General features: G+C 38.5%; 5 protein-coding genes and 1 long non-coding RNA gene across 6 annotated transcripts; all 6 read left to right on the top strand.

The window, feature by feature from the left end:
* Positions 1-11,710: 11,710 nt before the first annotated feature.
* On the top strand, positions 11,711-17,022 carry LOC120358988. The gene is made up of 4 exons (XM_039455067.1): positions 11,711-12,074; positions 15,524-15,961; positions 16,206-16,304; positions 16,651-17,022. Exons 1-4 carry the CDS (start codon positions 12,011-12,013, stop codon positions 16,956-16,958), a joined length of 909 nt encoding a protein of 302 aa, XP_039311001.1. The 5' UTR covers positions 11,711-12,010; the 3' UTR covers positions 16,959-17,022.
* Positions 17,023-19,845: 2,823 nt separating this feature from the next.
* Positions 19,846-21,162, top strand: LOC120358928. The gene has a single exon (XM_039454812.1). The coding sequence runs from the start codon at positions 19,846-19,848 to the stop codon at positions 21,160-21,162; it is 1,317 nt and encodes a 438-aa protein (XP_039310746.1).
* Positions 21,163-21,267: 105 nt separating this feature from the next.
* On the top strand, positions 21,268-23,426 carry LOC120358929. The gene is made up of 3 exons (XM_039454813.1): positions 21,268-21,381; positions 21,653-23,080; positions 23,175-23,426. The coding sequence occupies exons 1-3, from the start codon at positions 21,268-21,270 to the stop codon at positions 23,424-23,426; spliced, it is 1,794 nt and encodes a 597-aa protein (XP_039310747.1).
* Positions 23,427-23,877: 451 nt separating this feature from the next.
* LOC120358930 lies at positions 23,878-25,061 on the top strand. Its single transcript, XM_039454814.1, has 3 exons — positions 23,878-23,990; positions 24,071-24,749; positions 24,864-25,061. Exons 1-3 carry the CDS (start codon positions 23,878-23,880, stop codon positions 25,059-25,061), a joined length of 990 nt encoding a protein of 329 aa, XP_039310748.1.
* Positions 25,062-31,311: 6,250 nt separating this feature from the next.
* On the top strand, positions 31,312-36,273 carry LOC120359018. The gene is made up of 3 exons (XR_005575916.1): positions 31,312-35,217; positions 35,406-35,574; positions 35,848-36,273. It is a non-coding gene; the product is annotated as an uncharacterized LOC120359018 (long non-coding RNA).
* Positions 36,274-66,741: 30,468 nt separating this feature from the next.
* On the top strand, positions 66,742-69,537 carry LOC120358985. The gene is made up of 2 exons (XM_039455053.1): positions 66,742-68,910; positions 69,283-69,537. The coding sequence occupies exon 1, from the start codon at positions 67,163-67,165 to the stop codon at positions 68,906-68,908; it is 1,746 nt and encodes a 581-aa protein (XP_039310987.1). The 5' UTR covers positions 66,742-67,162; the 3' UTR covers positions 68,909-68,910; positions 69,283-69,537.
* The last annotated feature ends 2,552 nt before the right edge of the window (positions 69,538-72,089 follow it).

Genomic DNA, 72,089 nt, shown 5'->3' on the forward strand with positions numbered 1-72,089 from the left:
GGAAATATAACTTCTGTAGCAGAATTAGAAAATCTTTTGATGACAATCTGCTTGTCAGACGTTGGTATGAAAGAATGATTTTTCTGTATATTCGGAATCGATTTAGCTATGCTGAATCTTTTCTCAAGAGACTGCTTTACTTGTTCATATTCATCTTTCGTATAGAAATATACTTTTATATTTGTCAAATTTTTCTTGGACCATGTGAAGAGAGCTTTTGGGGTTAGTATAGCATGTGTGGCAGAAGCTTGAAGACTTGCTCGTGTTGCTCCTCTTTTCAGGGCAGCACCCACGCCATCGCATGCTCCTTTTCCGTGTGCTGTAGCATGGAAATGCCATTCCGCCCTCACACCGAAGTCATCTTCATGATGTATTAAATTCGCCATATTAAAACGATTCTTATAATGCTGTGTCGCTCCATCTGTGAAATATATTAATTTTTGTACATTACAATCTTTTCTTATTTGCTGCATTATAATCTTCTGGCTAACGTAAACAGCTGCCGTGTCGTGGGAAAGACAGTCTGATAAGATGAGAATGCTGCGATGTTTGACTTCACTTTCCTTCCGGTAATAATAAACAATTGGATGCACAGTGCACTGGTCGTTATTGTAGTGCAATGCCTGCGCTGCATTTTGCACGATAAATGCATAATTTTCGGAAAAGTCGCACTGAACGAGTACTTCCCCATTTTTTAGATTAGTCCTTAGGTTTTCCAAATAAGATGACTGTTCTTTTGCGATAAAGTGATGAGTCTTTAAGTTGATCAGTTTTTCACACAATTCTTGCATGAAATCTTCCACAGGAAAATTATCAGTCCGTAGAGTGGCTCTATCTGTTGACTCCCAAACGCTAAAAAGAACTTCAGTAACCTCAGCTTCATCGAGAAGGCGAGTAAAGAGGTTATAAAGTTTATCTGTTCCAGGACAGGATACACAATTATTCAAATGGCATTCCGGTTTCGGTTTCTGGCACATAATAGCCTTGAGACAGTCTTTGTAATCTTTAATTGGTTCTTCCAAGTTCTTCGTTAAATAAGCTACATTGATCGCATCAAGCATCAGCTTACAGTTCTGATGCGTAACACAAACGCACACGGAATGAGTACCGCATGCACCAGCAAGAACACAATATTTTGGACGCAATTGGCAAAATTTGGAAAAACCAACAGGATGATCAATATTTTCTTCCTTGTACTTAGCATGAAGCTCTTTCAGATTATAAAGTACAAGACGTTTTTGTTCTATAGTTTTTTTCCCATCACTTTTTAAAGAAACTACTTCTTTTTTTACGGACATGATTCTACTATTTGAGTCATTGACGTAAAATTGTTTCACTTTCTCAACTGTCTCGTCGGGTAAACTCTGACCAACTTTAGATGTTATTTTTGGTAGAATCCCTTTTGAAGATCTGAGATCTTTCGCTTTTTTAGCCATGTGTATTGTGGTACCGAACTTTGACGCAATCTTTCGAATGGACCAACTTAGAGGAGCGATAGTTAATATGCGCATTCGATCAGGGTCATTGTATGGTAAGCTGGAGAACTTATCTTTCAAAACATTCAATATCTCTCCCAACTCTTCTTCTCTTGAAATCGTTTTTTGATAACGTTTCCCTTCTGATTGTTCAGTACTAAGATTAGTAGTGTTGAGGTTTTCGTCACTGACATCAAGATCGGATGTATTCAATGCATATGCTCTCTTTCTACATGAATGGCAAATTTTTGATTTCGGATCTAATGAAGGGAATTTTTTGAGCAATGACGAAGTAATGGAACGTAAGTTTTTTCCGATATGATTATCAGCGTCGTTGGTCATAAAAGGATTAACACACCTATCACCATGCCTCAATTTTTGAGAAATAGTGCTCATCGTTACAGATAGTCCTTAAAAGGACTAATTCAAAGAGTAATCTTGAAAAAACTGTTCTGAAGGGTAGTCACAAGAAAGAACTGATTTAAAAAGTATTTCTCAAAAAAAGTGATTGAAAAAGTAGTCCTAAGAAGAACTGTTTGCAAATGTAGAAAGTACTGACATGGAAAATTTGTCAAATATATCCGTAGCTGCGAGATCCACAGCCAGTCATACTTAAGAACGCAGGGTCGCAATTTCTCTTGCGAGTGCGCCGCTACCTATGCTCGCCTCCTAGCGGACGCGAACGTAACTACACAACACAATGTGTGAGAGCATGATTATATTATTACAATAAGAATTAATTAATTATGATAAAACTTATATAATTAAAATAATAATACGACAATGATTAATATTATTAGAACAATGCTTATTTAAACAAATTAATAAAAATTAGTAAGGTCTCAAAAATAGATTTTCTATCCTTTTGAGTAACGAACTTTTATATAAAACTAATTTTGATGTACCTTTGACTTTTTCTGACCGCCATGTTGGATCCGTCATCTTGATTTTTATAATTATTTAAGGCATGTAATATCCCTATCGTGCCCGTAAGAAGCTGTGGGAATATGTCAAGCATTTTTCAAATCTACTACGCCAAGTTGGTCGTTGCATTTTCGCAATTTCACTGCTTCTGTCCGCCATATTGCATCCGCCATCTTGTTTTTTGAATATCAAGGCATATCATATCTCTATCGTGCCAAAAAAGCCCCTAGAGACATGAACAACATTTTCACAAAGGTTTAACAATCAATTATTTACATTTTTTCGCAATTTTACTGCTTTCAGCCGCCATATTGGATCAACCATTTTGAATCCGGGAACGGGCCACACGACATTTAAAAGTCTATATCAATACCTATTTTTTGCGCCCAGATAGAAGTTGTTAGGTGAAGAATTGTTCTGGACCTGCGGTGTTCGATTTCACATGGAATGACCCATATATATATATATATATATATATATATATATATATATATCATTAATAATAGTAGTATACTATATCATTATTAATAAAAGTTCAAGAAAAGGTAAAAAAAGCGCCAAGTGTGTGAGTGTACCCCTTTCCAGGGAGAAATGATAAATTGCATCGACGTCAATCAGACACCAACATTTACAATCTTTGATAGATTTAGTTAAATAATACCGACAAAAAATTTTAAGTTTAATAAAATTTAAAAATTGAATAAAAAATAAATAAATTAAAAATTGCATTAAAAGGGGTTAAATTAAGTTAAATTAAAAGTTAATTTTTAAAACTATTATTTGTATTATTTTTAATAAGAATGTAATTTTTCAAAATTAGATTTTTAAAATTATTCTAAATTACAAAACATATTTTAAATAAGAAAACGTATATGAACATATTTTACATATAATTATACACTACTCAAAAAAAAATAGGGAACACTTTCCAGACACCAAAAATTAGGCTATTTTCAAATGACTGTAACTCGGTGAAAAATCATCATAGATAAAAAATAAAAAAACCATTTTGAAGCTTGAAGATCGAGCTTTAACGCTCTACCAGCAGATTTTCAAAATTCTTTTAACTTCCTTGTCTTATGCAGTAAAAAAGCACACCTTGTTTTGTTCGTTACAATTTCGTATTTTTGACACTTTGCAGATTGATCAACAAATTTTTTTCGAATAATTCAAGTAAAACTTCATAAACTACAACATTTTACCTACAAAATGCTTTTTTTAAAATTTCTCTACAATTTTTTTTGACTGAGTTACGCAACTTTGAAGCTAAACCTGCATTTTTTACAAATGATATCCGTACTCCGTGAAAAATCATTGTAGACAAAAAATCAAAAAACCATTTTAAAGCTCGAAGGTTCAGCTTTAACATACTATTAATGGTTTTCAAAAATTTTCTTAATTTCTTAGTACTATGCCCCAAAAAAGATACACTGTTTTTTCCTTAAAATTACGTATATTTAACAGCTTGTAGCTCAATAAAAAATTTTTTTTCGACAAATCCAATGCAAGTGCCATAAAGTATGACATTTTCTCTACAAAATGCTTTTTTATAAATTTTTTCTATGATTTTTTTTGACCAAGTTACAAGACTTCAAAGACATACATTTTTTACAGTACATTTTTCCGAAAAATGACGTTTACCGTCAACATTAGCATTACCCAATGTGCACCACGTGGAGGTTGCCGGTCGGATTTTTGCACATCGTATGTGTGTGTGTGTGTGTGTGTGTGTGTGTGTGTGTGTGTGTGTGTGTGTGTGTGTGCGCGTGCGTGTGTGCGTGCGTGCGCGCGTGTGTGTGTGTGTGTGTGTGTGTGTCACAGCAGAGATAAGGAGCCCACAGTTCGTCACTTCTGAAGTATTTAACGACTCCAAACCCTCTTTACTGTGTGTGTGTGTGTGTGTGTGTGTGTATGTGTGTGTCACAGCAGAGATAAGGACCCCACAGTTTGTCACTTCTGCAGTATTTAATGACTCCAAACCCTCTCTACTGTGTATGTGTGTGCGTGTGCGTGTGCGTGTGTGTGTGTGTGTGTGTGTGTGTGTGTGTGTGTGTGTGTGTGTGTGTGTGTGTGTGTGTGTGTGTGTGTGTGTGTGTGTGTGTGTGTGTGTGTGTGGGTATTACAGCAGAGATAAGAACCCCGCAGTTTATCACTTCTGCAGTATTTAATGACTCAAAACCCTCTCTGCTGTGTGTGTATGCGCTCGCGCGCAGGAGTGTTCAATAGTGTGTATTTCCTCCTCTCTGATCAATTACTGCTTGCAAGCGTTCTCGCATATTTATACATCTTGCAATACAATCTTGCGGAATGTTGTGCCAAATTTCCGTTAAAATTTCTCCCAATTCTTCTAAATTTCGCGGCTGTTCCTCGCGACGCCTTAATCGTCGTTCCATTTCATCCCAAATGTGTTCGATTGGATTTAAGTCCGGGGTATTAGTGGGATGATTTAACAGTCTAATTGCGTGTCGTTGAAAAAATCGTCGCGTTATATTCGATTATGAGATCGAGCGTTGTCTTGCATAAAAATAAAGTTCCGATAGGTTTGATTTAATAGCAAAATGTGTGGTCGTAGAATATCGTTGATATAACGAACACACACAAAATACACACCATTGAACACTCATGCACGCGCGCGCATACACACACAGCAGAGAGGGTTTGGAGTCATTAAATACTGCAAAAGTGATGAACTGCGGAGTCCTTATCTCTGCTGTGACACACACACACACACACGCACGCATGCAGGCACATACACAGTAAAGAGGGTTTGAAGTCGTTAAATAGTGCAGAAGTGACGAACTGTGGGCTCCTTATCTCTGCTGTGACACACACACACACACACACACACACACACACACACACTCACTCACTCACTCACTCACTCACTACTCACACACACACACACACACACACACACACACACACACACACACACATACACACACACACACACACACGATGTGCAAAAAGCCGACCGGCAACCTCCACGTGGTGCACATTGGGTAATGCTAATGTCGGCGGTAGACGTCATTTTTCGGAAAAATGTACTGTAAAAAATGTATTTCTTCGAAGTCTTGTAACTCGGTCAAAAAAAATCGTTGAAAAAATTTTAAAAAAAGCATTTTGTAGAGAAAATGTCATACTTTATGGCACTTGCATTGAATTTGTCGAGAAAAAATTTTTTATTGAGCTACAGGCTGTTAAAAATACGTAATTTTAAGGAAAAAACAGTGTATCTTTTTTGAGGCACAGTACTAACAAATTAAAAAAATTTTTCAAAAAAATCGTAGAGAAATTTAAAAAAAAGCATTTTGTAGGTAAAATGTTGTAGTTTGTGAAGTTTTACTTGAATTATTTGAAAAAAATTTTTTGGTCAATCTGCAAAGTGTCAAAAATACAAAATTTTAACTAACAAAACAAGGTGTGCTTTTTTACTGCATAAGATAAGGAAGTTAAAAAAATTTTGAAAATCTGCTGGTAGAGCATTAAAGCTCGATCTTCAAGCTTCAAAATGCTTTTTTATTTCTTATCTACGATGATTTTTCACCGAGTTACAGTCATTTGAAAATAGCCTAATTTTTGGTGTCTGGAAAGTGTTCCCTATTTTTTTTTGAGTAGTGTATATATTTTTTACATAAAAATTTTTTACCGGTTGTTACGTCCGGCAGTTTATGAACTGGCGGTGTAATTGGTTTATTTATATTTTTCGGCCGCTATCACCAGTTGTCACTTAAATAGAGGATCTCCCTTATTTAATTAACAACAAATTTCAAGAGAAGTGTGCACTGGAATTACTTTTAAGTATTTCGACTGAAGTTTGAGTGTGAGGACCTTTTTCCCTTGTCTTTTATTTATATGTGTGTGGAAAGATGCGTGGATAAGAGCGTTGCGTGGAGTATGTGTGTGTATAATGAAATGACTGAGAAATTTTGAGTTTAACTATACATATTTATTAGTGCAATGAGGAGATACAAACGATGGTGGAATTTTTATGAAATTACAAAGTTTTCCTCAGGGGTTCTTGTTATTAAGAACTCAATTGCATATTGTGTTTTATAACTAGTTTTATGGGTGAAGATGATGGTGGCCTCCTGGTGTACACATGGAGAGGTGTTGGCTTGGTTGCCACGCGAGAGGGGACAAAGGTGTCCTTAGGTTGTTCTTCGTCTTAAATAAAGGCAAAGGAGCTCGCCTTAGTGGTCTAGCCTGATTTACTTGGGCCGGCGCTAGGCTAGATAAAGGGGTTTTGTGTGGAAATAAAGGGGGGAACACGAATCAAAGTTGGTTGCTGTGCGCGAGTGGAATTGTAGGGAGAGCGAGTGGCGGTAATAAGAAGGAGCGGCGGAAGGAGACAAATTCAAAGGTCCGAAATAAAGCGTCGGATTACTGACGAACAAAGTTATTTTATTTTTACACACTCCCTAGTAGTGTAACAGTACGAATATAACAAGTCAGGAACGTTAACCGAAATCTTTGTCCGAAAGACGAATGCCGATTTGAATATAAACATGTGTACGCGTCGATTAGAAGTCAGCTCTAAGTTACCTCGGAATGCGACTGCGGAGCGCGCGCGATAGTTGTGTCTTATATAAGCAGGGGCAAGATCCCCCTCAAAAGATTCCGGCAGGAATTCGGTAAATATGCGACGGTTACCGATTTCCGTAGATCTCTTGAAAAGGCTCGCTGTTATTATTTGCCGAAAAAGGAATTTGGCTACTTGGCAACAGCATAGATTTCCCGCTCGCGAGCAACGTTTCGCCGCGCGAGCGGGAAGAACGCGTTATAAGCGTGATGAGCTGGAATTCTGGAGATCTCGAACAGTTGCAGCATACAGCTGTTTTTTTAACCCCTTGACAAAGCTCTACGTCCACCGCATTTGCCCCTCTTTCGTTTGTCTTTGTTCATGTCCTAATTGCGTCATTTTTTGAGAGAGATGTGATTAGGGGCCGTCCATATAGTACGTCCGAGGATTTGGAGGGGGGGAGGGGAAAGAAGGTCCACATAATGTGACAATATGTGACCAGGGAGGATGGGGAAGTTTCAAAAATTGTGACTTCATTAAATGATTTTTTCTATTCTACAGAAACATTTTATGCATTTAAATAAATAAAATAAAAATAACGCAAAATAAGTATAAATATTAATATATAAATATTAATATATTCTTTTCAAAATTGAATATTTTTTAAATATTTTTTCTAATACATGAATATAAATTTAAATTGAAGTTTTAATTTTAACCACATTAAATGCTTTTTTGAAAGCTTCCTAAAAATTATTATATAGCACACCTCGTTGAATCATAATTATTTTAAACAAATTCACGATAAATCGTTACGATTATCGTTACGATGAAGAAAAATGTGAGTCAGCCTATTCTGTAACTCCTTCACCGTTGACATCGCTTCTGAAGCGTGCGCTTCTAGCATTTGTTTAAAAAAACAATCTTTATTTGTACGCTCTTTTTACACTCACATTTTTCTTTATCGTTGAGCCTCAGTCAGTTCTACTAATTGTAAGAAATACGCAGAGTGAATGCTGCTCCCGCTTATTTTTATAGTAAATTTATTTAAAATATGATTTAACAAGATGTGCTATACAATCATTTTTGGGAAGTTTTCAAAAAAGCATATCTTACGCGGCCAAAGTTCAAGCTTCAATTAGATCTGAACGCAGAATGGGAGCAAATGAAGAAAGATGCCACAGATGAAAATGCTCTTACCTCTGCGGTAAAAAAGGATCCAATTTTTGTAGCACAAAGCAACAAATGATAAATCCAGTAATATCTTGAACTTTTTTCAAAAATTAATAATAACTCCACCAGTTTATCGTTTCCGGTTGCTACTTAATGCATTGATAATGTAAACGATGTAAATAAAAATAATGAAAAAGTTTTCGAAGCAGACACTTTGTCTCGGCCAACTCCATCTCAAGACCAATCAAGAAAACGAATCATGGAGTTGACGACCAAAATTTCAAATCTTGTAGGAGTCCGAAATATATGATTTTCCAATAATGATACTAAACAACAAATTAAAAAAATGAAGAAGGAACTTTCAGCAGAACAGATTGCATTGAAAAAAAAATAAGTGATGCAGAACGGAAGAAGAAAAGCCGGAAGAATTTTAAATTAAAAATGAAAAACTTGTGCGACAAATATCCTGATATGAAAAAGGACTTGAAGTTTAGAGACGGTGTAACTGGTAGACCAAGGCTCGAAATAGATCAACCGGATTTACAAGCAATAATCGACATTGCCACGTTTGGAGAAGCAGCTGATAATCGGCGCCGAACTGAATGTAAGTCAATAAAAAAATTAATAATCCAAGTTCACCGTTGGTTCATAGCAAATTTTAATGGTGCAATGGTGCTTTTATTTACGAAAATTTGAATACTAATGTTTGTACATATATTTTAATTATACATTTAATACTTTTCGAGAAGATATTACGCAATTGTAAATGTGACATAATTTTAAACGTGACGATTATAGTACAATTGTTATAAAATACATTTTTAAAATGCATGTACATTAAGGTAGTTCTTATTTAAACAATTTTGGAATATTATTGGGCCCTGAAATTTTGCCTCATTATATAAAATGCCAAACCTTTTTCAGAAATTTTTTGAACAATATTTACGCTACCCTGTAGGGCCTTGTTATTTTCCAACAATTTACAGCGTAAAATACTTTTTCGCGTATACACCGTTATCTAGGCTCTTTGTATTTTTTTTTCGGCATATAACAAGCCTAGTGAAATTAAAAAATGAAATTTCTGTTTATAGCTTACACAAAATTAATTACACTCTTTTTTAAATGCATGCAAATAAATGTCAAAAAAATTGTTAACGATTATAGATTTAACAAAAATGCAATTTAAGTTTTCCTTTATTGTAGCTATTACATCTATCTGTATAACTTTTACAAGATGTAACGACCACACTTCGCGCACGGACGGTGATCGGCACGGGAACGAGGGCGCGAAGGGTCGCCGAAGGAATTAGACTCGGTTTTGATGTTCACGCAAATAAAAGCGTTTATTCAATGCAGAATAAATCGTGCTGAATAGCAATATATGTGACAGTGCAAAATAAATCTTGATAAATGATAACGATACAAAAAATAAATCCGGCGTTCGGTAGTTAGAGCGGACCTTTACAGTAATTTATTCGAACGAGCGGACGGACGTGACAATATGTTCGCGGACGAAATACGGATAACTATTTACAAGACTATTTACACGTGCATCTGTGTCGCAAGACGCGTTTCGTGGAACGGCGTTGAGTTCTTTTCCTGGAACTCGGGCGGCCTTGTTATTGTGGCCGTGAAAATGCGTTGCGTGGTGCGGTACGGCGGGGCGCGACGCGTACACGGATTCGTGTATTTTATATTCGATTTCGCCCGTCGCGAGGCGGTTAATATCGCGTAATGCAATCGCCGGATGGCACTACCCTACGCCAAGTGCGCTTGGTGGAGGTACAGAGCACCGTACCCCCTTACGCGTGGTAGCGTCGGACTCGGGATGCTGTAAAGATCGCCCTGTGTTAAGTGGCTTGACTGGGACCAAGTTTGCTTGAGCCCGTTGCGGCAAGTAAGGATGCGGGTTCGGAACGGTGTCAGAAGAGGCCAAGAGTCAAGTGGCTTGACGGAGACCGAGGCGCTCAATCTCTTTCTCGACCTGGGTGTTTTCTGTACGACGGACCGGCCAGAAGCAGACAAGATCCTTTTGGCCGGCGACTGCCGCCTTATATACCCGAAGATTGTGGTAAGGGGATGTGCGGCGTGTTACGGTGGAACGGTCCGGAGGCAGGGTCCCCACCACTCGATCCCGAGTATTTCGGTTTGGGCCAGGCGCGCGTAGCGTGGCTGTGGACGGCGATGGAACGAGAGCGCGTGCGCGCGGTTACGCTCGCTCGCTTGTTCGATTTTGGTGATTTTACTAGGCGCTATGCGCCGATATTTGCCGTCCAGCTGGTGTTCGGTCGGACGCACAGTGTAACAATCCTTATCAAAAAAAAAAATCTGTCTGACTAATCTTCCAGATTCCTTATTTGATTTTAATAGTATAACACTTTGACATTACAAAACTGGTAAGGTATAGTTAGTAGACGCACAACATAACCTCAAAGAAGTTCTTTCAGTTTGGAAAATTATTGGTTAGGTGCATAAAGTCGAATTTATTTTCAATGTTTGCTTTGCAAAAGAAAGATATTTATTTAGAATAATTAGTTACATTACAGTAGTATATGGTCAAAAATATTTTAAATTATTTTTTCCATGTATTAAAAATAATATTTTTAATAATATAACAAGTTTGTTTTATTTTAAAGACTTATTTCTTTTTTTGAGAACTTTGAGCAAAAGTTAAAAAAAATCGATCAATATCGATTTTTTCTTAAAAAAAAAACACATATTTGTATTTTTTTTTATTTAACACATAGTTATGTTGCTTCTAACTGCTTTTTCAGAAGATATTAACCTTTTTCCCGATCCACGACCTCTCGATCCCGACCAGAAAAATGTTAAATTATGACATTCTTGAAGTTTGGAGAAATGCACTTAAAGAACAGAAGTTGACAGCTGTATATAAACATATTCTGGATGTCCTTAATTAACGTGACTCTTCAAAAAATATTAAAAGAAGCATTTGGAAATTTACAAGATTGCTTTGCCTTGAAATTCAAAGAAAATGGGAAAAATGCAGTAGATCCTATAACAAAGTTTTAGAAAAGCACAAAGCTTGGCTTAATAAAGATATCAAATTAAATACAACCTGTTTTAAAGATCTTCAAAATAATCAAGCGAAGTCTAGCAAAAAGCAACGTGGAAGATCGCAGAAATCTTTTGAGGAAGCAATTGTAATAACAAAAAAGCGGAAGGTAGCAGATTTAATTACAATAAGAATTTGTGATGAATTAGCATTTGCTGCTAAATTGTCTCTTAAACAAAGTAAAAGAGATTCATGCGAAGATAAAAAATCTTTCCCTCGCAATGATTCCAATTTTGTGACTCTGAAGAAACCATTTGATGGTTATAATTTACCGCTTGAAGGTCAACAGTATGCTACTGTTATCACTAAAGATTTCACATTGAGTACAAATCAAGCAAATCGATACTTCAAAACTATCGATGATGAAATCGTACGTTTATACTGTGTAAGTGACTCCCCTAGAGGTATTATTGTTGTGAGAAAAAGATTCAAACGTTATGAAAACTATTATACACTTCCTATAGAATCTTCAAAGTTGGGTATTTTTAAAATATCGGAATTCCAAAATACATTTTATTATTGCAAGATTAAAGATGTTAAAGAAAAATGTATTATTATGCCTAATAGCAATGATACTTTCCTTTGCATTCCACTCATCCCGTTTTTTCATTAGAGTAAGCTCATCTTTCTATAATCTCTACAATTGACTCTACTGCTTGTGTTAATATGTAACATTGATGATTTGTATTGCAGTATGTTGTTGTGAAGTTTCCTGTTTCGGATAACGCACAAGAAAAAACGGTGGCTGTTGTTCCATCATCATGGATAAACTACTCTCTCAATACATGCAAATGGCCACCAAAAAAAAAGTATCCCTCTGACAAAGTCAGCAGATGGGTTATGAGTTTAACGATACCAAAAAATGATTTTGAAGATTTACCAATAGAAATTATACATGAATATGGTATGTAAATCTTGCTTTATGCAATAATGTAATAACAAAATAGTAAAGCATTTATAGTATTTGATAAGATAGCATAACTTTTAAAGATTAATGTAAATTGCATGTGCTATTCACATTGCTGTCTTTATTTTTGTACTTTATGAAAATAAGAAAAATATACCTAATCTTTTTCATATCTATTCATATCTATATATATATTTTTACTTTTCTATCAATATCTATGTGTATACAGGGTGTCCGTCCATAAATGTCCGAGCAAATATCTCGTAACTGGTTGAAGTTAGAAGAAAGTTTAATAAGGAAAATTTACATGGTTTTTAGTCGGCTACAAAATGCACGTAAAGAAATTTTTTTTACTCGTCACCTTTTTGAGTTATGAAGGTCAATGTAGGTTTTTTAAATGGGTACCTATAATTTTTTTTGCATATTTACATAGTAGAGGTAATTTTCAATCAAAATTATATTAGGAAAAAAATTGCTACGACGCATCGTTTACGAGATAATCGGCATGCAAAGTATTAAAGTAATAATTTGGATCGAGTATTGTTGAACAAATTTGGAATATCAAATAGGTTGAGAAAGTAAACATTGTTTTTTCATGAAATATTTATTAACAAATTAATTAAGAAATGGTTCGAAATTGTTACCATCATGATCAATACAGCATTCAACGCGTTTTATAATGTTTCTTATTGTTAACTGCAGCATTTCTGTTGTAATACTTTCAACAGCTCTAGTGATTTTATGTCGTAAATCTTCTTCATTTTCAGGAATAGTTGCATAAACAATATCCTTAATATACCCCCAACTTCTGTTGTAATACCACATCTCGAGCATATCACACTTTTCCGTAATTGTAAACATTGTTCTCACGCGCTCGTATGAAGTCTGTTATCTCGAACAGGATCGCTGACCTTCAACTTTTCAAAATACACGACTGTTTGATTTGTAAATAAAGTATTTGTATAGCACGTAATATGAATTACAGGGTAGTATGAGTCTGTTAGTCAATCGTCTACATACGAGCGCGTGAGAACAATGTTTACAATTACAGAAAAGTGTGATATGCTCGAGATCTGGTATTTAAGTATGCGTAATGAAAATGAAGCACGATTACTTTATCAAAAATATCCAGAACGAAGAATACCAAATAATCGTACATTTCGACGAATTGAAGATCAATTGCGTCAAACAGGATCGCTAACAAGACAACGACGTACAATCCAAACAGATGGAGAAAAAGAGACAAGTGTGCTATTAAGTTTTATTGAAAACAGACGTACATCCATAAGAACAGTAGCACGTAATTTAGAATTATCGAAAAGTTACGTACACGCTGTACTAAAAAAATTCAAATTCAAACCGTTTCGTGATAATTTAGTACAAGCTTTACATGAAGGAGATGCAGATCGCCGATTAATGTTCTGCCACTGGCTTCGAGTTAATTATCGCACTGACTTTGGTTTTCTTAATAAAATATTATGGTCTGATGAATCTTGTTTTTCCAATTGTGGTATGGAAAATCGACATAATGTGCATACTTGGTCCGATGTGAATCCACATGCGAAAAGAGATAAAGGTTTCCAACGCAGATTTTCGGTGAACGGTATGGTGCGGAATCATCGGAACAAAAATTATTGGACCTTTCTTTTTCCATGGTCATCTTAATGGTGACAAATACTTGGAATTCTTGCAAACAACTTTCTCAGATTATTTACGCGATCTTCCATTATCAGTTTTTCGAAATATTATTTTTCAACAAGATGGTGCTCCAGCACACAATACACGTGCTGTAATTAACTTTTTAAATAATAGATTTCCTAATTGTTGGATGGGTACTAATGGTCCTGTACGATGGCCACCGAGATCTCCGGACTTGACACCTTGCGATTTTTTCCTTTGGGAGTATATTAAGGATATTGTTTATGCAACTATTCCTGAAAATGAAGAAGATTTACGACATAAAATCACTAGAGCTGTTGAAAGTATTACAACAGAAATGCTGCAGTTAACAATAAGAAACATTATAAAACGCGTTGAATGCTGTATCGATCATGATGGTAACAATTTCGAACCATTTCTTAATTAATTTGTTAATAAATATTTCATGAAAAAACAATGTTTACTTTCTCAACCTATTTGATATTCCAAATTTGTTCAACAATACTCGATCCAAATTATTACTTTAATACTTTGCATGCCGATTATCTCGTAAACGATGCGTCGTAGCAAGTTTTTTCCTAATATAATTTTGATTGAAAATTACCTCTACTATGTAAATATGCAAAAAAAATTATAGGTACCCATTTAAAAAACCTACATTGACCTTCATAACTCAAAAAGGTGACGAGTAAAAAAAATTTCTTTACGTGCATTTTGTAGCCGACTAAAAACCATGTAAATTTTCCTTATTAAATTTTCTTCTAACTTCAACCAGTTACGAGATATTTGCTTGGACATTTATGGACGGACACCCTGTATATATATATGTGTATATATATATATATATACAGGGTGTCAGAAAAAAAGAGTCACATTTTGATAGCAAGTAGTATTGATCAAAATAAAAAGAAAAGGTCTAATTAACGTGGGTCCTAAAACTAATATCTTCAAAGATACAAGCTATTTTGTTATTCGAGCTCTTTGTCATTTTCTTATTAGTCGTGTCATCTTTAGAATGTCTCCTGATATTTACATTTGCAATAGATACTACAAGTCAAACGACATTGCGTAGGCCTTGACGAATGTGAGCAGCCCTAATAAACAAAAGAGTGTTTACTACTGTTGCTATACGAGAGTTTGTCAGTACGAGATTAATCGTCTCAGTCAGCATTAAAAGTTTTTGTTTTTTATAAAAAAAGGAGTTTTTACTTTGTTATCATATGTACATACATTTAGTTTCTTTATTTCTGTTTTTTTTATAGAAGATTAATGATTACATTTTATATTAAAATAAAAATTATTTTTTATCTCTTTTTGTTTATTTTTTATTTTTTAAGGCACCTAGAAAAAAGATATCCCCATTGTACCCCACTCTTCCCTACTCCTTTGTTCATTACATTCTAAAGATGACCCGACTAATAAGAAAATAACAAAGAGCTCAAATAATAAAATAGCTTGAATCTTTGAAGATATTAGTTTCATGTTAATTAGACCTTTTCTTTTTGTTTTGATCAATACTACTTGCTATCAAAATATGTGACCTTTTTTTCTGACACTCTGTATATATATATATATATATATATATATATATATACTAATTCAAAGTACATCAACGTTTTCAATTAAAGCATTGGATGCATCAAAAATATTATTTTTCCAAATATGTTCATGAACAATTAATTTCAAGCCTACAGAGTTTAAATGTGATTACTTGATGTTATTCCGTTAAAATAAACTTGGTTGTTAATTAGCATGTTTTCATCATAGTAAATTGCCTTTTATTTTAGATACTTATGCAAAAGCACGTAAAGCCTGTATTAAAGCTGAAGAAGACAATGCAATTGATATAGCTGCTGGAGAAACTGATATAGAGAAGGGTAAAAAAAAACGTAAGCCTGTAAGATATGCAGAGTATGATAGCTCTGAGCAGGTTGATGACCCTGCTCCAAAAAAATCAAAGAAAATTAAATATCTCTCTAATAGCAGTTATGAAGAAATTTCAACAGCAGATAATATCAAGGCAAAAGTAAAGACATTTTTGAAAAATAAAAATCAATTTTCTTCCCTTTGTCGATTAAACAAGCCCATAACAGTAAAACGTACAGTTCTTCTTCCGCCCTCGTATACTGAATCATGCAATGCATCATCACAGTCTTCAGCTTTTGTATCGCAAGATACTTGCGTTGAGGATGATGAAAATTCAGTGAAATCTCTCTTCAATGATAGTAAGTTAAATTTTACACAAGTTGTGTATCTTACAATCTCATATCTTATAAAATGGCAATGTTTTACTTCTTAATCTATATTTTTATGATGGAGAAAATAAGTCAACACATAATGTTCAAAGTAAAGCTTCAAATTTTTCTTGAAAAAGCAAATTTTATGTTTTTTTCTTTATTTTAAAAAGCTATTTCAGTTTCACATATTTTATTGTATACATTACAATTTTCATTTTACTTTCTTTTCCAGCCGATATGGAAATGCATATTTCTAACACTCCAAAGACTACGCCAATAGGCAATTATAATCGCAATGAATCCTCTGAAATTACTTCATCTGTCAAGAAAGGTAAGAATGGAAATATTAACTTATATGATTATTTATTAGCACCATTTTATAAAGAATTAAATTTTTTTTTTTTGAAATTCAATGTTAAAGTTCTTTATCTGAATTTGTGGGTAAGGTTTCTTCTGTAGTTAAAACTTTATTCATAAAAGTTGCAACATCCCAATTCTGCTCAAATTGTATGTATCTATGTTGTATTGTTTAGTTAGTTTTTCAGCTTACATGCATGATATAATCAATGCTTAAATAGCGCAGTCATGTATTTATTACTCATCTTACAGTTTCTCATGTAGTTTCGTATGAGTTTCATACTTTCATAAGATATTAGCTCCTATTTGATTTGTTGCAGTATATAACAATCCATCGTGTTTCAATGCTGTACCTGTAGGAAATAAATTACCGATACATGAAACGATCTTCTCATCTTTGGAAAGAACAATCTCTGTTAAAGAACCCTCTACAAAAAAAGATACTTCCACATCTTGTCAATCTGTGACATCTCCTCAGCCAAGTTGTATTAAGTTTATTTCTACAATTAACTGTACTGATATTTTATTATATTTAACTGATATTTCAACTATATGTTTCAGCTTCTTTGCCATCATTAATGAAAAATGTGCATATGCAATTAGGTATAAGTTATTGGTTGCTTCTTGATTAAATTCTATTTTCTATTTGTTAACATTATATACGAGTATATATATATATATATATATATATATATATATATATATATATATACATATATGTATGTATGTATGTATACATATGTTTTGTGTGTGTAATTTTTTATAAAAATATTATTGAATCTCTCCAACTTCCTCCTTTTTTTACTGATTTTGATTTGACTTTGACATCATTATATTATTACTTTATTTTAGATCCTCATGTTGCTGCTGTCCTTCAAATTTTAGTGGATAGACAAGAGGAATTAAATGGAAAAGTAGAATATGAAAATCTGATGCTTCATAGGATTTATCGCAAGTTAGCTCCAAAAGAAGAAAAAGTAATGAAACCGAAAGGACTTCCTGCACTCCCCTTAAATGATGAAAATGCCTTTGAAGAATTTCAGAAGTTTCTTATATCTGATGATAACTTTTACCCTGTAGTAAGTATAGTTTCATTTGTATTGTAGTAGTGTCATAGTTGGTTTGCAAGTTAAATTTAATAAGTACATCTTATTTCATTTTCATAGATCATTTTTATTATAATGTAACAACCTGTGTTTTGTCCGAGCGCGGACGAGCTCAGGGAAGCCAGGGCTCGAAGGAAGGTTGCCGGGTTAATCAATTCCGAGATCGGACGTGCGTTTAATGAGAAATGACTTTATTTACGATCTAATACTGACAATATGTGCCCGTAGTTCGCGGATACACGCGGTGCATCCGCGACGGTACGGTGACGCGGTTTTACAATAAGAAGACGCGGTATTACAATAAGAAGACGCGGTATTTACAGTAAGAAGACGCGGTATTTACAGACCGGGGAGCTATTTACATGCGTTCGGTCGCTCGCACTCGGCTCGCGGTCGGTGCGAGAGAGCGCACGATAGCGCGGTCTCGCTCACGCTTGGTTCGGTATCGTCGCGAGGATTCCACGATGTTTATGTCGTCGCCGGCCTTGTCGGTCCGCGGCGCGCGCGGGCCGGGACGCCCTACGCTAGAAGCCGCGTCGGTGTTCCGCGAATTCGCGACAGGTGCGCGGCGGGATTCCCTTAGTAGGGAATCCCCGACGTGAGTCGGTGTCGGCTGCCTCGAGAGCTCTCGATGGAGGCAGAGATATCTCTACCCCCTTGGTGGCAGTCGTTACCGTGGACGCTTGGACGGAGATGGGTTGAGGGAATCGTTGAGATCTCTCAACGGTGGCAGAGCTCGCTCTACTACTCGGATTCCCTAGGTGCCGGGAAAGCGGGATCGGAAATCGCCGAGATCTCTCGGCGGTGACAGAGCTCGCTCTACCACGCGGATTTCCTGGGTCTGGCTCGGAGGCTGGACCGGAGAGGAGTCGATCTCTTCGCGGGATCGTCCGCCTTTTATACCCCGATCTCGGAGAGTCGGGGATGTTCGAGTGGAGTTCGGTTCTTCTCGGAATACAGCATCCCCGCTGCTCCGAGATCGGTCCGGTATCGCGCTCTCGCTTGAGCGTACGCCTCTCTGTCGCTCCAACGCTAGGAGCATGCGAATCCGTGCGCGTGCGCGCGGACTTCGGGCGTTTAACGGCGCGCTTGTCGGACCGTTCGTGCGCGCGTGTGAGGCGATTATCGGCGCGTAGCGCCTGTTCGTCTGTCCGGCGGGTGTTCGGCCGGACAGGGGAGCGGTTCGTGGCCCCAGGGGGAACGATGCGGAGGTGCATCGTTACAATAATATAAACTATATTTTATATTTCAGTTTAGTTATTACCATTATTTATTGCATCTTATATGTTTACAAATAAGTTATATGTAAAAAATTTTCTATATTTTAATGAAGAAATTTTTGGCTTTTGGATATTTGTTCACCTACAGGAACGACATTGAATGCATATGATAATAGTTTATAATACAATTGTGACAGTATTCAGTTTTTTTATATTTTTTTTTAATTATAATGAAGAAAAGTTCGATCTAACAATAATCAATTATTCAATAATCGAATATGTATACAGTTTGTATTGTCTACAGTTAAAATTTTTTTCTTTTTCAGATATATTATTTTGGTAAATTAATGAATGTTCACGCTACGCGTGTCTCTTCAGTTTTCCTTCGCGCCGTTTTTGCGTTCTCAAATCTTTCTGGCTTGAATGGTCTAGAGTCCCTAAAAGTAGAGAGTCTCGGGATTCCACGTGATTGGATACACGTGATTGTGCACCTAAAATGGCAGCACCAATACGGATCCCTATTTAATCCTCTTTAGCCAATGCGATAACAGCATACAACACGTTCGAGTGCACACAACGATAAATATACACACACATAAAACTCACGGAAATACACTGACATAATCATCACCGACATTTTAGGAACAGATGTCCAGACTCTCTACTTCTAGGGACTCTAGAATGGTCCTGCGCACTGCGCCCCCTCACTCTCGCTTGCTAACATTAGGATACTTCTTCGCCTAGTAACGTAACTCTCTTGTCTCATCCGTCTTGTCGATGCGTGCGTGCATTCTAACAGTTATTTTTCTGTCCGTTTTTCTTTGTATGTCGTTATTCGACATTGTAAAGGTGATTAAAACTCAGCTATAACAACCATCAAGGTCTCAATCATTTTCGCTTCCCGTCACAGCACGGGTCACAATCAGCAAATTAATACGCATACACATATGCGACGGCACAAGCCGTTACAAAATCTCATGGTCCTTCGAAGCCGGATACAGAGTCCGAAAATCACCCAAGTTAAGAAAATCTATAAGCTCACAGTAAGCTTTATCATTCACAAGTCCTCTCAACAAGCATTCTCATACTGACGTTCAGAGGTTATCCATTTTTGGTAAGATCGTTTCATTATTACAACGCAAGGTAAGAGTCACTTACATCTTCCTTTTTTTTACGCATCCAATAAATAATGGATTCAATGTCATTATCGCAAGCCAAGACTAGGCGTAATACAATCAAAGCATCTTTAACGCGCCACAAGAACACGTTAGAAAATTTTAATGTTACACAAGGTTCGCGACACGACATCGAAGAACGTAAGAGACGATTAACCGAATTATGGGATCAGTTCGAGATCGTGCAATCGCGAATAGAAATACTAGAAAATGAAGATCCATTAAATACAGACAAAAATTTACTACTCTCCCAACAAGGGCAACAAAGAGCGAATTTTGAGGTTACATATTTCGCGTCAATTTCGCGATGTCAATCTTTTCTTGAACATTTCGAGCAACATTATCCTCGAGCCTCATCATCACATGAAAGTGACACACGTGCTCCTGCACCTAGGGAATCGCGCGTTAAATTACCAAAAATTGAACTTCCTTCATTTTCAGGCGCTTATGATGATTGGTACTCTTATCATGATACGTTCGAGAAATTGATACATGCCAACGAAAATTTAACCGAGATTGAAAAATTCCACTACTTGCGTTCTTTGCTCAAGGACAAAGCAGCCGAAGTTATAAAATCTATTGAGACTACCACCGACAATTACAACGATGCATGGGCTGCGGTAAAGGAACGATTCGACAACAAGCGCTGGATAATACAAAAACACATTAGAGCTATTTTCGACGCTCCTGCGCTATCGAAAGAAAATCATATTCAGTTACGTGAGTTATTAGATACAATCTTAAAACATTTACGTGCTCTTAAAGCTATCAAAAGACCCACCGATGCGTGGGACGACCTAATCATCCATGTCATAACCTCAAAACTTGATCCTGTCACAACCAAGTCTTGGGAAACTAGCATTCCTGACAAAGAGATACCAAGTTTAAAAACCTTCATTGATTTTCTTTCTAAGCGCTGCCAAGCACTTGAAACAATCTTCAGCAAGCTATCAATCCATCAATCTGTTAACTCAAAGCCCACTAACAAGTCAAAGGGCTCTTCTGTTACTAATTTAGCCACGTCTAACTTGTCATGTCCACAATGCAAGGAAACTCATCCTTTATATTATTGTGAAGCCTTTCTTAAATTACCAGTAGAGAAAAGATTGTCTATCGTAAAAAAGGCTCATTTATGCGTCAATTGCTTAAGACCTAATTCGCATCAAGCTAAAAATTGCACTTCAAGTTCTTGTCGCAAATGCAGCAAAAAACACAATACTTTGCTGCACTTGTCGAGTTCAACCAGCGATAATAAAGCGCCCGTTACAAATGAATCCACTCCTGCCGAAAAGGAAAAACCTATGCAACCAGTTGTTACACAATATTTATGAGCTCATTATTCGTTAGGCATTATATTGTCAACAGCTATTGTACACGCATTCGATCACAAAAACGAGATTATTCCCTGCCGCGTGTTATTAGATAGCGGGTCTCAAATGAATTTTGTAACCAAAGAATTTGCTGATAAATTGCATCTCAAAGAACAAGCGATAGATGCTTCCGTTTCCAGTATAGCTCAAGGAACTATTCAAGCCAAAAGGATGATCAATGTACATATCAAATCGCGCTTTAATCAATTTAATCATAACCTAGAATGTATAATCTTGCCAAAAATTATACAATCATTACCTCAAAGATTTTTTTCCAAACGAGAATTAACAATACCGAATCATATTAAATTAGCTGACCCCAATTTTAACGTTCCGGATATCGACATGTTGATAGGTTCAGAACTATTTTGGCGGCTAATGTGTCCAGGTCAAATTACAACTTCTAGAGAGCAACCCACGCTACAAAAAACCCTTTTGGGATGGGTCGTAGCTGGACCGTCACCAGACAACTGCAAATTCTACATCTTCAATTATTAGCTGCCTTGCTGTCACGGAGGATTTAAATCGCACACTCAGCCGATTTTGGGAAATTGATCACACGATATCTTCTCCTGAATGTTCCCCAGAACAACGAATTTGCGAACAGCTTTTTTTGCATACTGTGAAACGTAATAACGATGGGCGTTTCATAGTCCAATTACCGGTAAAGGAGGACAAATTAATGAATCTTGGAGATTCTGAAGAAATTGCCACACGTCGCTTTAAACATTTAGAGAAACGCCTTATAAAATCGCCCAAAATGTATGAGGAATACAAGCGATTCATGGATGAATACATACAACTTGGCCACATGCGTGAGGTCACTCAATGTTCACGATCAATCGACAAGATCTATTATCTACCGCATCATGCAGTGTACAAGGAAACAAGCACTACAACCAAGCTGCGAGTAGTTTTCGATGGTTCCGCCAAAACATTGACCGGGATTTCATTGAACGACGCACTTATGGTCGGCCCTACAATTCAGGATGATCTGTTCTCGATATTAACTAGATTCCGCTCCTTCAAGTACGCCTTGACTGCTGATGTGATAAAAATGTACAGACAGGTACTGATAGATCCTGCACAAACTCCTCTCCAACGCATTTTCTGGCGTGATTCTCAAGACAAATCAATTCGAACTTACGAACTTCTTACCGTTACGTATGGTACTGCATCTGCTGCCTTTTTGGCTATTCGATCTCTAAGAAAGCTAGCTGAAGACAATTCCGTTAAATATCCAATCGGCTCCAGGACAGTGCTAAACGACTTCTACGTCGACGACTTGGTTTCTGGAGCAGAAACTTTGCAAGAAGCGCTTGCGATTAAAACAGAAACGTCTCAATTACTGTTAGAAAGTCTATTTGAGTTGCACAAATGGTTTTCCAACGATTCGGCTCTACTAGATAACCAAACCCTGTCACATCAAAAGGAATTTGTCTTGTCTACTGATAAGGAATCTGAGACACGAGCACTGGGCCTTATTTGGAATTGCAGCTCTGATAATTTTAAATTCTCCAACTCCACATCTTTACCCCTGTTACAAACGCCAACTAAAAGAAGCATACTCTCAAGAATCGCTTTAATATTTGATCCTCTTGGATTGCTTGGGCCTTCTACAGTCATCGCTAAACTTATCATTCAAGAACTTTGGCGTTTAAGACTGGATTGGGACGAATCACTACCTCTCGATATTGACACGAAATGGAAGCGCTACGAATTTGAGCTATCAACAGTAACAGACATATCAATACCACGTCGAGTCATCTCATTAGATCAGTACATCAATTTAGAGCTTCATGGTTTTTCTGATGCCAGCGAGCTTGCCTATGGAGCGTGCATCTATTTGCGTGCTACTGGCATTGATGGTCAACACTCGGTTAATCTTCTTTGCTCAAAAAAATAGAGTCGCTCCCTTGAAAGGATTATCTATTCCTCGACTCAAATTATGTGCAGCTCTTTTGCTGGCACAGCTCACTAATAAGGTTTTAAAAAGCCTAACATGCAAAATTGAATCTGTTTACCTGTGGACTGATTCCACCATTGTACTAGCTTGGCTACAGTCTTTTAGTCGCACTTGGACTCCATTTGTTGCCAACCGCGTTGGTGAAATCCAACAATTAACTACTATTCAAGACTGGCACCACGTCAGTAGTAAAGACAACCCAGCTGATCTATTGTCCAGAGGCATTTCTCCTGCATCATTACCTCAGTCACAACTCTGATGGTCAGGACCCTCCTGGTTAAATCTCAACAAAGAAGATTGGCCTCAATTTCCATATTCAACAAACCACCAGGACATACCTGAAGCCAAATCCATTACCATCGCCACAGCCACCACCGAAAAGGTTTTCAACATTTTTTAACAATTTTCAAGTCTTATGAAGCTTCTTCGTGTTGTATCATACATTTTTCGATTTTACAACAAGTTGAAACAAAGGATCAAACATACTGAAGCTTCTCATGTCTACAGCATCTCACCTAATGAAATAGCCCATTCTATTCAAGTTTTGACAAGGCTTATTCAACAAGATTATTTCTCTAAAGAACTTAAAGAATTACTTGCAAAACAGCAAAATCTTAATAAGAATAGTTCTATTTTACGACTAAATCCATTCATCGACGAAATAGGGATTTTAAGAGTTGGTGGTTGACTCAAATTTTCTCATCTTCCTTATGACGCTAAGCATCCCATACTGCTTCCTGGTCGCCATCCCTTTTCGCGTCTCATTGTTATTCACGAACATCAGAGACACTTCCACGCAGGCCCTCAAGCAACATTGTCTGCTGTACGTCAAAATTATTGGATCGTTTCTGCTAGAGATGTTACCCGACAAATCATACGCAATTGCATTGTCTGCATTCGCAGATCTCCAAAAATGGCTTCTACATTAATGGGAAACCTTCCTAAACATAGAATTACAGTGCCTAAACGGCCTTTTTTCATATGTGGCATTGACTATGCTGGTCCTTTTTACATTAAGGAAGGAACTCGAAAAAACGCAAAATTAGTCAAGTGCTACATGGCAATTTTTGTATGCTTCGCCACTACTGCTGTTCACATTGAGCTAGCAACAGATCTATCTACCGCAGCTTTCTTAAACGTTTTAAAGCGCTTTATTTCCCGGAGAGGACATCCATCAGATATTTATTCTGACAATGGCCTAAACTTCAAAGGTGCTTGCCGTGAACTAACTGAGCTAGCAACAGTGTTCAACGATCAACAAAACCAACAGCAGATTATCGGCTATGTATCTGCTAAAGGAATCAACTGGCACTTTACACCCCCTAGAGCGCCTCACCAAGGTGGACTATGGGAAGCTGCAGTTAAGTCTGCCAAGCGTCATCTACTTTGTATAACCAAGGAGACCAACTTAAAATACGAAGAGTTAGAAACATTGCTTGTTCAAGTTGAAGCCATTTTAAATTCTCGTCCGCTGACTCCACTATCATCAGATTCTCATGATCTCACACCGCTAACTCCAGGACATTTTTTGATAGGAAGCCCACTGACTTCTTACCCGGAACCATCCTTAGAAAGGCTACCTGTAAATCGCCTTTCTCGCTGGCAACATGTCAAGCAGTTAAAATAACATTTTTGGAAAAGATGGTTACGAGAATATCTACATCATTGCCAACAACGAACTAAATGGATGATCAAGGAAAATCCAGTACACGTGGGACAAATAGTCCTTCTTCAAGAAGACTCTACTTTGCCCTTAACATGGCCCCTCGCTAGAATACAAGCTGTACATCCCGGTGATGACGGTATTATTCGTACTGTAACTCTACGTACCGCTAAAGGAACTTACAAACGTTCCATAACGCGTCTGTGTTTACTTCCCTCCGAAGATCACTAGAAATAAGTTATGTTATACCTTTGTCTTATCCTTTATTTCATTTGAACTTGTAGTTCTCATACACTTTATCACGTTGAAAGTTGATACTTTCAAGGGCGGCGGTTTGTTCACGCTACGCGTGTCTTTTCAGTTTTCCTTCGCGCCGTTTTTGCGTTCTCAAATCTTTCTGGCTTGAATGGTCCTGCGCACTGCGCCCCCCCCACTCTCGCTTGCTAACATTAGGATCCTTCTTCGCCTAATAACGTAACTCTCTTGTCTCGTCCGTCTTGTCGATGCGTGCGTGCATTCTAACAGTTATTTTTCTGTCCGTTTTTCTTTGTATGTACGTTATTCGACATTGTAAAGGTGATTAAAACTCAGCTATAACAACCATCAAGGTCTCAATCATTTTCGCTTCCCGTCACAGCACGGGTCACAATCAGCAAATTAATACGCATACACATATGCGACGGCACAAGCCGTTACAATGAAAGTTGATGAACCGACGAATATACAGCTGTCGGCCGTATTCTGCCAAAAGTTATTACAAATTCTTTGGCTCGCATGATAAATTATGCAGGGTCAGGTTCAGTGAAGCTCAAGTTCCAAAATACGAAGCTTCATGAAGCAATCATTTGTATGTTTTAATGTAGCACTTTACAAATAATATTTCTTATTTTTAAGTAAACACACTGATCTTGTAACGCTGGTGGTTTTCGTGCGGTGCAGTGGGAGTCAGGATACGGTTGCGGATAAGCTCGCCGGATTGGTCGGGTTTGGTAAAATAATCGCACTCGGTATTTTAGTTGACAAAAATACTAAATCTTTATTTAGATGGGATATTTACATGTAGTCTCATAGCTTATTGAGTCTAAACGCCTCGTGACAAGTGGACCCAGCCTAAACGGGGACGCGATTGGCTTGCGGTGGTCGCGACGACCAATCGCCGCTGAGCGGTCTGAATTGCGAGCGTTGGTAACGGTAAGCGCACGGTGACGCGTGGAATAACGAGAACGCTAGGCGAGAGCCGAGATTGAATTACAAGACAAGAATTATAATAACCGCGAGAACACGGATGAAACGGTAAAGTGACAAAGAAAATAATTCTAACTTACAAAAGAAACATAATAAGAACTGGATTACTAGAACCGTGATAAAACTGACGGAATCGTAAAACTACAGTGATCTTACTTACTAATCGCGTGGGTTTAAACGGACACGGTGTCCGGGGTGATCGGGGAGCCGCGGAACGCGGGATCGGAGCGACGGCGGCGATTCCGCGCCTCGCCCGAGCCGCCTCGTGCAAAATGAGGCGAAGGTCTCGTCAGGGCGCAAATGCCCTGACGAGGCTTTAGATTACAAGAGAATCTTCCCTGAGGGAGAGGACGGATGTGATTGGCCAGGGATACCCAGCCGGAGGACTCGACGAGGATGCTCGTCGTGGACGGTGATTCGCCGAGGATACTCGGCTACGGAGCACGGCGAGGATGCTCGCCGTGATTGGCTGCGGAGCGGTATTCGGTATGGCAGGATTAGCCGAGGATCCTTAGCTAGCCGGAACGACGAGGATTCTCGTCGAGGGGAGTCTGGACGAGGCGAGTATTCTCGTCTTCTTGGGAGTCGGAGTGCGGTCGAGGATTCTCGACCTGTCGGATTCGGCGGACCGGGAAGATCTAACTCGGCGTTCCCACTGCCGGCTTATATATCACGCACGGTTGGGCGGACCAATCCGCGCGTTCGGTCTGCTGGTCCGGAGCGGGAACGTTGCCGAACGCCACGGGCGGCGCGCGTGCTGCCGCGTGATCGTAACGACAGGTTAGCCTGGTGCGCGCACATGGCGTTCTGCCGGTGTATTGCTCGGGTGGACGGAGCGGAGTGGCAGTGCGCGCGAGGTGAAGGGGCGTTTTGTTACAATCTCTATTTGGTACATATAGGTGCTGTTTTAAAGGTATTCCCTGACAGCAATTTGGTACAGGCGGAGAAGAAAATATCACGTCGGTTCCACACAAGTAATCAGAGGAAAATCTAGTCGTGCAAATTCCTCAGAACTTTACAAAGCAAATTAAAACAAGGCATAACAAGATAAAACAATATTACGATTTTTTTTTAAATAATACAGATTATCGTTTTGATTGATTTCCATTTTTCAAATGATATCGATTTCCGTTACGATATTTTTTTTTAATAATATAGATTTCCGTTTTATAAATTTGCGTCTTTTTCCGGTTTCCACATTATATATTTGTGTTATACATTTCTGTATAAGCTTTATATTTACTGTAACGTCAAGAGATGTTACTTTATAAAAAATTATATTTTTGTTTTTTTCTTAATTATAAAAAATTTTTTTATTAATATTTGATTAACATTTGTTTTTAATAATAGATATTAATATAACAAGTTTATTTTTTAGCATTGGATGTAAATCCAAGGAGAACAGGACAATCAAAATAATATTATAATTTCACTTTCTGTTTTTCTTGGGAAAGTGCTATTTGTGCAATGACGTTTATTACTTTTATAACAATAATTTATGATGAAATAAAGTTTCTACCATTTAATTTTACGTAATATTTTTCTTTCTGGGAGTCATAATAAAATCAATATGATATCAAAAATAAGTCACCGAAACATCGTTAAAAATGTATGAATGAGGTCATTATGATTTTTTCCGAAATGACTTTTAAGTGATGTCATTATGGTATATATTTTGAGTTTTATGTTCTACCTGGGAGGCATCCTAGAGATCCGGGATGGAAATGATTAATTATTGACTCACCCGTTGTCTTGTCAGCAATCTATAACTTGGGAGATTGCCCTGAGTTGCGCTCTCACCGATTGCTTGACTCGATAGAAGTGATCTATTTTCCGACTTCGTGCCGTATTTATACCGTTTGATTGTAGACGAGAGGTACCAGGGAGGAGAGGTTCCCGATTTCTGTTAGGTTTTCAATATAGGTAAGCCCTTTAACGATCACGCGTCTTCCGCATACCGAGCGGCTTGCGAGTTAAGGGGGAATTGCGTATGAGATCGAGAATTAATTTCGGTACTTTAAAATTCAATATAAAATATAATTTCCCAAGGATTTTTAAATTGAGTGCTCCAACCTGTAGTGCCGATTTTTCTGAGTTGTTACATAGCGAAAGAATTAGAATTTTTCGACGCGAAATATTCTTTTTCGATCTTGAATTTTTAGGAGACTCTAACGGTTGTAATTTTCATGGGATTTTAATATAGTGCGAACAGAGCGCAAGCCGAGAGCGAGAGTAAATGATTTTTAGATTGAAATTGATAAGTTTATTAAAGATACTATTTTTAATGGTCCGTAAAGATAGACGGAATTATCGTACGAGAGTCGCGAGGAGCGCGCGCCCGCGCGCACCGGTGTCGCGACGACAATTATTCCGAGATCCTTTAAAAATTCCTGTAGGTTGCAACTCTTGAGCTATCTTAATTTTGATTTGAGAGGATGGTAGTGACAATTTTTCTGAATCGTTACGTTACCAAAAAGTTTAAATTTCAATATTGCTTTTGGGTGAAATTGATTTTTATACTTTGGAAGTTTATAATGCTTTCAGTTTTCTTGTTTTTCTAGTTGCGCGTGCATAATAGGATAGTGGAGTAGGCGCTCTACAAGAGTGCACGTTGAAGTTTGCAAGGTTATTATTCCTACTATAAAAAAACTATTTTTTTTATGCCCGGATAAATCTTGAGACTCGGCGCGCGCGCGAGCTTGGCGGCGCAGGCGGAAGCCGCGAGGCACGGGGAGAACGCGCCCGAGCGTTATGAATCGCATTCCGCGCATTATTTCCAATTTAATCAAATTTATACTTTAATTAGTGATTTTAGGTTCGCATGTACGGCGCGATAGCACCTAGTACAGCAATCATCACGCGATCACAGGTTTATTATTTTATTATTATTTTTACGGAAAAGTGTTACAAAATTTGGGCGATTATGCGTTACCATTATAATTTTTAAATTTGAAGTGGTTATTTATGTTACATTATCCTTATGTGTCGAAATTTGTCTCTGTAATTTTTCTAGAAGGTTTAATTATTTTAAAATTTACGTTAACGGATGTATACGGATGGTGCGTAAGGTTAAAGGAAAATTTTTAGGCACCAGACGTGACAACACAAATAAAGATCTGATGAAAATGCTTCTCTTATCATCAGATCCTGAACTTTCTTCTTTACGAAAAAGTAAATCAAATGAAAGGATTAAATTAGATCATAATATATTGGAGTACTTAATTATTGATGATAGCAACTGCGGAAGTTCCTTAGAATCTGATATGCCAACAGATTTAGATGTAGATGTAACATCATCTGAACCTGAAAAATGTAATAACTAAAGAACCTTATTTCTTTAAAATTTATAATAATATTTAATTCTTTTTTTATATATATTAGATGGTAAACTTAATTCCTGCCACTCGTTATTCTAAATAACTGGTATTAATGTACTAATATAAAAAAATAATACTAATAATAATACTAATTTTTATGTTAATTATGTTCATGTTATGTTTATGATAAAAAGATTAAAATGATATATATTCATGTTGAAATAATGATATATAAGAATACAATTCAAGAACTTGTCCTATTTACAAGAATATTCAATTTTTTAATGTTATATAATTATGTTTAATATGTTTATTAAAATAAAATTAAGTAATGCGTATTTAAACAAGTAGTATTTAGGTTAATATATTAAATAAAAAAAAATAAAATTTTGTTGCATTACATTTCAAAGTTTGATTTTTTAATTCATTTCCTATATGTTCGTTGCACTGTGGGACGGCTCGGACGGTTAGGCGATCCGGGGGGGAGGGAGGTCGAAAGATGGTTTGTTACAAAGATTTAATTTTATTTGTGACATTTTATAAGTAATTTATTATTTTAAAAACTTGCAAAACTAATATTCACACAATATTGTTATTGTATTCATTTTGATAATTATAAATTAATTACAGATAAATAATAAGATATCTTATTTTTAGACAATCAAAACTCATAATAAATTGTAACTAATAAAATTAGGAATAATTTATAAAAAGTTGATCTCATAAATATTAAATGTATAAAAAAATTACGTGCATGGCATTACTATATATATAATGATAGAAAATATTCTGCAATAAATTATAATTTTTTGTCTGTTTGTAATAGTAATTACAGGTTGTAAAACACTCGCTGAACTCACTGACCAGCTGGAAAGTGATGGCTTTAATATTTAAAAAAGTGCAGTGTATCTAAGACTGTAACGATGCACCTCCGCATCGTTCCCCCTGGGGCCACGAACCGCTCCCCTGTCCGGCCGAACACCCGCCGGACAGACAAACAGGCGCTACGCGCCGATAATCGCCTCACACACGCGCGCACGAACGGTCCGACAAGCGCACCGTTAAACGCCCGAAGTCCGCGCGCACGCGCACGGATTCGCATGTTCCTGGCGTTGGAGCGACAGAGAGGCGTACGCTCAAGCGAGAGCGCGATACCGGACCGATCTCGGAGCAGCGGGGATGCTGTATTCCGAGAAGAACCGAACTCCACTCGAACATCCCCGACTCTCCGAGATCGGGGTATAAAAGGCGGACGATCCCGCAGAGAGAACGACTCTTCTCCGGTCCAGCCTCCGAGCCAGACCCAGGAAATCCGCGTGGTAGAGCGAGCTCTGTCACCGCCGAGAGATCTCGGCGATTTCCGATCCCGCTTTCCCGGCACCTAGGGAGTCCGAGTGGTAGAGCGAGCTCTGCCACCGTTGAGAGATCTCAACGATTCCCTCAAACCCATCTCCGTCCGAGAGTCCACGGTAACGACTGCCACCAAGGGGGTAGAGAGATCTCTGCCTCCATCGAGAGCTCTCGAGGCAGCCGGCACCGACTCACGTCGGGGATTCCCTACTAAGGGAATCCCGCCGCGCACCTGTCGCGAATTCGCGGAACACCGACGCGGCTTCTAGCGTAGGGCGTCCCGGCCCGCGCGCGTCGCGGATCGACAAGGCCGGCGACGACGTAAACATCGTGGAATCCTCGCGACGATACCGAACCAAGCGTGAGCGAGACCGCGCTATCGTGCGCTCTCTCACACCGGCCGCGAGCCGAGTGCGAGCAACCGAACGCATGTAAATAGATCCCCGTTCTGTAAATACCGCGTCTTATTATTGTAAAATCGCGTCGCCGTACCGTCGCGGATACACCGCGTGTATCCCCGAACTACGTGCGCATATTTGTCAATATTATATCTCGAATAAAGTAGTTTCTCATTAAACGCACGCCCGATCTCGGAATTAATTAATCCGGCAACCTTCCTTCGAGCCCTGGCTTCCCTGAGCTCGTCCGCGCTCGGACAAAACACAGGTTGTTACAAGACTCATACCAAAACGTTGGAATACAGAAGAAGGAAAACGACATATAAAAACCGTACCCGTCAAACTTTGTCGATCGGAAGCGAATCAGCATACCAAGCACCCCGATGGTCTTTTTTGTCATGCCATTCACGTTTTAGAGACAGTCGCATCAGTATTGAGTCCTGACCAAGTGGTTTTTTTATTATAGGATGATAAATCAAAAGTTTCTATCGGTTTTACTGCAGCAAAGAGACAAGCTCCTATGTTGATGCACATGCAATATCGAGTCAGTCTCCCCGATCACGATTGGGTGATAGCTGAGCGTCATAAGTTAATTCTATCCGTATACGCGGGAATTATAATTCAGCCAGATGGCAATGGACGGCCAGAATCCGTCTTATATTTGGGACCGACGTATATAGCTATCCGGAGCGGAAAACATTTTTTGTTGACAACTGAAACGCATGCAGTTGATCTACGACTTTTAGAACTAGAAAGCTTCTAATCGCTCGTAAAATCTAGAGAAGTACAATGAAACCAGTCATGATAATCACTGTAGATGGAGGTCCAGATGAAAATCAAAGATATACGCAAGTAATTGCTAATGCAATTAAACATTTTAAGGAATTTAATTTGGATGCACTATATATTGCCACAAATTCACTTGGTCAAAGTGCATACAACAGAGTAGAGAGGCGAATGGCTCCACTCAGCAATCAACTCACTGGAGTCATCCTTCCATATGATCATTTTGGGACTCATTTTGATTCAAGAAATAGAACAATGGATAAAGATTTAGAATTAAAGAATTTCGCTTACACAGGGGAAATACTTGCAGAAATATGGAGTTCCTCATAATCGATTCTCATCCAATACATGCAGAATATGTCCCTCCACAGAGCATGAAACACCGACTATCCCTGATGCCGTCTGGTACTCTTTCCATGTTCGAGAATTGCAATACTGTCTGCAAATAGTGAAATGTAAGAATGTTTAATGTCGTGGCACTAGGCGTAGCAGTCTGTCGATGCTCTTAAAATCAGGATTTTTGCCTCCTCCAGCACCAATAACGCAATCATTATTAGGACTTCGTGTGCCACTTTTCGAAGAAAATGTTAATAAATTTGCTCCACTCTTGCTTCGTATTGCTCTGAATGTGCAATCAGATCAGAAAAATTTTAAACAAATTCTATACGACATGTTTTGTCTATCTGTTTGATCACCTTTGTAACAGAATTTGTAAGAAATGCGAGTTGTATCATGCTTTTGTTAAGTCAGCTAATAATCACAGTAAAGAAATTTATAAAAAGGAAAAAAAAACAACCAAAAAGCCGAAAAAATAATAGCTGATCGAAAACGAGAGCTATTATGTGTTATGAAGGTGTTACGTCCCGACCGAGCGCGGTCGCCGTTGAGCAGAATACGCGCGTTTCGGCGAAACTGGCTGTTTCAAAGCCTAAGCTTCAGGGGCTCCACAGCCCAGGAGCGGATCGCGTGGCCGGATTTACCGGCGGACGGGCCCGATTTTCCGCGGCCAATGGCCTAGTGAGGGGAGTTTTGTAACCTCAGAGGGTGTGCCGCGAGAGCGCGAGTATGATGGCGTAGGAATCGTTCCAGGGATCTCCTTCTCGGATTAAATAAGTTATGAATTCTTCCAACTCGTGGGGGCAACGGTCACAATCGAGAGGGTGGCGGCGAGCAGCTACGAGCACGCGGCAAGAATCGCACTTTTGCGGATTGTATGGATGGCCAAGATAGATATAGTGTGTAATTACCCCGAGATAATTTCCTTTCTTAGTGCTCGAGTGTTTGCTTTTACACTCGAGGCATAATACCGTTGATTCGTTGTCGTTGCAAAAATACAGAGAGGTTACGCACTGGGCACTGCGTAACCATATACCGAACGAGCGATTCGCTTCGCGTTGGGCACGGACCGAGAAAATGGCAATGCGCTGCGGTGGGCACATACTCTAATTTACCGTGTACTTATTATTCTTCAGGGCATAAACATGTGCACGTCTCGTCGATCTCTATTATGGTGGGCTCGTTGTTAAGGTATGGCTTGTTTTCTGAGTCGTACAAATGACGCGCGAGGTCGTTCAGTGCTTCGTAGCACTCGACTCAGTCAACCGCGGTCTCCGGAAATGAGATTAAACGATTGCAGGACGAGCAGCGTATGACTTCTTCGTCCCCGCCGACAATTAAATAGTGACGCGTGACTGAGTTGTAAAATACGCGGTCGCGAAGGGGGAGGTTATTTTGGCACTTGTCGCAAATGATAGTGTGATTAATTTGGTGCTGATGGAAGGTGGCCAGGCTACACAACGCGGAGTTAAGCCAATTGAAGTACGGGGCTTGGGTTGAAAAATACGTGTTATGTGACATGCCTCATTGGACGTTGCGACTTAGCTTTTAGAATGACGGTTGCTGTTGAGACTGTTGCCTCTGCCTTGGTGGCCGCTCTGGTCAGGTGATGATCGTCCTCGTCCTTCTCGGCTGTCCTTTTGAACTTTAATGAATCTGCTCAATTTATTGAGACTAAAAAAAGCCAGATTTATGTTGAATTTGTTCGTGAAATATTTGAACTTGTCAGAAATTGTAGGAACATATGGCAATAAGAACCATGGAGATTTTTTATTTTTGGTGTCGGTATCATTGTTAGTGTCTGTATGTTTGCTTAGATTAATAAGATGTTTAATGCGGCTATTGATTGTCTCAAAAATAAATCCAGCAGGATAGTCATTCATAAAAAGGGTATTTACGATAAGCTCAAAATTCTTTCTGTGGAATTTAGGATCTGACAATAAAAATGCTCTGTCAACCATGCCCAAAATTGTTCCTCTTTTCTGTGATAAAGGGTGGGCTGATAAAAAATTCAGGTATCTCCCTGAAAATGTATTTATGATACCAATCAAAAATTAAGGAATCTTCGTATTTTATCATAGTGATGTCTAAAAAGTTTATTTTATCACCCCCTATTTCCAATGTAAATTGCATACGCGGGTGAAAGGAATTGAACGTATTTAAGGTGAGATCAATTAAATTATCTGGGACAGCCATCACTATGTCATCTACATATCTAAAATAAAGAGGTAAATGTATTCCAATTTTGTTTAAAGCCCATTGTCAATTTCACCGACACGACAACGGGCAATGCTTCCACGGCGGATTTGGCAAACCGTTGGTGACTCATTTCATTCCCGGTAACGGACTGATGACGATTAGAACAGCCACTTGTAATTGCGTTGAAAATGACGATTTAAATTAATTTTTTCCTTTTGTAATTCGCTGAAGAGTGCTCCAAAGAGAGCCGAAACGTTCGATTTTTTTTTTTTAATTCATCATGAATAAATAACTATTTAAACACTGATTGTGTCTTGCGCTCTTATACCCGCGCTGACTCTTACTAGCCTGTTTTAGCCGTTTAATTTGTGTGAAATTTAATTGTTTTATAATAAATATAAGCACTAAAATCTAGCTGCAACCGAAGAAGGCTTTCTTACTACCATTGTGTTGTTAATACACTATCGGTCCAAAACATATTTATAATTTTAATTGTTTTAATCCAACTTTTTTAGATATTAAAAGTTTAATAAACAGATGGTTCTGTAGCCAAAGCGTACAACTAACCAAAATAAGTACACAATTAGAAGAAATTTATAATATTTTGCAAAAAAGAAAATAGGCATCTTCTCCGAGATCTGTAATACTGGAAATTTTACGGAAAAGTACCAAATAGATTGACCATTTAAAAATTTAGAAGATTTCCAGAATTTTGACAGGAAATTGAAAACGGATACAAAATTTCAAGAAGACGTTGTAAGTTTTCACTTTGTGAATTTAATTATCATATTCCTAGTAATAATTATAAGTTGAACACAAATATAGAATCAATATTTACCAATACTGTAATATAATTAGAAATATTTAATGTGAAAATATTTTTTTAAACACATACTTTTATATAATGCATTTAAAACTAATAAAGATGTGCTTATGGTTTTCAGAAGTTTAATATATGGACATTAGTCGATTCAAAATCTTTACTTACCCACACTGTAAGAAACATTTTAAAACGTTACATGTCAAGAAATGTGATACAAAAATATACTGCTGTGAAAGAAACGGCAACGAAACTCACTTTCCAGCAAACGAACTTTTTTTCCTGTATTCAAGGTATTTTTATTAAAATTTAAATTATAAATATTGAATTATTAAATTGGAAGGAATCTTGATAATGATAATTATTATGTTAGTAACATTATTATCAAAAAGATGTTATCTTTAGTTTTATATATTTAGTTTTCTTTGTTTTATATATTCATTTTTTGTAGTTTAGTTTCTCTTACCTGTATTTTATAACACTAGCAGATAGTATTTATGCTATCATTAAAATTAAAAAAAAAAATTATTTAAGATTAATGTCAAGAAAAACTAATTTATTTCTAGATATTATAGTTGCGGAATATAGAAATAACCCAAAAACTTCGCCAGTTACCGCCAAAAGTTTTTATAAAAGTGTGGGCGCAGTCATTAATGGTGTAAAGGACTGGGAAGGTTATCGTTCAATCCAAACCAAGAAAGGAAATGTTATGTGATAGAGTGTAGTAAATAGAGTGTAGTATTTTCATTGCTCATACCAAAGTGTTACTTTATCGTTTTATATATATTTCATCAATAAATAAATAATGTAAATTAAAAAATCTAATATCAATCCATAAACCTTCTTCCTTCCTTTACAGTACCTTATCGAGACCCTATAAGAATTGCGTTACTAGGGCCTGATCAGGAAACTGCTATCAGGGCCATATAGAACACGACGTTACATTTTTGATAAGGCGCCATGTCAGGCTGCCTCAACAAGACCTGATCGGGCAATAGGGCAAAACCTAGCGTACCCCTCTTAGGGCCGCGTTTTATTTTCTACTCGGGTTGTTCTATAAAACTTTACATATTTTGCCTTCTATGGTCGCAACTAGATCTTCGTGCTTGTTTTTATTTGTGTGATTTTATATACCTTCCTCAACTAATTCCTTATTAGTAAACAATAAGTTGGAATTCGTGTAGACGTATTGCATATAAAATTGTTTTTGTGAATTATGTATCAATAGATGCAAATGTGCACCTACATTTTAATACTTTCATTAAAATTATATGGAACCTAAGACAAAAGAGATACCTTGCTGCATTTTTAAATATTATTTTTGTAATGCTATTTTGAAATTTTTAGTGGATTACGTAAGCCAATAAGATTTCTTGAGATGCTGTCTATTCCAGTCTCGTTCATTATACATATAAAATTTTTAAATCGTTTTTAATTATTTAATACAAAATTATTTTTTAAAAAATTAAGAAATTCAAAAATTTTCTTTTATTATTAAATTAAAATTTTAATGTTTATTTTCATGAACATAGAAAATATTTTTGTCATAAAATTTTACAATGATTGTTTTAAAAACGTCAAATTAAGTGTTAAAATTGTTATATATCTTTTGTGTTTAATTTTAATTTAATTAATAATAGAAGAGCAGTTTTGAATTTCTTGATTTTTTTTAATACAAAATTTACGAAAAAGAATTATTCTCATTCTCAGGATCGAATCTGGAAACTCGAGCATAGTACTCTCTAAATTTTTTGGAGTGGAATTTCATCTAAAAGAGTGGAATTTCACTCTAAAAATGTAAAAATTCTGCCACTCTTTATCAAGACTGGCAGGATTTTCACACTTTTAGAGTGGGATTCCACTCCAAAGATTTTAGAGAGTAGTCAACATTTTTCCACGCATGCTAACTAGTAATTCTTCTTCCGTAATGTTACTATAGGTGCTAGAAATATTTTATTATTTTCTCGAGAATGCCTAAATAGCCGGTTCTATGATTTTGCTGTATGTAGTAAATTTATGAATAAATACTACATAATCATGAAATTTTTGATCAGGGATCGCCGAGTTTCCGCCAAATTTTTGTTCCATCGCCAACAAAAACGAAAATATTTTTTTAATAGAAAAACCCTAATAGGATGTAACAAAGCGCCTAGAACGGCGCTCCGTGCACGCTAACTATCGTCGACCAATACACGTGTACTCGATCGACATCCGTAACGGCGAGGACACCGCAGTTGTCCATAAGTCTACGTCACATCATGTTTTCTCTCTTGGCCTAGCATTAAGTAAGAAAGATGCATGGGGAGCTCTATTGTCTTTTTCTTTCTCAAGCAGTCTATTCTTCTTGACCTAACCTCTTCTGTCTCGAGAGTTCTCGATTTCTCTCATTACAAGCCGGCAACACTGCACAAGCCGGCAACACTGCACAGCTTAGCGAAACGATTTCAGATTTTCGTGCAGCAGATTAGAGTTGCAACGCGCTCGCGCGCGCGCGCACGCGACGTATTATTCTACTACATTATACTTTGTATTCTCATTGAAAAATTTTCTTATTCCAACCCAAGTGGTATATATCTTCACAATCTTGCAAAGTTAAAATCATGTATTTCATTACAAACAAAATAAATTTTGCTTATCACTACAAAACGCGTGATATCAGTACAAAATTACCTTTTCAAAGAAAGGTAAAAAAAAGGTGCCAATTTATGTGTGTGCGTGCGCACCTTATCTTTAATTTTTCTTAAAAACCCAAGTGGTACCATTTTTGTATTTTAACAAGAATTTTTCCATACTAACCCATGTGGTAATTTTACCTTTAATTTTAATTCTACAAAACAATAGTAGTACTACTTTGTACTTTGTATTCTCATTCAAAAGTTTTCCTATTCCAACCCAAGTGGTATGTATTCTAAAAAATGAGTGAAATCTTTAAATTGCGCTAATTATAAAAAGAATATATTGCTCTTTAAAATAACTGCTATATTTACTTAAAAATAAATATCTTAAATTTAATCTAACCTAAATGTATTTTTTTCCAAAAAATGTATGAAATCTTTAAATTGCGCCAATTATAAAGAGAATATATTGCTGTTTGAAATAACTACTGTACTACTTTTAACAAATAAAATGCAAGTGATAGTATATTTATTTTTTAAGTAAAACCCAAGTAGCGATATCTTTAATTCCTTTTTAAATAAAATTCAAGTGATACTGTCTATATATTTTTATTGAAACATTTTTCTGTTCTAACCTAAGTGGATGTACTTAATTTAAAAAAGTTTCAATGAAATATGTAACATTTAATCTCAAAGAATTAAAGAGAAAACATGAGAATGTTTTATTAAAATAAAAAATTTTTAAACTACAAAAAATTGACGCTGCTGTTTAACAACATTTTATTTAGATTATATTTAGACATCTAGCAGCACTAATTTTTTGTAGTTTAAAAATTTTTTATTTTAATAAAACATTCTCATTTCTGTTTTCTCTTTAATTCTTTGAGATTAAATGTTACATATTTCATTGAAACTTTTTTAAATTAAATACATCCACTTAGGTTAGAACAGAAAAATGTTTCAATAAAAATATATAGACAATATCACTTGAATTTTATTTAAAAAGGAATTAAAGATATCGCTACTTGGGTTTCACTTAAAAAATAAATATACTATCACTTGCATTTTATTTGTTAAAAGTAGTACAGTAGTTATTTCAAACAGCAATATATTCTCTTTATAATTGGCGCAATTTAAAGATTTCATACATTTTTTGGAAAAAAATACATTTAGGTTAGATTAAATTTAAGATATTTATTTTTAAGTAAATACAGCAGTTATTTTAAAGAGCAATATATTCTTTTTATAATTAGCGCAATTTAAAGACTTCACTCATTTTTTAGAATACATACCACTTGGGTTGGAATAGGAAAACTTTTGAATGAGAATACAAAGTACAAAGTAGTACTACTATTGTTTTGTAGAATTAAAATTAAAGGTAAAATTACCACATGGGTTAGTATGGAAAAATTCTTGTTAAAATACAAAAATGGTACCACTTGGGTTTTTAAGAAAAATTAAAGATAAGGTGCGCACGCACACACATAAATTGGCACCTTTTTTTTACCTTTCTTTGAAAAGGTAATTTTGTACTGATATCACGCGTTTTGTAGTGATAAACAAAATTTATTTTGTTTGTAATGAAATACATGATTTTAACTTTGCAAGATTGTGAAGATATATACCACTTGGGTTGGAATAAGAAAATTTTTCAATGAGAATACAAAGTATAATGTAGTACTACTTTTGTTTTGTAAAATTAAAGTTAAAAATAAAATTATTACATGGGTTAGCATGAAAAAATTTTTTTGTTAATTAAAAAAAATTAAAAATAAGGTGCGTGCACACGCATAAATTGACATCTTTTTTTTACCTTTCTTTGGAAAAAAAAATATATATATACATGCTTACGTTATTATTTATAACAAAAACCATTACTAAATCTTATTATTAAAAATTCAACATTATCGTTAAGTAGCACATCTTTAGGATCACCAAATTTTAAAAGAATCGATCCCACAATTTAATCTACAATCCTCTATTCCTACCTTTGAATAATAACAGTAAATATCCAATTTCTATAACTTTTAATTTTTATCTTCTATTTTTATACGAGACATCAAAAGAATAACAATAATAAAAAAGACAATAGAAATTGTAAAGTATTATGATAAAATTAAACATTTCCAACAAGCACCAAATATAATTCTAAGATGTAATGTATGTATATAACATATATAACATAGATCAAGATAATTACGTTACATTAAATTAAACACATACGCTATGTGTTTGCTAAGTTTGAAAATTAAATTTTCGTTATTCGTAATTACAATAGAATATAAGACGCTTCTTCGAGATCTCGAGGATTACCTCGACATCAACACTCAAATCGCCTTTGCCGCCGCCGTCGCCGTCGTCGTCGTCGTTACCGCGCGTCGTTGTCGTCGCTGTCGTTGTCGTCGCCGTCGCCGTCGTCGTCGTTACCGCGCGTCGTTGTCGTCGCCGTCGCCGTCATCGTCGTCCTTACCGCGCGTCGTCGTCGTCGTCACCGCAGGTCGTCGCCGTCGCCGTCGCCGTCGTCGTTACTGCGCGTCGTTGTCGTCGCCGTCGCCGTCGTCGTCGTCGTCGTCGTTACGCGCGTCGTCGCCGTCGTCGTCACCGCCGTCGTCCGTCGTCGTCAGTCGTTACCGCGCGTCGTTGTCGTCGCCGTCGTCGTCGTCATCGTTACCGCGCATCGTCGCCGTCGCCGTCGTCGTCGTCGTTACCGCGCGTCGTCGCCGTCATCGTCGCCGTCGTCGTCGTCGTTACCGCTCGTCGTCGTCGTCGTCGTCGTCGTTGCCGTCGTCGTCGTCGTCTTCGTCGCCGTCGTCGTCGTCGTCTTCGTCGCCGTCGTCGTCGTCGTCGTCGCCGTCGTCGTCGTCGTCGCCGTCGTCGCCGTCGTCGTCGTCGTCGCCGTTGTCGCTGTCGTCGCCGTCGTCGTCGTTACCGCGCGTCATCGCCGTCGCCGTCGCCGTCGCCGTCATCGTCGTCGTTACTGCACGTCATTTCCAGTCGTCCACTGTCACTATCACCACTTCTACTATTGACACCTCGTGCTGTTTTCGAAAGCGTCCTTGAAGTGTGCTGTCCTCGTCGAGGGATCACGAGGACGTACAATCACCCGGCACTAACGACCGTATACCTAATGCACCGCGCTTTTCGCGACGCGACGTGCCTGATTCGCGAATCTAAAAATAACAGGTTAGGAAAACTGTCACCTTAACTTACCACTGCATGTATGTACACATATATAGTGGTAGACGGCCATGATGCTTATGGGTACGGCCATGTTATATCACGTGATAGAACGGCTATAAATGAGCGCCACTCGTTACTCGTGTCGAAAAGAGGTACTGGACAAGATTCGCTTGGCGACTATAATGACGTATCTTACACATGTAAAACACGTATTGGACTTTGCGTCGCGATATCTCCGCTCGTAGGACACGGAGAGAAAAAATAAAAACACTTTTATTATGCAATTCGTCACCAAGCTATCGATTGAAACTACTCAGACCTTGATCGGTTCAACCGTTACTGAGATCTGATAACTCGTTAATGCTTGAAATCGCGTAAAAGAGGCGCGGGTCTTTCTAGCTTTGCGTTTTTTATCTTTTTTTTAAATTGGCACGAAACGCGACCGCGCCTCTTGATATACGTTTTTTACTTATATATATATATATATATATATATTATATATATTACATATATTAAATGTATTACATATATTAGTAGGAAAATCTCGATAGGACAACATTTATTAATATGACAATAAAATCTTGCATAACAATTTTAATCAGCAATTATGTAGGTACATTTAGAAAAATAGATGTAAAAGTATTGACCTTTTGTAAAACATTGATAACTGCCGATGTAATTTTAAAATGGTATTTTGACAAAACTATGACGATATATATCAATTTTTTATCATGATATATTTACAAAATTAGAAAAAATTTACAAAATTAGAAAAAATATAGCTGCGTTATGGATGAAACACTTATAAATATAATCCATATATATGTTTACAAAAATGTTAATTCTTTCAAAATTACAATGTAAAAATATTGCAGTATGAAATATATTACACATATTCAGCATAGTGACATTTTAAATAAAAAGAACCAAACGGTATTGAAATAATTATAAAATATTTGCAGCTTAAACAGAGATTTAATTTTTGACAAATATTATTTAGAAATTTTATTTCCATAAAATTCTTGCGTTATGGCGCTTCATCTTAAAACAATATTGTAAAATTTTCATTAATTCCTTGGATAATTAATAATTTTGATAAGTATATTGCGTGAATAATATTGTACAATAATAGCATCACGAATTGACAACAATTTTAAATAATTGCACTAGGATGATAAATTATTACAAATAAAACAAAGCACTTAAATCAAAATAAAATCTCTAAGGAATATTTGTCAAAAATGAGATAAGCCTAAAATTGAGATATGAATGTTTCACAATTATTTAAAAAAATCGTTTAATTCTTTATTTACAATATTACCATACTGAATATGTAATATTTCATACAGCAATATTTCTACATCAAAATTTAGAAAGAATTGTGCATTTAATAAATGTTGTCTTATCGAGACTTTCCTACTAACTTATATGTATAAATAATTGTACGTATTATATATATATATATATATATATATATATATATAAAAGTAAGAAACGTATATATAGTAATAGTAGAATGCATAGGCGGATTCTAACGCGGGGATCTCGGGGGGATGCGGGGAAGGGGGTGAATATTTCGGATCGCGCGGGGGGGTCTAACCGGCGATAAGGTCCCTCGGGTGGACCAAACCGGGTGGAGGAAGGGGAGTGGGGCCTTAAAACGGGGGCACGCGTGTAAACCTAACCGGTAGTTCTGCGTAATCAATGTTTATATAAACAGTGATAACAATTCGAGGAACCATGTTCTTGACCGATGTTTAAATAAATTTGACACCTTTGAAATGTGCCGCATGCGGGTAGGGGGGAATATTTCGGGTCTCACGGGGGGTCTAACCGGAGACGATGTCACGCGACCGGGGCGGGGCGAGGGGGGGATTAAATCGGGGACACGTGTATGAACCTAACCGGTAGTTCTGCGTAATCAATGTTTAAATAAACAGTGATAACGATTCGAGGACCATGTTCTTGACAGGTGTCACCGACACCTTTGAAATGTGTCGCGTGAAGGCAACTGACCATTTAATGTAAACATGGACCATGTCCTTGTCACTCTGTTTACATAAACATAATAAATCACACCGCGAGGAAGTGTGTATGACTGTACTTTTGAAATCGGAAATGTCTGTCATCACGAGGGGGATAAGCGATACGATGGCGAATATTTTGTGGGGTGTTCGCGGCTATTTCCGCGGGGCCCGCCGCCGCCGCCGCCGCCGCTCATGCATGCGCTCGCTCCGTCTCTCTCGCTCGCTCGCTCGCTTAATTTTCTCGTACACGGTCAAGCGTGTGCTTGCGCGTTCATACTCCCCGCCCGTTTGTTTCTTTCACGCGCCACCTTAATGTCTACTATCTCGCATATTATTTACTAAGAAAATAGGAAACGATGGATAAGGATAGATTTTCAAATACATTTTAAAGAGTTTTTTAAAATCCTTTTTTATTGTTTATGTAATGCTTCGTTCACAATAGTATCAATAGCGTAAGCTATTAATTCACACTCAATTTGTGAATTTGTATCTGTGCAATAGATCTGTACATAAGATCTGTGCAACAAACGTATCGCTTCGCGTTTATTCATGATACAGTTCAAGCGCAATAAATATACTAAATATTTATATTTTTCAGTGGCAGTAATCGTGTTTTGATGTAGCGTACGATACATGTGCTCGACACAATGTTCCAGGTTGAATATAAATAACATAGTTGCAGGTTTTAGGTAAATACAAGCATCGCGCAACGATAATACAATATTTTCATCGCGCAGTTTTACGAGTTGCACACAAAGTTCGTGAATCGTTAACGATGATGATGATGATGATGCTTCTGTTGACTGAGTGAGTCGCTCAATATCCACACGTCTCTCGATCAAAGCTTTCCATGTTTTATAAGGTAGAACGATCCGATTGCCGCGCGTATCGCCAATCGACATTTCCACAAAGCAGGAAACAGATCCCACCATCATAGCAATATCAATCCATTTGTAGGATGTTAAGGTTAGCGGGAACCTTCTACCCAAAATACGCGGCGTATACCGCGATTCCAAAGACGTGCTGAAAAAAACGGAGAGATGAGTAAAACGTACAATAAATGTATAAAACGTAATTTAAATGTAAAGATACTTACGATCTCTCGCACGCTTCAATCTGGATTGGAACGTAATAATTTGTCATTGTTTATACCGAGAGAGAGATGCGTTGTCTCAGAACCGTTCAAACGAGCGACTGATTTAAAACTGATTATAAATTGCGACATTTGCAGGAGGATTAAAGCTTCTGCAATTGTAAAGGAGTGGAGGATACTTTTCCCTCTATCAAATAATTTCATCATCATCGTTATCGCTCGAACGTGTCACGACACGTTTTCGCGGTCTGGCAACGTTGTACATGAAACGTGAAACGTGACGTACAAGAAACGTGAAACATGACGTACATGAAACGTAAAACATGACGTACATGAAACGTGAAACATGAAAAAAACGTTAATCTAAACATGAAAAACGTTAAACTAAACGTGAAAAACATGAAATAACGTTGGAGAAACGTTAAACTAAACATGAAAAACGTTAAACTAAACGTGAAAAAAACATGAAATAACGTTAAACTAAACATGAAAAAAACGTTAATCTAAACATGAAAAAAACGTTAATCTAAACATGAAAAACGTTAAACTAAACGTGAAAAACATGAAATAACGTTGGAGAAACGTTAAACTAAACATGAAAAACGTTAAACTAAACGTGAAAAAAACATGAAATAACGTTAAACTAAACATGAAAAACGTTAAACTAAACGTGAGAAACATGAAAAAACGTTGGAGAAACGTAGATGTAATGGAGGGGGAAAAAAAAACGTATCTCGTATATTACGTATGTTTATTTTTGCAATTGTGTCCACCAATTGTAAAGTTTGAATACATTTTGTAAAGCACAATGTTTATTCGTACGGTGTTGCCCACATTGAAAAGTATTAGCATCATCTAGATTATTCAGATTATCCACGTCTTCGTAATCCACATCCAGGCTCTCGATGTATGCGTATTCTCGCCGATTGTCCAGAAGTAATTCTCCCAGCCATTCTCGTTTCTCATGTCCTTTGACGTATACAATCTCCTTGTCGTCAGGATTTTCAGCACCCAGTATTGCAGTTGTAATCACTTGTCTCGCTTTCCGGTACGGAACCACCCCGTCGGTGCCCCATCTTAGCCCATGATGCATGGCAGTGAGCCAGGAGGCGCAAGATCTTTCGGATTTCATCAGCCAATCCCATGGCTGGGGGCTGTCAAAGATATAATGCGCGAGAACGTTTCCCCCTCTAAGAGCAGCAAATTCTTTTACGACGAAACCTCTCAATCGTCCAAGGGGGAAACTTTGCAGATCCACGAACGTCGGCACGGACATGTCGCGATCGAAACGAAGACTGTGGTCTACGTCGATGTATCGTATAATATATATATGCGTGGAATTAAGTGATTTTGCGCACAATGTTTGTCAACGGGTTGTACTGAATCACGCGATCGTGTATTATCAAGCAATAGGCACTAGTATTTTCTGGTACGTTATCCTTTGTCTCAAATTCCAATCGCACGTCAACGGTTGCGCTCTTGATTGATTCAACTTGCCGACTACAATCTATTATTATGAAAGGACCGTGACGTATAAAATTTGTCACTGTGAGATTCGGCTCGAGATACTCGTATCCGAGATAAGTTTTGCAGAAACGTGCATACATGTCGTACAGAATAGCCCATCTATTTTTACTAATATCTAAATTCATATCTTCATAAGGATAACTATCAGAGTTCAAGTACAGTTTCACGTTGATTAAATTGCAATGGTCGAATCGGCTCGTGTCCTCGGACATGACGTTTTTTCGACCGGTTTGCAGAGCAAAGATGACATATCGCGGCTTCTCGAGTTGAGTAGCGGTCTTGATAGCCCACGAGTGCTTGGTCGTACGTTGCAAAAGCGGATATTCGTAAAGATCCCACGAGCGAAAAACCATGCTGAGGTATCGTCCGCTCTCCAATGTGCGCAGCATCGAAAGTTTATTTATTTCATTCAGTATTACGTGCGGCATTCGCCACTGAATCTTAAACAATTCTATCACAGACTCTACCGCTGAATTGCCCTTTAGGCAATTGTTATCGTTGCGCGCTCGTATCAAGATCAATTCGTGAAGAGCGTTGATCACTACTCGACGGTAATCCTCGCAGAATCCCAGCAGCACGTAAAGCGGAATGCAAAAGTTGAAGTAGCCATCAGCGGTAGTCAACTGTTCTTCCCAGCCGGCATTTCGCCAAATCACGCTTTTGTCGGATGACAGCGTTACATAGTTTTTGAGTGAGCTAGTTATGCCCACGTTTCTATTACGATCAATCTCGACATCGTCGAGTTCATATCTTATCTCGTCAAACATAAACGCAACACAATTATTTCCCAAAACCACGTCACCGCCGACCTCCTCAGGTTTCTTCTTTTTTGTCAGCCTCCCTTCGACATATAGAAAGCTCTCATACGGCAATGTATACAAATCCTGTTGCTGTATGGGTATTCTTATCTCGTCGCTGTGCCCGTACGTTGTGTTTGCATACGGCGAATAAGCATGGGTCTCAATCTTGACAATTTGATCGTCAAAAATTGGTTCGTCTCCGATATTTAGAATATCAGTCATTTTTTTCTTTTTTTTATCAAGATTGTCGTACCGCGAATCCCAATGATTGTAAAAATTTAACGTTTGATACACTGAGCTTCTTTCTCTTCTCAGTTGATCGAGTCGGATTATCGATGATGATGATGATGATGATGATGTCAACGGTCTTGTAAAGAATGCGTTATCTCTCTTTGCTCGCTCAGCTCCACTCAACACAAGCATCTCATGTGTCACAGTCGCGTTATCGTTTTCGAACGTGCAACCTGACGGTAATTTCCTCCCTTCGAAAATCCAGCAATCGTCCGTTTTGATCGACAATGCGTATGGTAAGATCCGTAACGCTTCGTATGATCACTGGCAAGTAAAAGACTGTTGCAGGCCTTTCACTGAGCTTATATCCTAAAGGCACGCTCGGAGAAAATTCATGGACCGTATGCACACGCGCACCGTTATTGTATGCACCTGCGGTAATACTACATTCGACGCGGATAATATTTACGTTCATAATATTAATTGACATGTCCGATTCGTGCCATCTACGTGGTTGCAGTATACGCTTCGAGAATCTCAGCAGCGATCCAATGCTGTTGGCTTTGTTAAAGTTTATTTTGTAAGCGCATTTAATTTCACATTTCATCGTGTTATGATTAGCTCGAATCACTATCGCTTCCTCGCTGTCATCATTGATCACGCCGATATCGCCGCGGACAACTAGCATGTCACCGGCATCTGGCGCGTTGCGTCATGGACGTTTCTGCGAAATTGCGCGTTTCAAAAATTCGTTAATGGCCGGCAACTCGTATGATCCCTCGGGTATCGTAATCTCCACATCGTCTTTGCCGAAATAAAATTTATTGTTTGAGGCATTTACGGTATCGTGTTATAAGTTTCAAAAAGCGTTAAACCAAGTTCGTATTCGGCATTGGTCAAATCTATCGCCGGAGAGTAATTTGCAGCGAGAACGCTGATCTTTCCGCTTAGCGTTAGCGTAAACGACATAATGGAAAAAGCGTTCGACGAATACTGAGACTGCTTATCGATCTTTTTAAAAGTCAACAGTTTGTAAAAATCTCAGGCACATTTGTCCACAGAAATTTTGATTGTACGTCTGATAGAACGTTTGGTTGTACTCTATCGTAACATTGCTTCCGAAATATCGCACCAACTCTCGAGGCGGCCGAAGATTGCCAAAGCTGTCGAAATACACAACGCGGTTGCTCCTCTTTGCGTAAGCCACCCAGTGCGTGCCAGGGCCCGTGGTATCGTCCAAATTAACGATACCGCTCTCGTTTCGACGTATACCACTCGTCGGTAAAGCATTACGCATGTACATACCTCTAAAATACGGTATGCGTATACGTCTCGCCAGCTGGTTCAATTGCACGTCGGTGGTCACGCCCGCGGGCATTTTTATCGTCTTTTCGACGTTTTTTTTTTTTCTCTTAGTTAATACGCCCTGTCCGCGTTTATACGGTCCGAGATAAATTCCTCGTCCGTATTTATAAGGTGCCAAGTATAGTCCGCGACCTTGTTCCATCGCGCGATTGTGACGTTGCAATTCTTCAAGTTGACGTCGCGGGCGCTTACCGCTTTCGCTACATTTGCAGCTCCACCGATCAAAGATCCTAGAACGCCCAACATTGGCAAAATCGGTAACATGCCGCCTCGTTTTGCCGACGGAAGTACTCGTTTTTTTTTCGTCGTCGTCGTTTTCCTCTTTCTCGTCTTTGCCTTCATACCCATGCCGATCTTGGTCTTGGCCTTCATCGCTGCCCAGATAGCTGCAGCGGCGGCTCTCTCGCCCAAAGTCGAGTCTCTCGCGGTAATGCGTTTCCGTGCTGACGCTGCGAGTATATCGTTAGCAGCGTGTCTATCGACGAGTTTGTTACTCTTAGAATACGCAATATCGTGTTCGCGGCACGCTGCGTCCAATGGATTTACGCCCGTGTCGCCTCTGGCTAATCGTTTCTTCACCCGAGTGCCCGGACCGCAAAACTGGTAGCCGGGGATATGTAACTCGAAAGGAAGTGCGTTTATCGCTCGATTCAGCAAACTTCCGGTTTTGTTCGACGCTGACATTCGCTGCAATCTTTTATCCTCGGTGCAGGGCCGTCGATGTGCGTACGCTGCCAAGGTTGATTATAATGCTCGTCGCAGCGACGATAAGTTTGAACTACCGGGTCCACCTGTATATGTTTCGGAAGCAGTTCCCAAACGTGGTGGATGTAATTACCGTACACGCGTAAGAGTACGACTTTAGGTATATATTGCAACTGCTCAGCGCTTAGGTCCAGAATATCGCTGGGATGTGACAGCGTGAGAAACATTTTTGATATTGAGCTACTCAAGATTTCACACATCTATAAATAGGTCCTCGACGTGTCACGCGAGTTTAATGTGAAACATGAAATTCGTGCGGCAGTCGCTGACGATACGCGTCACAAACTGCGACGAGAAATTGCGAATGATGGGGGACAACGCGCAGTTGCGGAAACACGGTGAAATGCTGCCGAGTACCATCCGCACAATAATTGCGGGGCCATCTTCGTGCGGCAAAACTAATGTTCTCATAAGCTTGTTGGAAAGTCCGCACGGTGTACGTTTCGAGAATATTTATATTTATTCCAAGTCGCTGCAGCAGCCTAAGTATCAATATCTTGAAAATCTGTTGACATCGATCGATGAAATCGGCTACTTTACGTTCTCCAATAATAGCGACGTTATTCCACCGAGCGAGGCGCTTCCGAATTCAATCTTCGTCTTCGACGACGTTGCGTTCGATAAGCAGGATGCGGTGAAAGAATACTTTTCAATGGACCGCCACTCGAATGTCTACTGCTTTTATCTTTGTCAAACGTACGCGAGGATACCTAAACATCTGATACGCGATAACGCCAATCTCCTAATTCTGTTTAAACAGGATTGTACCAATCTCAAACACGTTTACAACGATCACGTAAACACCGACATGTCGTACGACGAATTTTGTGCTTTGTGCCATGCTTGTTGGCAACAAAAGTATGGATTTCTAGTGATAGACAAGGACAGCGCGCTTAGTAACGAACGATACAGAAAAGGATTTAACGAGTTCGCGGTACCGCAAAACGATTAGTCATTATCGATACGTCAACGTTGAACGTTAACATGGCGGAAAATAACAAAGATATACGCAAGCGTGAGCAACTCGCGAGGGAGATTGAAAAAACGAGCGATGCGATCCGCAAGAAGCATCACGCTTTAAAAACCGGCAGGATCGAGGAGGAAATTGCAATGGAGAGACGTTTCAAGCCCATCGTCGCACCTCTGAAACAGATTGTCGAGGAATCTCAGCCGATTAAAAGAAAAGAAGAAATCAAGGAAGAAAGAATAATTAAGAAAAGACTGAGCGACGACGATGACGACGATGGTGCATCTTACGAATTGTCGAAAGCAACATCGAGCAAAAAGCAACGTTTTGAACAAGCGTACGACGCAATAGATTCACCAGCGATAACGTCAACACCGCGTACGATGATTGGTCCTGCAACATAAACTAACAAGGCTCTCGAGAACGTTTTCGAAACCACAGACGATTCGTTTGGAACGTCTGTTCAACATCAGATGCAAACGTTGGAAGGTCGAAAAACGTTGTCTGAACATTTAGGTCCGCTCGGTCAAAAGTACATCGGAGATTTTTTCAGCGGTGGTGGAAAAGAGAAAATTATAGACACCGTGTATGGTGGTCGTCTCGACAAGGATGGAATGATGCTTGGTAATAAAAAGTTTGACGTGGACATCAATGATAACATAATTATCGATGGCGTGCGATACGCTGGCACACCCGGTCTTTACGAGTTGATTTTTAAGAGACTCCCCGATGATTTTCTCTATAAGGAGGACGATTTGCAAAAGTACAAGAGCATATTGTTGACTACAAACGTACATAGACGTAATTACACCGCGGAGAGTCGACTACGAGGCAACAAAGGATACAAGTATAGATACGTGATCGCACCATTGATGTCAATCGAATCTACACCAAAGAGAACGAATAAATCCGGAAAGGGATTACCTCGCGCTATGATACTAAACGACAACGCGATTAATTATGTGCACTGGAACGATCCTAACGAATTAGTAGATCGTCTACGATTGCTAGAGGCTTCACATCGAGCGGGCAACGACGCTCACGGCAACGAGATGTTGTCCATCGTGGAAGAACTTCGTGAAGCTGGCATAATTATAAATTAAATCGTATGCCCACGAAACGAGTCAGACGAGAGGTTGATTTTGTTTGAGAAGGACGTGCGATAGACGACAAAAATGAGCAGCAATGAACGTCGAAAAGACGGTTACGAACGTTTAACGAATGACTTTGAACGATTCTTAAATAAAAATCGGACGTTTCAAGAACGGTTGTCAGACAATTATCGATCGGCTCAGGATCGCTATGAAAAGACACAAGAACAAGTGAAGGATGGTTATCGAATGGCCGTAGATCGAGTCAAGAATGAGTATGAAAAATTATCTAATCGACAGAAACCGGAAGACAAAGAAAAGTTATTAAAGGAAGACAGAAAATACTGATAAATTGAGAAAAAAACGTTTATTTTTTAAACAAAGTAGAAGGAACTTTGCAATGCCAACATTATAAATTACATCGTGTAACCGCTAAACGAGTCAGTCGTAATGCAATTCGTTTACGCGCCGAAATATGAGTTTACCGAAGAAAACAATAAGCTCCGAGAGGCGACAAATCGTCGAAGAATTACACGCGTCAGCTAGACGCAATTTTCCTAGAAGACGTATTATAATCAAAGGATTCAACGATCTTTGGCTGATATCGTCGAGATGCGTCCCTATTCAAAGTACAATAGAGGTCATAATTACATACTTACCGTCATTGATGCGTTGAGTAAATACACCTGGGCAGTACCGCTCAAGAGCAAGGCCGGGCGCGAGACGGCTGACGCAATCGCCAAGATAATTCGAGAGAGCGGAAGATGCCCGAAAAATTTGCAAACGGATATGGGAAAGGAATTTTATAACGCCGATGTGCAAAAAGTCTTGAAAAAGCATGACATTAATCATTATTCTACATATTCGGTTTTAAAAGCATCGATAATAGAGAGATGGAATCGCACACTTAAGAACGATATGTGGCGTATGTTAACACTTAACGGGTCGCACCAGTGGGTCAACGAGCTGCCGCGTCTGGTGTCGGATTACAACCGCAGGCATCGTACTATCGGCATGCGACCAGTCGATGTTAATTCGGAAGTTGCTGAAAAACTCCTGCGCACTGTATACTCTCATATAAAAATCATGGGACCCGCGAAATTCAAAGTAAACGATTCGGTACGCGTGAGCAAGCACAAAACGACATTCTCTAAGGGGTACACCTCCAATTGGACCACCGAGGTGTTTAAGATCGTTAAAGTACAGCGCACTAATCCTGTAACTTATCTCCTGGAAGATTATCGCGGTAAACAAATAGCGGGTGCTTTTTATGAGTACGAGTTGCATCGCACGACTCATCCAAATGTATACCTGGTAGAGAAGAAAATAAAGAAGAAAGGAAACAAGGTTTACGTCAAGTGGCTGGAATTCGATGATTCGCACAACTCATGGATAAATAAAAAAGATGCTATTTGATTTATTTCAATTAAACATGTATATATTTTATATCATATAAGCGTTTACAAAATATATAAACTGAATACAAAGAATTTTTTTGGTCTTTATTCTTCTTCTATCCTTATTAATACAAAATGTCATATAAAAATTTTTATTAAAAAAACGTATATCTAAAATTTGAAAAAAATATCAAAATATCTTATTCATAAAACGTTAAATGTATATTAAGCGTGTAACATATATGAAACAATACATAAGATGTATAAAATGAAGCATACAGAATATAAAACGTATACAAAGTATAAAGTATGAATAACGTACTTATATAAAATATTACTAGCATATTAAACGTGTAAGAAATATAAAAAAAAATGTAATACAATAAAAGATTAAAATGCATAATATTTATAAAAATGTGAGAACATCTTATGGTTATAACTGTATCTGCCAATGTCCCCATGGTAATGTATTTGTTAATGATGATGGAACAAGGTATCTTTTATCATCATATAGCGAGAGCGCCACTTTGGATTCTGAAACCGTAAACACTTGATGTAGCTTCGAATGTATACACGATTGGCTACGAGTTAATTCTATTTCATCGTTCAAACATCGCATATAATCTTCAAAAGCAGTAGTTCGCGCTACTACATTGTTTTTCACAACTTTCGCTTTTTTGGTATCCTTTCTGCCATCTACTTTGATCGCGTACATCTTTGCTCTAAGCCCTACAAATTCGGTCATGATCGCACCGTTGTTTTCATCTTTCATTAGACCGAGGACTTTTTTATTCGCGAGAGGTAGACCGTACGGGTTGTCTGCGGGATAATCGCTTGTATCATATCTCGCTATATCACGTTTCATCGTTGAATAAATATCATCGCACTTGAGGAAATAAACAAGACTATCAGTATCTGAATATAACAATTTGCACTTGTCTTTATATAGCGGAAACATATATTCGTGATGAAATTCGTACGAGCAGATTTTTGATATGTCAAGTATGCACATACCCACATAAATCGGCTTGTTAAACTTCACCTCGAGTTTACGCAGTTCGACGGCAACTAAATTTTCCGCAAAGACGATGCGGCTGTGAAAATTTGGTTTAGCGATCATTGCCTCTGCACCGTAACGTCCTTCCCATTTTGTCAATAATTTTACGTCTACATGATTACGTACGTTTTCCATAGTTTTACCAAACACGGCGTTGTTCATCAATTTGTACAAATTCTTTTCAAAATCATTTTTTGCGCTCATTCTAAATTTTGTGTTCAATTCTATATAATCGCGAAGCCATGGAGATTGAGCAAACTGTAATACGCGATGAATTTTTGTTACGCGAAGCCCATTGCGCGTGCATTGTTGCAAATAACGGTAATGTATCACATACCGCTTTTTATCGTTCAACGTTGCGAGAAGTTTTTTCTGCCGTGATCCTGGCGGTTTATCGTGTAGGACAGAAAGATAAGTCAGTGTGTTGATCGTATGGACATTGTAGATATGTGAGATCGACTTCTAGCACCCAGTGGGCGAATCCGAAGCGATCGCGTTCACGTCAAAATTGTCAACGTTTTCGATCCATTGAAACTCACCGTATGGTAATGGTTGACACATCGCAAAATCATACATATTGTTTATGTCAAAATACATTAGATAAGACGATGGTTTCGATGGATCGTAAGAACGCATGTACTTATTATTGGCTTTAGCATATCTACCGGAGCATTGACTCAAACCACCGCGTATACCGCGTTCTATAAATAAGATCATGTCTATATCGGTGAGCAACTCAAATCTTACGCGTGTTAGTTTCAACATTGCATCCCAAGTGTAGCCTGGCAATGTGTAATAATGCGCGGGATCAAGACCATAACTATTAATGCTACTTTCGCGGAAGTTTTGAAAAATATCAACCAGTAATAAGACATCGGTCTTGAGATATAGATCGCTGTATTCATCCAGGGTTTTGATTGAGAACCGCTGCCAAACTTTCTGAGCATGAGCATAATCTGTCTGTGATACTGTCTGCTTGGTAAGAGAACTATAAAATGATTCACGCGGTGGCAGTTGCGTTTCATACAGTTTGTCAACATTATCCACGTATTCGTATGGAAAGACACCTTTGCGTGTCAACAATTCAAAGTCTTCGTTTGATAACGAGGAAAATTCCGAATGAGAAATTTTTAATTTATCAAGACTTAAAAATGATGCCAATTTATCAAGACTTGAACTTAAAAACTTGTACGAATCGATGAACCGTAGCCGTATACAATTTCGTGCATTTTTGAAAATTATGTCTTTATCACAAGTATTTTCGACATAAAAGATATATATTTTTCTTTATTTATCGATAGTAAATCGATTTTGCCTTCAAACGTGGTGGCAATTTCTTTTATGATGAAATGTGCATCGTATCCAGATAAATTATGAAATACGATCAGAATAACGTACGAATTTTTGTAATTTAAATTACAATTTGAATGAGCTGGACCACGGTAAGACCCTGTCAAATGGCAATGATCGCACACACACGTATACTATTCGGTGCGAACGGTTTTTCACAGATATGACAATTCCTCGCGTTACTATATGTCTCTTGCTGCTCTTTAGTTAATGATTCCATAGGAACATTGGCGGATATTCTGGCTTTCACGCTATGCGCCAGGTTTTCGAGTTCTTTCGCGAACCACACGACGCAATCGTTATCGCGACGAAAGTGATACTCTGACAACGCGTCGTCGTATGAGCACTTAACATAATATGCTATACTAAATACCTCGTGATGCTGATACGAGAAATTTGAAGTGTTCTCTGTTCCTGGGTCAATCTTCCGCAGTATGCACTCCAAATCTGAATAAACAACAAAGGTTACACGCTCCTTGTTGTTGTAATTATCGAATTCAAGCCATTTGTTATCCTCGCTCGGTAGTATAACGGCGCAGTCGTTTAATTGCTGACAATCCACTTTGTGTGACTGCAACTTTTCTTCTGAGCTGAAGTAATGCAGACAACTATAAAAAAAACAGAAGACGATTTTTAAAAATAAAACAATTTTTATAAGTGAGAAATATTTTTTTTAACAGATTTTATTATTCTTACCGATCACAAATGTACTTTCTTCTTTTATTATTGTTCAGCTGTATACTGATTAGTCGTGACAAGTTGTTTATACATGCAAAGTGGCCGACGCTGTTATCACGTTCATCTTCCAAGTACAGTAGATTGGCATGCTTCTCCTTCTTATCCTTGGTGAGCCTTATCGGGAATACGCGTAGTTTCTTTTCTTTTCTGTCGAATTCGGTACCGTATACATTCACCGACACGTCGTTTAATCGTTCAAATTTTCCAATGTCTTTTATATTCATTGGAAATGTTATGTCACTAACATTCAAGACTTCCGCGTAATGTGGATATGACGACTGCATTTCTTTCGGCAGGGTACAGAGCGGCCACTACCGACTACGCGAAACACGCATTGTCTTTCGATTGCACATTAATCACGGCACGTTTATTCTTTATTCCCCGCGGCAATTCGATGCAACATCCCGCGTGCATGGGATTATGTTTATTAATGTTTACCGTTAAATTCAGTATTCGCGTAAGAGCCCAACCGCAATCGCGTTCTTGAAACTCGTCGAGCATCACCAACGTGACATCGATGACACTCTGCTCATACCACTCGCGCAAATTTGACGATCGATAAAGTTCATTGTTCCTCGTAGCGATATTTTTAATATTACGTTCATCATGATTATTAACATATTCACCATTAAATACGGTCTTTACCTTTACACTATCATGTTTCGCGATAGCGTCTTGCACTCGCTCAATCACCAAATCACTGGCGTCCTCCAAAAAATGTCGTGGCTCGATATAATCAATGTTAATAACAGCGCCAGTCACAATGCGATTCTTGAACGCGGCCTCGATCTCGCGCCATACGAGCGATTTCTTATCACCGGCGCTAGTACTTGCATAATTGCCACCAACGTGCATGAAACGTCTTTCTAACTGCGCTTTTTCACCTTTGAATCGCGCGATTCTTGACACAAGTGATTGTCTTTTTCCCACGGCGAGTCGAGGACGTTTGGCACTACAATGTTCTTCGAGCTGCGCGAGGTACTCGTCGCATCGTTGCAACCACTCGAAACATTCAGCTAAATTTGCAATCTGCGAGCATTGCTCGAGCAGTTCACATTCCACTCGCTCACTATTTTCCATTTTTTCAGTTTTTAGTACGTATCACACACTTTCTCGGAGCACTTGCATGTATTTTGTTTACATGATTTGCAAATTCGCTGTGCGCTTAGAACGTTACAGTGTCCGTTTATATATTTTAATTCACAAAAATCAGGTGGTATAGCGTATCTCCACCAAGGATCATCCTGCTCTCTATTTCTCTTTTCAACCCACCGATTAAATAAATTAATCACTGCAGGTTCGCGCTTATCGTCAGAGTTCTGTGGTGGTGGTGGTGTTTATTGCAAGAAATTCGATGCACTGTCCATAACCAGCGGGAATCGTAATCTGCAGAATGATATCGTATATAGAGATATTCTGGTAAATTTTTTTTGCCCACTGGTATTTGTTTAATTGCTTTTCTTCACAATTATCAAACGCATACAGATGGTCCAGTATGAGCAAATACAATTTTCTTTTCCTGTAGTCTGACAATCTACAAACACGTTCTGAGTTAATAATGACACCTTGTCTCACGGCACGTTCACAAGTCCCACGTATTCCTAATTCTCGATCGCGAAGGAATTTTATTGACGATACTCGTCGTCGTGGAACATCGGTTTCTTCTTCTTCTTCCGGCATAAACACATTATCGAGAACGTACACGATTTTTTCTAAATCAAAATCTATAAATAGATTTATGTCTATATCAAGCAATGCGTCGTCAAACTCCATTTTGACTGCGTTTAATGTGAACTTCAATATGATCAACCATCTTTTAGAGAGTAACTATTACGACTGATTCGGTGTCCACATCGAGACTGATCGTATAATACATTCACCAAACTTATAACCGAAACATGAGTTTTGTTTAATCGATCGAAAGATTAACGCTTGCCTCTTGCATCATCTAAATATTGTTTCAACGTGCAGCTGCCGGACTATCGGCGCTTATCTTTACTAAGAAAGATACCTTGCAAGATTAAACATGCCACTGGGCGGCAACCGCACACGAAAAAGAGCTCACGTAAACAAATCTAAATATCATTTACACGTGTCATTAGAAGCCGGACTATCGGCGCTTCTCTTTACTAAGAAAGATATCTTGCAAGATTAGACATGCCACTGGGCGACAACCGCGCACGAAAGAGAGCTCACGTAAACAAATCTAAATATTATTTCAACGCGTTATTAACACAGCCGAAAGAGCTGTTCAGCGCTTTTCTCTCTCTTTCTTGCATCCACCTTGACCAAAAATTATTAGAGGATAGCGAGCGGCGGTGGCGACGGCGGCGGCGGCGGCGGCGGCGGCGGCGGGCCCCGCGGAAATAGCCGCGCACACCCCACAAAATATTCGCCATCGTATCGCTTATCTCCCTCGTGATGACAGACATTTCCGATTTCAAAAGTACAGTCATACACACTTCCTCGCGGTGTGATTTATTATGTTTATGTAAACAGAGTGACAAGTACATGGTCCATGTTTACATTAAATGGTCAGTTGCCTTCACGCGACACATTTCAAAGGTGTCGGTCAAGAACATGGTCCTCGAATCGTTATCACTGTTTATTTAAACATTGATTACGCAGAACAACCGGTTAGGTTCATACACGTGTCCCCGATTTAATCCCCCCCCCTCCCCTCGCCCCGCTCCGGTCGTGTGACATCGTCTCCGGTTAGACCCCCCCGTGAAACCCGAAATATTCCCCCCTACCCCGCATGCGGCACATTTCAAAGGTGTCAAATTTATTTAAACATCGGTCAAGAACATGGTCCTCGAATCGTTATCACTGTTTATATAAACATTGATTACGCAGAACTACCGGTTAGGTTTACACGCGTGCCCCCGTTTTAAGCCCCCCTCCCCCTTCTCCACCCGGTTTGGTCCACCCGCGGGACCTTATCGCCGGTTAGACCCCCCCGCGACCCGAAATATTCCCCCTCTTCCCCGCACCCCCCTGAGATCCCCGTGTTAGAATCCGCCTATGCATTCTACTAGTAATACGTCGCGCGCGTGCATGTCGTAAACTCGGCTCTGCAACACGAAAATCGGAATTTGTAGCTAAAAGCAAAGCTATGCCTGTTGTAAGAAAAAAGAGAACGCTTGAGACAGATCGAGATGGAGAGACTCCTCAAAAAAGAAGGAGACAGGAAGAGTTTCCCAGTCCCCATTCGTCACCTTGGCTATTCTCCGCCGGAGAATGTACAAGAGACTCGAACATACGCGCTCGCACGCACCAGTTGTCGCGTTGTCCTTATTTTGATAAGGAGAATGAAAGGATAGTTAATTTAATAAGTCGTGCTTAGTGATTCGCAATTAGTCACAAAATTTTATTTATCGGCAAATTTACAGTAACAGTTTGAATGCTCGTGCAAGCGAATACTCTACTGTTCGAGTTGCGGTGTGGCAACCGGCGCACGCTCCGGCGAAGTTATCGCGACGTTGCCACATAGCGCGTTGGCCATGCGACGAAAATTTTGCAAAAAATTGCGCTAACGAGAGAAACTCATTGTCAGTAATCTCTGGTCACCGATTTCATAAAATGTAATAGGACTGTAATTTTTATTCATACATTACTACAGAATTCAGGCATTTTTGAGAAAATGATAAAATACTTTTAGCACGTATAGTACCGTTATGGAAGAAGATCTATCAAGTTGGCCATGTAGCTCTGTGATAAAATACGTGAGTAGTATGCTGAAGGTTTCAGGTTCGATCTCTCAGGACAAATCTTTTTTTTTGTAAATTTAGTATTAAAAAAATAAAGAAATTAAAAAATGCTGTTTTTTATTAATTAAATTGAAATTGGACACAGAACATATGTAAAAATTGTAACACTTCTTTTGACGTTCAAACCACTCGTTGTAAATTTTCATGGCAAATACATCTTTCGTGCTTTTAAAATTTTAATTCGATTGATAATAGAAGAGCATTTTTAAATTTTCTAATATTTTTTCATAATGACTTACTTAGTGTTAAATAATTAAAAATAGTTTAAAAAATACATGTAACAATTTTAAAAAATTCCACTAACTTTTATTTAATGCTACGTACATTATAAATAATTATATGTACGTATGTATAAAAAATAATTTTTTTTTACAATTTTTACAATATCTGTGATTTCATTTGTCACATTCCTCACAAATTTATATATATGAATAATTGTAAAAAACTTATCAAAAAATTATTTTTGATACATCCGTAAATACAGTTATTTATAATGTATGTAGAATGTATGTAGAAAAAGTTAGTAGAATTTTTTAAAATTATGTATATTTTTTAAACTATTTTCAATTATTTAACACTAAGTTCGTCATTAAAAAAATAATAGGAAATTTAAAAATGCTTTTTTATTATCAATCAAATTAAAATTTTTCAAAAACAAGAAAAATGTATTTGCCATGAAAATTAACAATGAGTGTTTGAACGTCAAAATAAGTGTTACAATTTTTACATATGTTTTGTGTCCAATTTCAATTTAATTAATAATAGAACAGCATCTTTTTATTTTTTTATTTTTTTCAATAGTTTTAATTTTTTCAATACTAGATTTACAAAAAAAAATTGTTCTGAGGGATCGAACCTGGAAACTTTCGGCATATAAGCCACGCATTTTACTATAGAGCTATAGGCCCAACTTGACACTTCTTCTTTCGTAACGATACTATAGGTGCTAAAAGTGTTTTACTATTTTTTCAAGAATGTCTGAATTGTACTACAGTTTGTATGAAATTGCAATCTTACTGCCGCAACGCGCGAGCGTGTACTGCCACTCTAATAGTATGGCATTCGATGGCATCTTTGCGGTGTGCTTCATGTCGTTTGTCGCGGGTAGAGTTCTTATTGCACGTACGTCTTCGTGAGTAACCCGCAGTGAAATAAACGTTCAGACAATACAGTTGTTATCGTTGCATGGTACGGCTTGTGGGTTAAGATAATTTACTCCGCGCGTACTCCTGCGCATCGTCTCTCTCTCTCTCTCTCTCTCTCTCTCTCTCTCTCTCTCTCTCTCTCTCTCTCTCTCTCTCTCTCTCTCTCTCTCTCTTTCTCTCAGATAAAGCAGTTACTAATGCGTTTGACTCCTTGCGAACGCGAATGGAACATGCCGATCGGGCGGTCGGGGCGACCTGTGCGCCGAGTACGTCTGCTAATACAGGCGCGAAAACCTATGCGTCCGCTTGCTCGGCGCAATCGATGGTCCGCGTAGCCAGGGGTCCTGTTCTGGACATTCCAAAGACCACTAATCTTATAGTCACTCCCACTGGCGAGTCTGGCCTTGCGACTTCTCGCGAAACCAGGAGTGTCTTAGAAAAATCGTTAAAGTCCTCCGAGTACGACCTAAAAATATGTCGGATATCATCAGTCAGAAAAAACGGCATTCGTATCGAGGCCCATTCCGTGGATTTGGTCAAATTGAGGCAATCGCAGGTTTTGGACAGGGTCGGTCTCAAGCTAGAGCAGGAAACCAAAATCAATCCTCGGCTCATAGTGCACGGAGTTCCCTGCGGTATGAAGAGTGAGGATCTCAAGAAGGAAATCATCTCTCTAAATTTGAAAAATGTTGCTTCCCCTGACATCAGGGTTATTTATATTTTCCCTCCAAGAGAGAATCGAAAATTCACTAGCTGTGTCATAGAGGTATCACCCGCTATCCGCGCCCAATTACTGAAGGAGGAATTAATTTTCGTAAATTATTCTGTTTGCAAAATTGCTGACTATGTAAAGGTTCTACAGTGCTATAGATGTTTGGCATTCGGTCACTTCGCCAAGACCTGTAAGTTCCCACCTCGCTGCGGTCATTGTGCTGAGGGACACGAAACCAGGGATTGTGTCACGAGGGGGAGGGATCCGATTTGCGGCAACTGCATGCGATGGCTGCCTCACGAGGGGCGATCTCACTCAGCACTGGATAGCAGATACTGCCCCATCTTGCGGAGGAGAGTCGCCAATCGTATAAAGAACATAGATTATGGACAGTAAAGGGACGGAATACATTCAATTATGTCATGTCAACTGCCAATCGCTGCTTGCACATATAGACGAATTCCGAGTCCACTTTGCTAACTCTAAGTATCATATCATCTGCCTTACAGAAACCTGGCTCAAACCAGCTATTTCGGATCAAATGATATCTCTACAGGGCTACTATCCGCTCAGATGTGATCGGTTCGGGAAGCAGGGGGGAGGTGTGGCTCTCTTCGTGCGCGAGCATCTGCGGGTCCGACTGATACAACATTCAAATAACGTTTATAGTCACAAACCGGAGTACATTCTCGCGGAGATGATTCCGGACGGAAGGTCGAAGATTCTTCTCGGCGTGGTGTACAGACCTCCACACTGTGGATATCTGGCGGATTTTCTAAACGTCTTTACAGATGCTTCTGCATTATATAATCACTCTATCATCTTCGGTGATTTTAATGCCGACTTGTGCTCTCAGACGTTCGACTCTGAGCAGATTAAATCTTTCGTGGACACATCTAATCTATTCCTGGTGCCTTTCGAGTCAACACACCATACTCGTTCCTCTTCCACGTGGCTGGATTTATGTATCATCGACGATGGTGAAAAACTTGTGACGAAGGGTCAACGCGATGTCACATTTCTCTCCGCACATCAGCTGATTGAGATAGCGTACAGAATCAAAGTTGATCGCTATTGCAAAAGGTGTATCTCAGCGCGAGATTTTCGTTCCTTTGATAGAGACACCTTCCTGGATGAGCTTAGCACGTGCGACTCGGAGGCTCTGTACCGTGAGTGTGATGTTGACATAAAAGTCAGGATGTTCAACAACAAATTCCGTCATTGGATGCTTCGACAAGCATGCTCCGCTGAAAGAAATTGTTCCAACCTGCCTTCGCCGTGGATCACTAACGAGATCAGAAGGTCTATGGCGGAGAAGAACAGGAGTCGGAGAAGATGGAGGAGAAGCTGTCTAGAGGCGGATTACGACTCTTTCAAGAAGCTAAGAAATCAGGTACAACACATGGTACGCACCGCTAAGCAAAACTACTATCAGGCGACCTTCTGCGAACTTAAGGGGTCCGATGCTGTGTGGAGGAGGCTAAAACATCTCGGGTTGATAAAATCCAAGGCGATAGAAAGGAAACTACTCTTTTCCACGGAAGATTTAAACGCATTCTTTACTAACCACGTAATGGCAACGGAGCATGAATGTGATGATGTCCACCTGGGAGAGGAGTCGTACGACGATTCAAAATTTTATTGGAGTTACATCAAACCTCGCCACGTCTTAATGGCTCTAACATCACGTGAGTCTGAAGCTGCGGGCGTGGACGGTATGGCACCGAGGCTGCTGCACATAGCCCTGCCATGTATTTTGCCCGCTGTGACTCATATTTTCAATTACTGCCTCGAGGCAGGAGTGTATCCCGATCAGTGGCGTACAGCAGCCATCTGTCCAATACCTAAGGTCAAGTTCCCTTCTCAACTGAAGGACTACCGGCCGATCTCAATTCTGTGTTTCATCTCCAAGGTCTTGGAACGAATTGTGGCAGATCAGATAAAAGTCTACCTAGAGAGACAGGACGTCTTGGATCCGAATCAGTCTGCTTATCTGAAGGGCGCATCCACTCAAACGGCCTTGATCAAATTTCTGGACGATGTCCGCCAGGCGGCGGATTCTAGAAGAGTCACAGTGTGCGTCTTCTTCGACTTCACAAAGGCGTTTGCTTACGTCTGCCATCGCACATTAATAGAGAAGTTGAGGAATATTGGCTTTTCGTGCTCCTCGTTGCGCTGGGTTTGCGTCTATCTTTTTCTTAGGAAACAAGCGGTTAGAGATCCACTCACTCGTGGGTTGTCTGAAGTCAGAAGCGTCACCTCGGGAGTACCACAGGGCTCTGTTCTGGGGCCTCTGCTGTTCGTCCTTTATCTCTTGGATTTTAGGGACATTTTAAAAACCTGCAATTATAGCTTTTATGCGGATGATCTGCTTATATACTCACACAGAACCTCGATATTTGCACGAGAGCATATCTTTAATTAACGAAGATATTAAGAGCATCTCAGACTGGGCCACAAATAATTATCTTACACTAAACCCTTCCAAAACCACAGCAATGGTAGTGGGTACAGCCAGGTACGTGAATAACCTTGCCTTGAACGAGCTTCCCTGCATAAGGGTTAACAACTCCGACATACCATTTGTGGACTCAGTCAATTACCTTGGACTGACTATTTCTGACAACTTATCGTGGGAGAAGCAGGCAGCTAGGACAACGTCTAAAATATACGTTTCGCTACATCAATTGAAGTTATGCAAAAATCTCTTGCCTATCTCCCTCAGAGAAAGGTTAGTAAAAACGTTAATTTTTCCAATTCTGAACTATTGTTCAGTCACTCTTACGGACATCTCTCAAGAGCAGAACCTTAGGCTGCAGAGGGCCTTGAATGCCTGTGTTAGGTTCATCTACCAAGCAAGAAGGGATGAACATATCACCCCTTATTTTGATAAACTAGGGTGGTTAAAGACTCAATCCAGGCGAAGTTACTTAATAGGGAGCCTTACTTTTCGTATAATGCGTACAAAAAAACCTCCCGCAATCTACAAGGGTTATACTCACAGAAGCGACGTGATAGTCCGCAACACAAGGGCCGCGAGTGACATGTTAACCGTGCCGTACTGTAGAACCGAGTTATATAGGAAGTCTTTTAGGTGCGTTTCTATCGAGTTATGGAACAGCCCATCTGACATTAGATGTGCCAAATCGCTAGACATCTTTAAATCTGGACTTTACAATTTCCTGTTCGGAACAAACCGTTGATGGGTCGAAGTCCGCTTCGACCCAATCAATCGAAACATCGGTCTCGATACAGCGACTGACTAATTATTCTAGTCCATATTTATATTAATTTCTACTTACATTAATTACTAATTTCTAATATTTTTATTGTATTTTATGTTAATTTCAGATTATATAATAATTGTATATTAGTATCTATTTTTCTGCGATTTTTTATCTCTCATGTCAAACTTAAAGATGTAATTGATCATGCGCTTGAGGGGATCTAATCCCAGAGCGCGTAATAAATGACGATCTCTCTCTCTCTCTCTCTCTCTCTCTCTCTCCTCTCCCCCCCTCCCTCACTCCCTCCCTCCCGCCCCCATCTCCACCCCCCGTCTCTCTGTCTGTCCGTCCGTCTGTCCGTCTGTCCGCCTGTCCGCCTGTCCGTCTGTCCGTCTGTCCGTCTGTCCGTCTGTCTGTCTGTCTCTTTCCTGTCTTTCTTGTTTCTTTCGCGTCTCCATCGTGACGCGTTGTCACTCGTGGTCACTCGCATTCACCGTATCGTTCCCGCGCAATAGTTTGAGGTTATAATGTAGAGGCAGTAGTCAGTTCGTACAGTCGTCGGTCGTCGGTCGTCGATCGTCGGTCGTCGGTCGTCGGTCGTCGGTCCTTGGTCGTCGGTCGTCGGTCGTCGGTCGTCGTCGTCGGTCGTCGTCGTCAGTGATAATGATAATAGTAAACAACGACGACAACGGTAACGGCAGCGGCGATGGCGACGTCATCACCGTCGTTGTCGTCGTCGTCGTCGTTGATAGTAATAATAGTGGACGACCAGGGCAGCGGTAGCGGCAGTGGCATCGGCGACGGCGAGGTCGTCAGTGATAGTGATAATAGTGGACGACCACGGCAGCGGCGACGGCGACGTCGTCATCGTCGTCGTCGTCGTCAGTAATAGTGAGAATAGTGAACGACCACGACAACGGTTGCGACACCGTTGCCGCCGCCGCCGTCGCCGTCGTCATCGTCGCCGTCGCCGTCGCCGTCGCCGTCGTCATCGTCGCGTCGCCGTCGCCGTCATCGTCGTCGTCGTCGTCGATGTCGTCGTCGTTGTCGATGTCGTCGTCGTTGTCGTCGTCGTCGTTGTCGTCGTCGTCGTTGTCGTCGTCGTCGTCGTCGTCGTCGTCGTCGTCGTCGTCGTCGTCGTCGTTAGTGCTGGTGATAATAGTTAGTGAACGACTACGACAACGGTAGCGGCAGCGGAAGACAACAGGAAGCCGCCGTAGTTCGTCTGCGAAGACGAACTACGTTATGTAAGAAACCTATAATAAGATATCAAAAGGTTTCTTTCGCCATAGACCGGTAAACCATTCTAATTATAATTACATTTGTAATTACTGCCAGAGGCGTTTTGTGAGCTGGGTACTTATAACAAAATGCCACAGTTGTAAAATGTCAAAAGCATTTATTGTGGGCTTTTTAATTTTTTGCCAGGGTCATTATCGTGTACTGGCTTGTTATAACAAAATGTTACAGCTGAAAATTGTGCTGTGGTTAGTTATAACCAAATGTCAGATGAATTTATTGTTTGCTGACTTTCTAATTTTTTGCCAGGGGCATTTATCGTGTACTGGCTTGTTATAACAAAATGCTACAGCTGTACATTGTGTTGTAGATAGTTATAACCAAATATCGGAGGCGTTTGAACTAGCTAATTATGACACAATACTATAAGTGTTTATTATACGCATATAATTTTTATAAAAGCTGTACTTCATTGTACTTCTTCTCTTCTCTTTTTGTTATGTAACAAAAAGAAATAGAGCATCTGTCTAACAGAGCTCATGTAAAAATAGAAGAGAAACGACGCTTATATGATAAATGTCAATAAAAATGTTGGTATTATCGATATTTATCATTTTTAGTTCTGCAGAGATCCGCAGATGTCGCATTTAGTTCCACGGAGAGCCGCAGATGTCGCAGGACTATTAGAGTCTAGACCAAGCTCGATTGAGTTCGCCATTCACTTTAGCATCCTCTTAAGATTATTTGGGAGAACCTAGAAGCACGCAAGAGTTGCTGATGAGGTGGAAGAGAAACAAATACGAGTATATCAAGGAGTCTGCTTATAAGAAAGCGTATTGCGACAATGGTAATCTTCCAAAGGTGTATAGACTTTTTAAGGTTCACAAACCCGGTATTCCATATAGAATAATAGTCTCGTCAATTGACAACCCGTTATATAGCTTGGCCACGTTGCTACATGAGATTATTTCTAAAAGTATTCTGAAAGAATTAAGTAAGATTGCCTTAAGTAAGATTATCAATAGTTTTCAATTAGTTAAAAAGCTGGGGGATAAACACTTAGATCCTAATCATAAGTTAATTTTGTTGGATGTCGTATCGTTATTCACAAACATCCTTATTGATTTAGCTTTAGTAAGCATCTCCAATAGGTGGTCGTTCCTTAAGGGGTTACACTACTCTGCAAATTTTTTTTTTCGATTTTTGTTTTATTGGCTTAAATGATGTATAAACTATCTAAAAATAATATCCAAAAGCAATTTTGGGTGAAAACCGACTATAAATAATTTTTTTATCTTATTTTCGTAAGTGCCTTGGAGCGCTCTGAAACGTTTCAAACGGCCGCTCGGCTGCGCGCTGCATTTTAAGTGTATTACAACTCTGTTGGTAATTTTTTCCGATAAAAGTCAGTTATACTTCTTCGAAGCGTTGACAGATGGCGTTAGAAATATTTTCGAAAAGCCATATGACGTCATTGTAACCGTTAAGCTAACGGTAAACACGCAGCAAGCAATTCCACGTGCTACTCCGAGTTACGCGCTTATGTGCTTTACTTCAGTGTTATTAAGTAGTTTTTGATAACAAAATGAGTGAGAAAGTGTACAGTGGCAAGAAAGGAACCAGATCATCATCAACTCGTGCCAGTATAAACAGAATTTCCAACAGGAAGCCGCCCGGCCGCCGTAGCTTCGAATGCGACACCGAGGCAGTTTCTAGGCTCGCGAAAAAACTGAAATCTGCAACATCCAAAGATGATATTGAAGTCGATAGTGCATTTGGCTACCGCATTGTAAATTTTATTCATGTTTTTACCATGTTGTCGCAAATTCTAGTGTGTCAAAATTGCGCAGGTAATGTTACTTTTTCGGAGTCGTGCATACGCGGTCTTGGATTTAAGATCGTTGTACAATGTGAAAAGTGCGGAAGTACTACTATTGACAGTAGCCCTCTAATTAACGGCAATGCTTTTGATATAAATAGACGCTTCATCTTTGCTATGAGACTAATTGGTATTGGGATGCAAGGAATACATAAATTTTGCGCGTTCATGTGTCTCCCAAAACCAGTGACTCAAAATTCATACGATAAAATTGTGAAATGTATAGCAATAGCTACGGACGCTGTGAAATGTAAAGTCTTACGTGAAGCTGTCGAAGAGGAAAAGAAGATTTCTGTAGAAAAAGGACAACATGAAGGACTGTCAGTGTCGGGGGACGGCTCCTGGAGAAAGCGTGGCTTTTCTTCTCTTTTTGGATTTTCAAGTTTGATTGGATGGTTTACAGGAAAAGTAATTGATATTTTTGTAAAATCGAAATACTGCAAGGGGTGCGAACATTGGGAGAAGCAAAAAAACACCGCTGAATACGAAGAATGGAAAAATGTACACGAAAACAACTGTCAAGTAAATCATAGTGGAAGTGCAGGAAAAATGGAGTCCGACGCTATAGTTGAAATGTTCTCGCGTTCTGAGTCTACATGCAATGTTCGATACGCTTACTACATCGGAGATGGTGATAGCAAGACATACAAGAGTATCCAAGATGCCAAGCCGTACGGTGATTTTCCTGTGACTAAAAAAGAATGCATAGGACATGTGCAAAAAAGGATCGGAACAAGATTGCGCAATTTGAAGAAAGAAGCTAAACATCTTGGTGGTCGAGGAAAGTTGACTGGAAAGTTGATAGACGAAATGAGTATTTATTACGGACTGGCTATACGTCGAAATATAGATTCGATAGATAATATGCGCAAGGAAATATATGCTACGTTGTACCATAAAATATCGACGGATGAAAATCCTCAACACGACAGATGTCCCGAAGGCGAAGATTCTTGGTGTTCTTGGCAAAGAGCTAAAGCCTCGCATACTCTCGAACTATATACTCATAAACCAGCTATGCCAATGCAAGTATTCGATGCTGTTCAACCAATTTATAAAGATCTAACGAGAGAAGATCTTCTCTCCCGTTGCCTCGGAGGATTCACTCAGAATGCGAATGAAAGTTTAAATTCCATCGTTTGGTCGATAGCGCCGAAAACGATATCCAGCGGCAAAACCGTGGTTGATATTGCAACTGACATCGCTGTAATTACATTTAATTGTGGTTTTCAAGGACTATTAGATGTTATGAGCACATTTCAATTAAAGATTAATACACAATTATACAACTTTGTCATGGAAGTCGATCGACGTCGAGTTACAGCCGCCAACCGCTCAGCATCGAATAATCTAAAAAACACTCGAAAAGACCTTGCATCGTTAAGAAAAGAGGCTCAAGAGCAAAATGAATGCTTGGAAGGGCAGTTATACGGTGCTGGGATAGCAGAGTAAAGGTAAAAAAATTTGCAAGCCAATAGTTTAAATATTTCATATCGTAAATGTGTCATGAAACTTTAAACGCGTTTTTCTCGAAACTAAGTTTTTCAAACTTGCGTTGTCAGAAACTCAGTCAATTTTCATCGGATTTACTTGAAATTTTAACTGTAGCTTCTAAAATAGATTGTCTATGGAAGTACACAGGGTTTTTAAGATTGATAAAAAATTACATTTTTTATGAACAATTTAAAGTCGATTTTTTCCCCAAAAAATGAAAAAAAAATTAAAATTGATGCCAATTTGTGAATTTTCACAAAAAAATTAAAATCCTGTGTACTTCCACAGAAAAACTAATGTAGTTTAAGAAAAAATTTTTTTTTTTGCTCTAGGTGGCGTACGAGTGCTGAAACCGACTACGCCGTTTACCGCTTCAGAAAAAACATACTTTCCAATAATATAGTGCCATGGCGCCATTTTGTATTATAAATTAAAATAAAAAATATTTTTGTACACCTTAATACATGTGTAATTAAGCCATAAAATTTCATTTTAATCCATTCGTTAGTAATCGAGAAAACAATTCCCAAAAAAAGGTTTATTTTTCAGTGCGCCAGAGTAGTGTAACCCCTTAAGGACACTTGCTACATCCCTGAGTAAGAATTTTTAATGGCGGTACAATTCGTTCTAAATTCAACATATTTTAGCTTCGGAAATGATTTTTATAAGCAGAAATTTGGGACTCCCACTAGTTCTCCTTTGTCACTTGTTATAACAAACCTCGTCATACTGAACCTTGAAATCTGGGCTTTAAACTAAATTGGAATACTACCTTTTCATTTTAAATATGTAGATGACATAGTGATGGCTGTACCAGATAATTTAATTGACCTTACTTTAAGTACGTTCAATTCTTTTCACCCGCGGATGCAGTTTACACTAGAAATAGGGGGTGATAAAATAAACTTTTTAGACATCACTATCATTAAAACACAGATTCCTTAATTTTTGATTGGTACCATAAGCCCACGTTCTCGGGGAGATACCTGAACTTTCTATCGGCCCATCTCAAGTCACAAAAAAGAGGCACAATTATGGGCATGGTTGACAGAGCGTTTATATTATCGGATTCAAAATTCCATAAAAAAAACTTAGAGCTTATTGTAAATACTCTTCTTATCAACGACTATCCTGCTGAATTTATATTTGAGACTATGAATAGCCGCATTAAATCTTTAATTAACCAAAGCACATATAAACAAACAAACAATAACACGGATATCGATACGACAGATAATAGTTCATGGTTTTTATTGCCATATGTTCCAAGAATACCCGAGAAATTCAAAGACTTCATTAACTTGAGATCTTGTTAACAATTTTAACGGTGGCGAGTCGCCTATAGTGGGCGCCTTACTAATTGTTAACCTGATTGATGATTCCAAAGGAATGAATTTCGCTCCGATTTTGCTCCGTATTTATGTCATCTGCTTGTAGCCGAGGTGTACCTGGGAGTGAGAGTTTCCGATTTTTGTTAGTTTTTCATTATAGTAAGATTCTTTAACTATTATGCGCCTTTTGCACACGATGCGACGCATGCGATTCAAAGGTTACATTTTGAGACTTTGAATTTTAATATAAAATACAATTTTTAAACAATTTTAATTTTAAGTATGCGTAGCTGTAGTATTAATTTTTCTGAATCGCTACATAGTCAAAAAGTTAAAATTTTTTAATGCAACTGTTTTTTTATCGGTCCTGAATCTTTAGATGACTTTAGCGGCTCTAATTTTTATATGGTAGCTCCAATTTTTATATGGAATTTTAATATGGTAAGCACAGCGCGATAGCTAAACAAACGTGTAATAAATTATCAGGTCAAAACTCGTAATTTTGTTGTTGCAACTATTTTTAATTGTGTTGTGAAGATAGAAGGAATTAGTACAAGAATTACTAGGAGCGCGCGCGCCCAAAGATGCCGCGGCAAAGTTTATTTCCGAGATCTTTAAATATTTTTGTAAGCTACAATTTTTGAGTTATCAATATTTAATTTTGGTAAGACGATGGTATCGCAATGCCGCTAAGGATATATGGTCCAAGATTCACTCCCTTGTTATTATTTCGGTTTTTTTTAATGTTATTTGAAACAAGACTAATACATATAACAAGTAAAAGTTTAAGTGTTGTTAAAAAATGTTTTACATTTAATATTCAAAATTAGTCACAGACGTTTCGACTCTACAGAGACTTCTTCAGTATGAATTAACCTACTACAGTACAGATCATCATTTTGATTGCATGTCATGTTCCACACGGATATGCCTTGTAAGGATTCCTGCGACAATCTGTAAGTTTTGTACTTTTTAGTGATTGACGGAAAGTGATTGTTTGTCATTAAGCTAACGTTGTTTTGCAAAAAATTAAAGCTGTCAGAATCAAAATGTAAGTGGGTTATACGCGTCGCACACCAAGAAACAAGTGATTTTCGAGCTACTGGACGAATCTCGTTCGCGTTTGGAAAACGACAAAAGATCCAAGAACATGTCAAACTTTTGCCTTCCACCGACCTCACGTTATGTTTGCGAATTGTTGATTAATTGCGTCTGTTAAAAACAACATTGGTATTAATGCGCTGTTGATGTAATAAGTTATAATTTACACTGAAAAAAACTTTGTAGAGTCGAAACGTCTGTGACTAATATTGAATATTAAATGTAAATCATTTTTTAACAGCACCCAAACTTTTGCTCGTTATATCGGTCTTGTTTTGTATATTACTTTTTGTTATACGAGCCACTTTATACTAATTTAATTTTATTTGTTGCAAAATTTTATATGATTTTTAGTAGTTACAGTTTTTGAGATATTAAGTTACGTGATAGCGGAGTGCGCGAGCTACATGTTTCCAGGTTCAAACTTATAATTTTATTATTACTACTGTGAGAAAACTATTTTTCTTTATTTTTTAAATATTAACTAGATTTACGCGCGGGCGATACATGGCGCTAGCAGGAGCCGCGAAGAAAGGCGCGTCCGTGCGACAAGATACGCATTTCTTCCGCCTCTTATATTTAATTTAAGACAATTTATATTTTGTAGTTGATCTCAATTTAGGATGCACGACGCGACAGCAGCTGGTGCACCCAATCATCATACGATCTTAATTATTATTATTTTTATTTTTAATTATAATAGAAAG

The sequence above is a fragment of the Solenopsis invicta genome, chromosome 11 (genome assembly GCF_016802725.1).
Source record: "Solenopsis invicta isolate M01_SB chromosome 11, UNIL_Sinv_3.0, whole genome shotgun sequence".
In the NCBI taxonomy this organism is placed as follows: domain Eukaryota; kingdom Metazoa; phylum Arthropoda; class Insecta; order Hymenoptera; family Formicidae; genus Solenopsis; species Solenopsis invicta.

Excerpts from the sequence above, each read along its gene's own strand:
- LOC120358985 (XM_039455053.1), top strand. The coding sequence starts at position 67,163 with ATGAGTGAGAAAGTGTACAGTGGCAAGAAAGGAACCAGATCATCATCA.
- LOC120358930 (XM_039454814.1), top strand. The coding sequence starts at position 23,878 with ATGACGCTAAGCATCCCATACTGCTTCCTGGTCGCCATCCCTTTTCGC. Across the intron at positions 23,991-24,070 it reads CTCAAGCAACATTGTCTGCT|ATCTCCAAAAATGGCTTCTA; the intron begins GTACGTCAAAAT and ends CTGCATTCGCAG. Across the intron at positions 24,750-24,863 it reads CATCCTTAGAAAGGCTACCT|GAAAATCCAGTACACGTGGG; the intron begins GTAAATCGCCTT and ends TGGATGATCAAG.
- LOC120358928 (XM_039454812.1), top strand. The coding sequence starts at position 19,846 with ATGGATTCAATGTCATTATCGCAAGCCAAGACTAGGCGTAATACAATC.
- LOC120358988 (XM_039455067.1), top strand. The coding sequence starts at position 12,011 with ATGAGTTTAACGATACCAAAAAATGATTTTGAAGATTTACCAATAGAA. Across the intron at positions 12,075-15,523 it reads AGAAATTATACATGAATATG|ATACTTATGCAAAAGCACGT; the intron begins GTATGTAAATCT and ends CTTTTATTTTAG. Across the intron at positions 15,962-16,205 it reads GAAATCTCTCTTCAATGATA|CCGATATGGAAATGCATATT; the intron begins GTAAGTTAAATT and ends TTTCTTTTCCAG.
- LOC120358929 (XM_039454813.1), top strand. The coding sequence starts at position 21,268 with ATGAATTTTGTAACCAAAGAATTTGCTGATAAATTGCATCTCAAAGAA. Across the intron at positions 21,382-21,652 it reads AAGCCAAAAGGATGATCAAT|CTGGACCGTCACCAGACAAC; the intron begins GTACATATCAAA and ends GATGGGTCGTAG. Across the intron at positions 23,081-23,174 it reads GCATTGATGGTCAACACTCG|CTCACTAATAAGGTTTTAAA; the intron begins GTTAATCTTCTT and ends TTGCTGGCACAG.